General features: G+C 38.2%; 2 protein-coding genes across 2 annotated transcripts; both read right to left on the bottom strand.

Annotated features, from left to right (window-relative positions):
- Positions 1–4,626: 4,626 nt before the first annotated feature.
- Positions 4,627–29,025, bottom strand: LOC117424554 (pre-mRNA-splicing factor ATP-dependent RNA helicase PRP16-like). Its single transcript, XM_034040994.3, has 27 exons — positions 28,875–29,025; positions 27,580–28,231; positions 26,942–27,129; positions 26,286–26,420; positions 25,595–25,766; positions 25,109–25,227; positions 24,796–24,872; positions 22,363–22,518; positions 22,011–22,172; positions 21,590–21,697; positions 21,261–21,379; positions 20,610–20,747; positions 20,213–20,399; positions 17,497–17,682; positions 16,716–16,856; positions 16,366–16,476; positions 16,152–16,268; positions 15,714–15,821; positions 15,355–15,467; positions 13,829–14,037; positions 12,870–13,024; positions 12,343–12,498; positions 12,028–12,162; positions 11,434–11,559; positions 10,783–10,878; positions 10,150–10,271; positions 4,627–7,484 (listed from the first exon to the last, which is right to left on the bottom strand). The coding sequence occupies exons 2-27, from the start codon at positions 27,900–27,902 to the stop codon at positions 7,400–7,402; spliced, it is 3,744 nt and encodes a 1,247-aa protein (XP_033896885.2). The 5' UTR covers positions 27,903–28,231; positions 28,875–29,025; the 3' UTR covers positions 4,627–7,399.
- Positions 29,026–29,725: 700 nt separating this feature from the next.
- Positions 29,726–32,917, bottom strand: LOC117424376 (cytochrome b5-like). The gene is made up of 5 exons (XM_034040643.3): positions 32,608–32,917; positions 31,644–31,772; positions 31,429–31,455; positions 31,054–31,088; positions 29,726–30,918 (listed from the first exon to the last, which is right to left on the bottom strand). Exons 1-5 carry the CDS (start codon positions 32,755–32,757, stop codon positions 30,828–30,830), a joined length of 432 nt encoding a protein of 143 aa, XP_033896534.2. The 5' UTR covers positions 32,758–32,917; the 3' UTR covers positions 29,726–30,827.
- Between the last annotated feature and the right edge of the window lie 28,755 nt (positions 32,918–61,672).

The raw sequence follows: 61,672 nt of genomic DNA, 5'->3' as shown, positions 1-61,672 counted from the left end.
GATATGTGAAACACTTAAATCAATTGAATAGACAAATTGATCAGTATGTGATTGTACTTTGCAAGTCACAAATAAACCATTTAAACTCAATGTAATGCCCAATATGCCTTGGCATTCATTGATGCTCCACTTAAATCAAGAACACAATTGTTCTTTTCGTCAGAATATAAAGTCGTTTATTTAGTTTGAATGTCATTGAGGGGGCAATGTATGTGTAAACACAATAAGTAACAGATTATTATAAAGTACTCATCTCTCGTTACATTTAAATTAGTCTGAGAAACGATTATATAAATGTTATAAATACATGCATCTCAAGTATAAATATTTAATACAAGCATTATACTGTTAGTGAGATTATGATCCATACACTATTGTAGATCCCTTATTAAAAAAAAAAAAAAAGTCTTCCTAAACTAAAGTTTGGATACGTTTACCTGTGATAGTGCTTCTAACTGAAGCAAACAAGATCAACTATTTTAATTGGGTATCAAAAAAAACAAGCTGATCAAAAAGGCCATTCTTTTCTAGGACTATGATAAACATTATCATGCATCAGCAAGATGAGGAAGGTGATATTTGCATATCTGGTGCCATACATGATTGAAGAAAAGTTGCCGATGGCACACCTGCATTTCAAGCAGTCTACTACTCTGGCAAATCCAATGTAAACCCATCGCCAAGGTCACCTCAGCTCAGCAGACTCTTCGGGGTCAAATCATGTCTCTGGCTGCAAAGCATTTGAATCATTATGGGGATGGTTGGTCAAGACAGAAAAAGAATGGGGGCAGTTTCACTGAAATGAACAAGGAAATGGAAGACCACCTTAAAGTAAGGATGAATGCATCTTTAAACTTGTGTGGTTTCTTTTTTAAATGAAGATGATGCGTTCTATAACGTGTGTCTCTGTGTATGTAGCGGATAGACGTGCCATAGCAGGTAAGAATTCTGGAATGAATTCACATCTACTGTAAAACCTCTAATTAAGAGAGACATGTCGGTGTGCTCTATAAACCACACAAATATGAATTGTGATACAATGAAAATAAAAAGTCGAATCTAGGGTCCATCTCTAGAAATAAAACCAAAACAGCACTATTAAGGCCTAATTGAAGAAAATAATAACAAAAACAACAAAACGATAAGCTTTGCTTTAGAGTATATTTTCTATTTTAGTATGGTGGTGCCCACAGCTCCATACATCTAATTTAGGAATGAGACTTTTGTACAGAAAGAGCGACCCAGGTTTCAGTGACATCTATAGGCCATCCTCTCCAAACACCGTCCTCCCCATTTTAATGAAATTAAATTAAACCTGTTGAGACTGACACAGTTTTAAGACTTGGCAGCTTTTCAAACTAAATCAAAGCTGTGGAGAAAGCAATGAAATCCCTAAACCCCCACTTCCAAAAAAAAGATACTGAAACCCACACAAGTCGAGAGAGGAGAAAACAACATTAGGAATCGAGTTAAAGACAGCGTTTTGTTTAGCAACAGAGGATCATCTATCATAATTATAATTAGAAAGTGTCACTTAACCTTTCTGTCTGATCAGTGGCTGATTAAATATTCTCCAGCAGAGGCAAGTAATTGAATTGTGTGAGGAACACAGGGCCACTGTTTGAGGGGCATTCATTAGTCACAGGTCTCATCTGCTAATGAGTGAATCTGAGTAAGGATTTGCTTATTTTTGGTATTTAATTGTTTTTATTTTATTGAACTCTATTTTTGTCTTCAATATATTGACAGAGTGCAGATCCATAGAGATTAAACACATTGCACCATATTTATCAACCGCTTTTTGTAAGGAAAAGATTGAATTGAATATTAAAGCTCCAAAAATACCTATAACATACACAAAGCTCACTTAAAAGGATGTATTCCTAATACAAATTAAAAAAAAATATATATGATTACCTAATCTATTCTTCCTTGCATAAAACCCAACATAGTATTTTTAAACTTGCATGTAGTTTTATTTTTACTGTTTTCATAGCATACACGAGCGCTTACCACAGCGGTCTAAAACAATCTTGTTTTTTTGTTTCTAACATTCTCATGAAAGAGGTTAAAAAACAAAGGGCGGTCCCTACCGACTGCTGCACCCTGATACATGCTGGTAACCTTTCTGTGGAATCAACTGCTTTATTGATCAGGCACTAATTAGAAAACCACTTAAATAAAACACTAGTGAACGCTGTTGTAACATTATATAGATACAAAGCATTGGCTCATGCTGAAAAGAAGAGAATGCTTCCTCATTATTAAACAGTGATCATAAAAAATCTTGTCAAAACGTCCAGTACGTTTTGTGCAGAGCCATAAATGCAATGTCAGAGCAAGCAAGACTTCTGTTTCACATGCAACGTTTACATGCAGTCATATTAGATTATTTATTTATTTATTTTTACACTGGCTAGAAAAACTTTTCATTCAAAATTTACAGTATTGTCAAAACTTTATAAAAACGGCCTCCTAAATACAAAACACCATAGGAAGCATATGCGTTCTGTGTACTGTATCTGTGTCAAATTAATGTGTGAAACAGGTATATTTCAATTAATATGTTAGTTTGTGGAAGAAGGAAGCCAAGTGAGGAGGCGTTTGCTATTGTTTTGTAAAGATCACAATGGACAGAGCTTGCTCGTTTGCAACCATTTCCTGAGTGGTTCTTCATAATCTGTTTAGCTTTATGGGCTCTGATCAGTAACTGATCATCTGAGTTGTTATGGTTTTGTACCTGCCTTGAAAGATGTTCTGCGCTGTTACTGTCTGTCAGAGGGTTTGCAGGTAACATGGATATTGAGTGCAAGCATTGCTTCAGTACAGTTTGCCACTGTCACACTGAGGTCATGGTTTATGACTGTTTAATTTTTAGGGACTAATTATTGATAATCTATGCTCTGCTTGATACATTTATTAAAAGTAAAATAATTATTTTTCTTCCATTTTCATCATTCCAAATATGATCTCTATTTAATGTCTAACTTACTGAATTTCTTTCTATCTTAAGTTAATACACTTGGTTCAAGTTACTTTAGTGGTTTCTTTCTTACTAACAGTCAAAGTTACTTTTCTTACTAAATTCCTAACTCACTAATGTTGTTTCTACTTGTAATTGTTTTTTTGTAATGCATTCTTATGACTTGTATCTTCCACTGTATTCATTACCCACTTCTCTATAATGGTGTCGCTCACAGGCAGGGGCTCCCTTCTAAAAAACATTGCATTGGAAGGACACCTTTTTTTGGCAGGGAAAAAAATTATTGTCCAATAAAGATGCCCTTCCCACAAGACCCTGCCCAGCTCTGGTTGCCATGACACCAAAAGAAATGCCATGACACACAGAACAACACAAAGGCACAGCACTGGTGTTCTCTGCTTAAGAGATTAATAAAGAAAGACATTGATAAATAAACACCAGAGTTGTGGTTCAGGCCTTGTCTTGTGTGTTGAAAATATTATCCAGTCTCAATCTGCCCCTGCATATTGTACAATTAACTGTACTAGTTGGCATTTTACATGGATGTTAAGCAATTCTCTGGCTGGCTCAGTTGGTGGAGAATTGGACTCTGCTTTGCAGTAAAGTTGGTTTAAATCCCAAATGAGGCACAAGTATTAATCCCTCATTCTCCACAATATTGTTTAATTTAACTTATAGACCTATACGGTTTGGCTTTGAGTCCAGTTCAAGTCACAAATTAATCTAAGTGGAGAATCACAGCTTATCCCCAGGTCCACATCTCAAAATGTAATAATGTGTTTCCACAGATGGAAGAGGAAGAGAAGACCTGCCTGGAGATGGAGGTGGAGGTAGGAGAGGATAGAAAGGGGGGGGGGGGGCTGCCTGAGAGAAGAGGGGTGTGGTAAACTGTACTTCTCTCCACAACTTTTTTTTTTTTGTAGTGGGCATTCAATAATTATCCTCCACCAACACAACCAACACCATTACTTACCTCAGGAACTCACCTCCCAGAGCTGGTTTCAGACTGCTGTCTTCAGGGAGAGAAGGCCATGGGATTAGCCCCACCAGCTCCCACAGGAAATCTTTGTTTCACACGGGCTATATAAGGTAAATTAATCGATTATTTGAAAATAAAGAAAAGAATCAGTTGGATTTGAATCAGTTGGTATTGTGTGTGTGCATGTGTGTGTGTCTATGTCTATGTACTGTTAGTTAGTATTGGGTTTTAATCAGCCAGAAAACCAAAAAGTCAGATGACCAAAATATGGCAGCTATTGTAGGTCACAGGTCAAAGTGAAGGGTACATTTAGAATTGTCCAAAGGAGTTTCCATAACAGGTATGCAGTACATTACATAAAAGCACAGGTATACAGTATATTACATAAAAGCTCCACTCACAGGCTGCATAGTCACTGTTATAATGCAGTCTCTTTGAACTGGAACATCAGTTATTGGTTATAAATGTATTTTTTTATTTAAAAAAAATAAAAGATATACTCGAATTATGGAGTTCCTAATGTGACCTTAGGTAAAGTAACACAGCATTAGTGTTAATCAGGGTCAGTGAAAGCAGACAATAATGAAACTGGAAAATTTAACTGATTTGTAAGATGCAATGGTTACCACTACCTTGGCTCCAATAATAACAACCATAAACTTCCTTTATCAAAAGAAAATACATTTATTACTCTTAGGCTCTATGGGCCGGCACAAAATGGTGCAAATGCATCCAGCACTTACATTTCATACACTTACATCTTGTCTTTTACAGTAAAATTCAAACACATACAGTAGAAAGGTTTCCTATCAACAATTCCATGATATCAAATAATATATAATACTCTTCCACAAAGAGGGAGAGAGACTCAGAACAGGCATTAGCTGCAGCATACAACAGACGAAACAGGTGTAGGCATAGCATTGGAAGAGAAGCAGCCTGAGTGTCCATGCAAAGGGAAATCCATATAAACCCAAGACGCAATTCTTAGAGAGTTTAAAGTTAGACCGACAATATCCTCAATAATAACTTGATGCTTGTCTACATCTTTTTTGTGCTTAAAACATGTCTCAGCTAATTTTTTTAGTAGAACCTGGCATCAAATAGCTTAAGCCACATTGTAAGCACAATGCTACGGTAAAGAGCAGTGGAGACACGTCAGTTGGTTATTTTGATGCATCAATTGATGGAAAATGTTTTCCAGAACATGTCTTTGCACATGCCTTTTTAGTTCAAGGGAACCTCCAGAACTAAGTGCTTCTTAACTGCAGCGCCATGGGACCACCAACAGCCCAGGGTTCAGGTTCAACCAGGATCAAAAGATGTATTTACAGATGAACTGCTTGGTTTCCTGATATACTACTTATCAATGCATTATTCAGACAAAGAACCACATGTGTACTCCAACCATTGAGATGTTGATTTCTTTTCAAATGTCCCAAGTTCCATTACATGAATCATATGTGCCTTTCAGTAGGTGTGGTAAAGGCAGATATTTAACAGGTGGTGTATGGACAAATAGGATGTTTCTAAGAAACAAGATTCAGGACTTAAAGAATCTCTGCTAAAACTGAACATATATAAATTTCATCTCAACAACTTTCTCATGGGCAACGTGATAAAATATGGCAGAGGCCCCTGGTGCTTCTCTCTTCACTGTTCATTTGTAATTTCTATACTGTGATTCTTTAGTGCCACACACAACTCCTGAGCAAAGCAGTGAAAAGGGAAACATGGGCAAGCCTGTCATTTCTGTTTTTTTTTCCTTTAAACAGCTTTGAAAATTACAATTTAAATATAACTGTACCGATTTCCAGTGTATATTAAAACATCACTCACTGCCTTTGGCAATTACTGTTTATGCACCATCATACTGTATATATTTATTTAGTTATTCATTTATGTATGGTATTCACTTTTATGTGCCAGGTTGAAACTAAACAGTACTGAAAACAGACGATACTCGGTGCAGTGACACACTGAAGGTATCAGAAATAAGACGATTCATGTTGCAGAGGAAAATGCTTGAGGTATCAGAATAATATTTTAATGCTGGCATTACTGAAACAGCCTAAACAGTTAACTTTGATGCAAAGACATTTTATTCAGGTGTTCTTACCAGCCCTAGATACCCGTGCCGTGTTTCCACAAAGTGAATTTAACAAAGGTTGTTCATATACTTGTTCATAGGTTGTCATTGTCAGCAACACTGAGAAGGAGCTGTGGCAGTGGGCACGTCAATATTGATTCAGCTCAATATTTCTTTTTTTAAAGCAACACTATATAGCCCTGAAACTGACTGACAAAAGTGTTGTTTTAAAATATAAATGCCACTCAAGCAGTGTGCATTTCTAGTTACTGTTTTTTCTCTCATCGGAAACACCAGACATTTTCCCTGCAACGCTTACATGAGATAAGCATTACTAGAAAACAAATCATACTTTACCAGCACTGGAAAAGTTGAGTGCCGAGGTAAAACCAAGTCAACTAAAGACACGTTTTGGATAATGTCTTAATGAGTGTAAGGTTTAGATTCAGCTCAGCTGTTCAAACTAAATACAGAAATATTTCTCTCACAAAAAATATACAGACCTATCCCAAGGGTTATACACACCGCCTTCACGTTCCTATTAAAATTACCAAAAAAAAAACAACTACTGGTCAACTTTACTAGAGACAATACTAGTTCAATACATGGGCTTTAGCACATGGCAAGCTTTATATGGGCAAAACAGTGCTCTGACTGGCTGCTAATTTATATTACTTACTTTAATAGGAATAACATGGTCTTTAACACACCAAATCACAACAGATGCAGAGCTCCACATAATTCCCAATTGAAAGGATCGCAGTCTATATGGCGAGTTGGTCATTTAAACAAGCTAGTCTGCAGGATGGAGTTTAACGTACTTATTACGATACAGTAAGACATTTCTAAACAATCTCGGGCGCATACCACAGGTTAAAGCCACTGACCCAACTGATCCAGTTCTGCTGGACTGGGTCCCAAATGATCCACTCCACTAGAGAAACAAGGCAACAGACTGAACAGCACTGGTTTGTTTCAAAGCAGGGGCCAAGGAATAAAACTCTCTCTCACACACACGCAGTCTGGGTTGTATGTCTTTTATCTTGACAGGCTCTTCATCTTCATCTCTGATACAAGTACTCCCTCTGGTGGACTGTTCATGAAACTGCTTTTGGAAAATAAGTTGCTTAATGTGTCAAATCACTTTGTTTTTAAAAACAAAAACAATTTTTTTTTTCTTTTTTTTTCTAATAGTACTGGGAAATAACCCCCCACGTCTTCTTTACCAAGGTGAAGGTCTTGCAACTTATTTTTAATGTTTTTTTATTTATTTTTTTATTTTAATTGTAATGTTACATAAAATATTTTTTAATAGGTTCAGGAGTAAGGAAGATTTTCAAGTACAAATTTAAAGTCCAAATCTTGCCGGTGTTCGTCTTGGTGTCATGAGGGCATCTTGTTCTTTTCTCCCTGGTGTGCAGATCTTAACTGACCTGTAAAAATAAATATATACATAAACACAGGATGGAAATAATACACATTTGGATGGTGTTGCTGGACTGTAATACTGCCACTAAGGAAACACAAAATCACAAAGAATCCCTCCCTCCCTTCACTGTATTTGAAATCCTCTTCCTGCATAATAGAGGACATTGTAAATTAAAATAGCTGTTAATAGAATATATAGCATATAAAATTCAGATGGTTATTAAAATAAAATGAAAAGAAAAAAAATGGTATGATTTAACAAAACCTCTAGCTTTTGTCACCAGTATACAACCAATAACATTATAAAAAGCACCACACAATAAAAAGTAGAAAGCAAGCTGATGCAAGAGTAACAGGTAGGTTTTAAAAGAGAAATTAATAAATAAGGTTAAATCATTAAAACAAAGTACAATAAAAAGCATGAAGCCGAATTCCTAGCTGCATGTGGACTTGCATTAGGGCTGTGCTCCACAACAAACAATGGCGAAACCCTTAGCTTAAAAGCTAATTGACAATATATTTGTAGTTCTGCTTCACATAATTACCATCACTGCTTAACCTGGTTTAATTAGCCTTAACCCCACATGATAGCTTGCTCAAAACAAACAAATATATAAATAAATAGACATTAAAATGTAACCCCAGTTTCCCAAGCTCTGTTCTGTGAAATGCGGTGTAGAGAACAGTGCAGACAGCACAACCAATCATGTCTGATTATAGCTCCACGACACATCACACTTAGTACGGCTTGGCATCACGATGCAGTTCCACCAGGCAGCTAGGAATTAGGCTGCATGTTAATTTGCCTCGGTTTTTTTTATTATATATTTTGTATCAATGATTGAACCTTCTTTATGGGATTGCTGGTGTAGAATCAGCTACCCAAGGGTCTCGTTTTTGTGTAAGTTATTACACACAGTTGACTATACGGTTCCTTTTTTAAAGGATCTGTGCTATTAAGGACCTGATGTGCAAGCAAGAATAAAGGGATCATCATCATCCAAAGAAAGATATCCAACTACAAAAAGAGCCAAGTGCCTGACAAAAAAGCATTTAAAAAGATGAAACATAAAAAAGATAAATAGAAACACAATTTAAAACACCCCACCCCAGTTCAATATCTGTAAATAAATGCTGACATAACAGCTTTCAAAAAAGAGGGGGCAAAATAGCCCAAATTGTTTAACCAAGCAATTTCTACAATCAAAACACATCTATCACTCGGCAGCAATCATACCGAATCTAGATTAGTGTTTTATAATGAACACCTTGGATGGGCAAGATTATTCCATCATTCTCCTGATAGGAATAAGAGACAGGGTCAACTGCTGATATTAAATTATTAGAAAACCAATCATTCATTTAGGGTTAATTTAGACACCGCACTATTATTGCACAATAGGATGTTCTGGGTTCTCCGGGTTGATTTATCATCCAAACAAAAGTAAAAGAGCAAGCTGAAAACCCTAACCCTCCACTCTTAGCACCAGGATGCACTCAGATAAATGACAGTGTGTATTAGTTGCAGTATTTGAAACGCACCCTGAAGGTATTGGAGATAAAGGATTTCAGAAAGTAAAATGGGTTAAAGTGTAATGAAATGTTATGTTGTGCACTGCTAGTCAGCTACAAAGGGTTATCAAAATGTTACTGTTACTTAGTTTTACAATGAAAATATCAACAATCTGTATTTACTGTTAAGAAAAAAAGACCCACCACTTAGAAAAAAGTAATTCCCTTAAGCAATGAAGGAGCTGGACAAAGTAATGTATAACCTCCCATTGCTGCATGTAAGGGAAGCATGCTTTTTATTTATTTTTTTACAGCAGAAACTTGTCTATCAATTTAATGATAGACAGCAGAATGACACTAGTCCAATGAGTTATATTTTAGGGTAAACTCAGTTGTGACACAGCAGTGTTTTACAAATATGAATTTATTAAAAAAAAAAAAAAAAAAATCCTTGACATAGACTTAGTTTTGAAATACCAGACTTCATGATCCCATCTCCTGTGTGTGTATATAGCTCTTAAATGTCCTCAAAATGAGTTGCAATAAAGTGTTGAACAGCACTGACATCGACTCATTTACATGACAATAGGACATGCTATAGAGTACAGAGGGAACAGAACGTATTAATTCTCACATTTCAAAGTCGCAGAAATCAAAATCCTAATCCCCCTGCTTCAATGAGATTATTGTCGAGATGTCTGACACGCTGGCTGGCAGACAAAGGTTCTAATACAGATAAATTAGTTGATTAATTAATAATGAAAATATTTTTTCAAAACCTGTCTCGTCTTTGTGAAACTAGGAGCTGTGTGCTGAATTAATTTTTTAGTTTAATTTAAAAATTAAAGCACGCTTTTTTTCCGTTCTGAAATTTAAATTGCTACAGTAATAGGGGTCAGCCAGGGGTCAATATCATTTCTTTTGCTCTTGGCTCAGGGGAAGAGAGGGGAGGACAGCTTGTCTCATATGGCGGGGGGGAGGGGAGAGGGAGAGAGAAAGATAGTATATGGTCATGCGCTACCATCAAGAAATCAGTGTTTCTTGTCAAATGTCTGTGGTTCATTTCCCTTGCACAAAACAAGACATTTTCTGTAAAACCTTACTGGTAAAAGTAATGCTTTTTTTATTTAAGCAGAACAAAGGGCGATCCCTCCCTACCTCACGCTGCCCAGGTTGCTCTTCCTCTCCTGCTCCTCTCTCCTGGATCTCAGCTGCTGCTCAGCCAGGGACATTTCCTCCTCCATGGCCGATATCTCCTCCTTCGCTCGCCGGCGATTCTCCTGCAGGGCAGAGCAGGGCCAGAGGGACAAGAGTGAGAGAGAGTGTAGGAGAGAACACCATTTCAGTGACAGCAAATGACCTGTAGCTGAATCAAATGAGGAGTACAGGTTTAAATGCAACCACCTTAAAAACTGTTTATTAATGTGTGTGCATATCAAAAAAGAACTTCTTTCCAAGGATACTCCAAACCCAATCAAAGGCACCAGTATGGTTCTTAAAGCACTTAAAATCCTAGGGGAGAGTGCAATTAACAATTAGATTGCGCCCTACAAAATTAGATCCCTTTAGGATAGGCAAATGGTGTGCAATCATATTTTATTGAGGGAGTATCTGACAAAGAAAGTTCGAATCCAAGTCAAATTGAAAGGGTTTCAGATATAGACTTGAAACTAACTATATTCTTCTTTATAATCATCTTTTTTAATTTTTTTTTGTAAAAGTCTTAATTACCTCGCGTTCCCCATGTCATCTCCTTCCCTAGTGGGTGATGTTAGCAAATGAAATTGTTACCTGTCTGCTCTTGTTGGCTTGTTTGACGCTGTAGAACATGGGCCCCAGCTCTGCCAGCCACTCCCCGTCGACAGAGGAGACGCACTGCATGTACTCCTATGGATGGGAAAGACACACATCAGGGTCACACAGTAACAACAAAATACAGGAAGACAAACGGCAACAGCTAGCTGGATTTCACCAGGTAGGAATGGAAAGAGGTGGGGGGTATAGAGAAGACTGGAGACTCAAGCAACTCTTGCAAACTTTTCAACATTTCAAATCAGCCAATTAAGATTCTGTGTATTTTAGTCAAATCCACTTAGCTTTACAGTGTTGTATAATACTATTACATTTTATACAAACCATAATGATTAAAAAAAATATATTACACATACACAATAATTTTAGCAAAGTTAACTGTGGCTTTTCCTCTTGAAGCAAGTGAGCAACCAGTCAATATAGTGCAATGGTCCCTACTTAAAGCATTTTAATCCAGTGTGCAAATTATAGGAAAATGTTTTCTTTTTTTGTAACAATACTAATATGTTTTCATATACAATTGTGAAAATTGCACTGCGGAATGAAAGCAATATTTGGCTGCTTAAAGGAGTTCTGAAAATAGATGATATTTTAATGAGAAATGGGTTTGTGTCTGTGGTGTAACCCTACCTTTGTGGTCATGACAAGCTCATGGTAGACAATGTAATCCGGTGTGTACCCCATTCCGAAGAGAGAGCTGGTGGGGTGCAGGTGACAGGGCATCCCCGTCCGCACGTTCACATACTCCCCGATACCCTGCAGAGAACACACACAGGCACACATTATTAGATACGAATGGGAATAACAGTTTGCTCCGTTCCTGGTTTTACTACGAGTCAAATAAGACACATCTCAGCTTGTTACATACAGACGGTGGCTAATCAAGCTTGTATTAAAACCTGGAATGGGTGCAACTGACATGCAACAGAGGAGTGTTATTTCCATCAGTGTTAGAGATCACTGACCTGAAAACTTAGAAAAAACAAATCTAGCTGTGCAAGAATGAAATGAATGACTTCACTAAGTAATATTTTTCACAGGAAATATCTTCAAAAGAGGAGCTCATACATTGCATGCGTCTATATCCCCTAATCACCTCAATACTTTCATCCTTAATCCCTCTACAAATAGACCCTTCTGGAAAGACCTACATCTTTGTAACCTCCTACAGCCTATTCTATCATACCAGCACCCTGTGTTCTTCTCTGGGACTAGAGCCAGTACCTTGAGCTTGGCAGCCTGGTGGAAGTAGGCAGCACAGATGCACTTCCTAATGACGTCCCAGTCCGACCCACAGGACACCAGACTGAGCCTCTGCTGGACCATGATATCCTTGAGCTGGGCCCGAACCTCCCGAACCTGGGGAGGCAGAAACACAATGAGAACCAATAAACACACACACACCCTCCTCCTCTGGGATGAATGAAGTGCTCATTACACAAGACTGTGGAGTAGTTGCTGCCCTGCCCCCTACCCCCTACCCCCTACCCCCTACCCCCTACCCCCTACCCCCTACCCCCTACCCATACTCTCCCTCACCTTCCTCATGGCCTTGGCATGTATAAAATGCTCATTGCACCAGATAGTGGAGTAGTTGTTGTTCTTCCACTGCAGGTACACGTTCAGGTAGGTCAGGTGATCACTCTCTGGGACTGCAAACTTTTCACGCACCTGGTCACTCTCCTCCTCACGGCCCTGAAGACATTGATAAAAACTTGTCATTTAAACGCGTTACTAAGCACTGCTACAGATCTTAGCTAACATTACAGGAAAATGTTACCACCTGTTAATATGTTCATTTAAAAGAAATGTCAAAAAAAGAGTTCATTTATTTAGAACATGTCTAAAATATAATCCAGTCTTAGGTATGCACCTATATAGTTTTTGTAGGATATATTTCCATTTACAATGAAACTGGATAATTAGTTTTAGTTGGATTGTTGTTTTGCAAAGTAGTGCTAAAATGGTTGATGCTGGTTTCTGTAAGCTTGAATGGCAGCAAATATCTTTAATCTCAAGTACTACCAGGTAGCCGTTTAAAGAAATGAAACTTGTTTATGATGTACCTTTGGCCTGTAGAAGATGGCGGGTACAGACAGCATCGACACAATGATTAGGATGTCGGAGCTGCAGCCCATGTCACATGACACGATTAGCATCTTAGAAAGGGCGGGGTCCAGAGGGAACTCCACCATGAGACGACCGGTCGGGGTCAGACCCCCTAAAACAGAAGGTAAAGGACAGTCAAGAGATACACTGAGGACAGGCTGAGACACCGAGTTAAAACTCTAATGAAATGACAAGAACACAGACAAGATGGTGAACGTATACAGAGCAGTCTGTTATTTTGGTCAGGTAGAGTTCACAGAAGGCGAATTATGTCAGAATGTAGAAAACAAGACAAAATTAATTGAAGCCACCAGTGAGCATACTGGGCACGGGAATGTATCAGATACGGTGTCTCTCTAAACATCATTAACGTTTTGGACTATAAACAGAGCTTGCTGCCACATACATGAAAAAGGGTAAAAAAAACTTCATGTGGCCGAGGTAACAAGCTATACATTACAGTACACACCGCTTTTTCATCTTTTAATTTCTGCCACTTTACACTAGTTATACAGGCTGACCTGTTCAGATATAACCTTCTGAAAATATGAGTAGAGCGGCAAATTGCCCTCCTAATCATTAGTTCAACCCATCAGCCCTAGCATAAAATAAGTGTAACAAAGAAAGTGCAATTTGGTAATGTGTGACATACGACCTTAATTTCCCATAAAGCTTTTTTTTATTTTTGGTTTAATATGTTCTGGTGAATATCAGAGAAACAAGCCCAGAGCAGGTTCCCAGTTTCATTATGAAGATCTGACTTTTTGAACTGTACCAAGGTATTCCGATATTGGACGTGTCCGTATTCAGAGTGTGAGCAAACACTTGCATACTTAGAAGAATTGAACTGCTCAAGATGCTCTGCATTGATGTGTTAAAATGAACAGGATACAGCAGACAGACTACACTGCAGTACCAGTGTTGTCGAGCGAGCCCAGGATCCACAGCTGGTACATGGAGTTCAGCATGTTGTCCTCAGGCGGGGGGTCCATGAAGTGAAAGAGCAGCAGGTCCTGAACCCCCAGTGACTTCAGCAGCAGGACCACATTAGCCAGGTTGGTACGCTGGATCTCTGGGATCGTGGTGGTCAGCATCTCATTCTTGTAGGCACTCTGAGTGTACAGCCTAGGAAAAGAGAGATGTTAACGATAAGAGTGAATACCAGTAAATGACTTCCATTTAAAAAATCACCCCTGAAATTTTTAAAAACATTAAAAATGACAAATTTATAGAATGAAAAAATGTGTCAGCTTAAAAATCTTAAAATTGCTGTGTGGTATTGAAAAGTAATTTCCTGCTAAAAGGGGGACATACTGGAGATGTAGAACAAAGTAAAAGTAAAAGGGTTAATTATTATTATTATTTGTTTATTTAGCAGACACCTTTATCCAAGGCGAATTACAGAGACTAGGGTGTGTGAACTAGGCATCAGCTGCAGAGTCACTTACAATTACGTCTCACCCGAAAGACGGAGCACAAGGAGGTTAAGTGACTTGCTCAGGGTCACACAATGAGTCAGTGGCTGAGGTGGGATTTGAACCGGGGACCTCCTGGTTACAAGCCCTTTTCTTTAACCACTGGACCACACAGCCTCCTATTAATCCGACAAAGACTTTGTTTTTTTCTTTCTGTACAAAAAGTACACTTCTTTGAAGTTCTGTGAAGCCAAAATTGATTATCCACCAATCTGCAACAGTTGTGTCTCATATTAAAGAAAATGCTTTCTTTTCAAGTTCTCCGGACACATTTACATCAGGAAAATAACAATTATACATGCATCAGCGGTTCACTATGGAGAGAATAATGGGTTTGTTTAGGTTTTGGTCACCTTGGAAGTCTACAGCTCTGACCATCAGCACACAGCTCAGCAATGAAAGACACCCTGGAAAGATCTTATTTTTACCTTCATGGATTGAATTAAATTCCTTTAAATGCACCTTGGAATTTGATTACATTATATATCTTCCCTTGAAATGCCTCTCAGATTAAAACTCAAAGAAAGGAAATATCAAGGGATAAAATTTACCAAAACAAATTCCTCATTGCAGCAAGCAAGCTACCTTAAATAAAATATTTCTTTAAAAAAGGCAGTCCAGGCCTTCCAAATATAACAGAAAAGTTCATATAAAGAACATATAAAGAACAGTTCAGTTCCATCAATAAAGATTTGAACTTAAAAGGCAAGCTGATAAATGTCTCATCTAGTGTAATGGCACATTTCTTGTCTATATAAAAAAAATAAAAAAAACACAATCTTGTAAGATTTTCTACCCAATTTGAAATGGCCTATTCAAATGTTTCTCCTCCACTCTAGTGGACTTTTATTCTAAGTTTTGGAATATTTGAGCAGGTATTTGAAGTTATAGATGATAAAACCAAAAATCTCTAAAGTAAATAGTTCAATGCATAATAGATAAGGTTTGTCAATGTAGGTGTGGTTACCTGAAGCACTGTCCAGGCCCAGTTCTCCCGGCTCGACCCGATCTCTGGTTGGCATTGGCCTGGCTGATGGGGTACACCTGCAGGGCATCCATTCCGATCCGAGGGTTAAACACCTGGGGCCCAGAACACACAAGAAGGGGCTATCAGCATAAACTCACACTTTAAATCAATGGTTCTATTTTTTCTTTTTGAGAAAATACTCCTGTTATTATTATTCGTTTTAAATGTGTGTATTATATTACATGTTGGTCTATAAACAAGTCTTCTATTTCCACATAGAGCAGGAGCAGCTAATGCAATTTCATTAGGAGTGAAACAGAACACAGTGCTAGTCCTTTATAGAGAAGATACACCCCTACCTTTAGTTTGCAGTAGCCCGAGTCGATGACAAACATGATCCCGTCCACAGTCAGAGATGTCTCAGCGATGTTTGTGGCAACAATGCACTTCCGCACGCCATCCGGGGCCTGCAGACATGAACACAGTCTGTTAAGAAGGACCCACTGCACCAGACAGGACCTTTTTCCAAGTGGGAAACCTCTTTATGACCCCGAATTACAGATACAACATAATGTTCTAAAGAAAGAACTAATCAAGTTTCTTTACAATTAAATAAGCAATTCTCTTGATATATTTTAAATCTGAAGTGTGACATTATGCATACTGCCATCTCCACTATATCCCTGTTGCTGGGCATATAGTAAAAATAAATGCAAAAAAAGAGCTGTAAGTACATAGCAAGGGCACAAGACCACTGGAACCAGGCAGACAGAAAAGAGTGAGAGTGAGAGCTGTACCTTCTGGAAGATCTTGGCCTGCAGGTCTGAGGGCAGCTGGGAGTAGATGGGCAGCACTGCCAGCTGGGGAGCACTCTCCAGGTCCTCAAGTCTCTCCACAATCTGATCAGAAGTCACCTGGGGAACAATGGTGACATAGTACATTTTTTTGTGGTATTTTTGTTTTTATTATTTCTGAAAATGATCCCCAGGCAATAATCTGTTGCTCCAATACCTCAATGTCCTCTTGTCCTGGCATGAAGATGAGGATATCGCCAGGCATGCCGCTAAGGTGCACCTGCAGTGCCTGCTTCACTGATGCCTCCACATAGTCCTCCTGAGGTGTCTGAAATACAAAGTGCAACAACATACATGTTTTACCAAGGTTGTGGGTCAATATCAATTAAACATTTTATATTATGGCTACAGAGGCCACAAACATCAGTCAGACAGATGTTGCAATTCTTTTGCCCTTCGGTGGGTATGTATTTTGTTTAGTTTTTTTGCGTTACTCATTTAGTCACATATCCTCAATAGCATTTTAGGGCACTGAACAGTGCAATGTTTAGTCTAATGAAAGTGTACCTTGCTGAAGAGGATATCCACAGGGAACGTCCTTCCTGGGATGTGGAAAATTGGGACATTTCCGAAGAACGCAGCAAACTTATCTGAATCCATCGTCGCCGACGTCACTATTAGTTTCAGATCTGAGCGTCTAGCAACGACCTGTAGGAACAAAGGTAAAGGTGAAGACGAAGGAGGAATCTCTCTCCATTCATTACTTTTCATCCCTTGTTCCTACACCCTCACTGCCTCCCTCCACTTAGCAATCCAAACAGCATGCCAGTATTAGTAAGAGTAAAAACCAACAGAGGAGTCCGAGGTTTCTTTATAACAACTAGAAATCATATGTTTGGTCAAGTATCATAATGCTATGTTTCATATAATTAAGATTAAAAGATAAACATTTCAAGACTCTCTTTCTGAGCAATTCAAACTAGAGCTGTACAAACCGATTATTCGATTATGCTGTTCAAGCTCTCCACAGGTGAGGGTCACTGTTGTTGATTGGGCTAATTTACCATTCAAAGTGAAACAAGGGAAGAAACAGCTGCTTGGATTTGTGTGGATTGCTGTTCGCCGCAGAATCTAGGAAAAACAGCAATCATCATAAAACAAAAGCAGCGGTTTCTTCACTTGTTTCACTTTGAATAGTAAAATTAGCCCAATCAAGGCCCCTCACCTGATTGTCAGCACCTTATTTCTGTGGAGAGCTCAATCTGAATAATCGGTTCACGCAGCACCAACTCAAACTGAACTGTATTCTGCAATCTCTTGTGAAGGTCCATTTATCAAGTAAACACACCTCTCGGAGCAACCCAAACAGCACGTCTGTGTTAAGTGACCTCTCGTGAGCCTCGTCCATGATGATGGCGCTGTAGTGGTCCAAGTCAGACTCACGCAGGGACTCTCTCAGCAGGATTCCGTCGGTCATGTACTTGATGACCGTCTGCTCCGAGGTACAGTCCTCAAAACGGATAGCATAGCCCACCTGCCCAGGGGTAACACACACTGTAAAACACAGGCTCTCACAGCAGCAGCTGAAAACAGCACCTCTATGACAAAGTGTAGGACAAAGAAGTAAACAAAAACAACATGGGCACTGCAGTGAATTAAATGCCGACAAGCAACTGACTCTGCATCTGTATGCCATTGAATCAGTGTAAATGCTTTTTCGGTCCCGCTGAATGAGAATGTGTCTTTAAAGAAAAACTATTGATAATATATTTCAATTTAAAAATCCTTTTTAAACCAGACATTTAATGAGGGAGATATTCGGACCAGGAGAACTCTACAGAATGTTTATTGTCAGCCTGGATAAAGCAGACAACAATTCCAGTTCCTACTTCAAAGTTTCAAAGCTTCAAAAAGAAAGACACTTTTTAAAAGCCTTCAGGAGAGGAGACAATTCTAGCGTCACTAAACAAAGCTGTACGTTCCATTGATAAGCAGGAATACTTGATTCTCATCTTGTAACAGATGTCCGATGCCCTGCTGTGCACACCAGACACAGCAAATGTGCAATCAGTGTTTCAATTAGTGTCGCTTATCTCACTTCGGTAACACAACAAAGCAAACAGACTTCAAAGGGAAACCAAATCCCCCCCCCCCAAGCTGGTGAGGACAAAGAAAGTTCGCCACCTGGTGGACATGAACTTAAATGATGTGTTATAATTAGGGGTCTACCTAAATTGCGATTTCACGGAAATCGTGGGGTCACAGTGAAATTCACCTCTTTCAGGGGCCAATGCATATCGAACAAGTACGGAGAGGAAAAAAAGAAACCTTGTTTAAATGAACTACTGCACAACGCAAACTATGTATCTTCCTTCTGTAGATAGCTTTTTTTTTATTCCTTCACCATCCCGTGTGCATTGCACTTAAGCAAAAAACAAACAAAACAAAATGTCCACAAATAACAGTTACAAAAAAAATGCTCCAAAGCAGTTAACGTTCTTGTTTACTATTCAAATGACAACTAACTTTTAATCAGCCTATCAGTGTGTCTGTACTGCTTTTCTGTGACCTGTACTGTGCAGTAGGGGGTGGGACAAAATCAGTGCTGCATTGTTTTGATTTAGGTTGCTAAAATCTAGTTTTCAGCATTGGAGGCAAAATAGATGGATGACAAAACCAAAAAAGCAAAGTATATTTCGGTGATTGATTGTGTCAAGATATTTCCCAAAGAAACTGTACATGCAGATGGAGGTAATTGTTTTGTATATCTTATTGTGTCTGGAGAAAATACGATCGATCACTATTTAGCTTCAGAATCACACATTAAACAAAAGGCTACTACAGAGGCTGCTGAACAGAACGTGAAATAAACAGCTTTCAGAAACTGGAAAGTCAGCCCAGACAAAAAGTACTCCTGTCGGCAAGTTAAATTAGTACTATCTAGCACAGCAACCTCGCTTCAACCTGCTGCTTACTTTTTCGCAGTTGGAATTTTAGACCTGAATAGCCACGTCTTTGTTTTGACTCGGTATTAATACAATTAATTAATGGATGGGACAAATAACATGACAACGAACGTGCTGCATATATTGCCTTTATTAAAGTATGCCAGATGCCCTTGGGTAAATGAGTTTTGGGGCTGTTTCTAATCGATTTCCACATCTGTATAACTTGGCAAAGCTTTGCCTTAACTTCCAACCAATTCAGTGGATACAGAACGTGCAGGTCTCAATGTATGGGCAAGTCAACTGCTGGGGGATGCTGCATTCTTGCCTAGAACAAATGACAGCACTCTGTTTTAGTAAAGAAGCAAGTACTACTATTTTTAAACTTTATAGTGTTCTGAAATACTGTCTACTTAATTATTTAATGTTTAAACAGGTCCGCGAAATCCTAATTTTATTCCGCAACCTACCCGTGAAAAATACGTAAATTTACCGCGATTTAAGTAAACACCTAGTTATAATTAATTCAGGAAATTAAACTACAAAACGAAGACTGTCCTTATAACTTCAAATTAAAATAATTATAAAACACAAAATATGCAGTTTTACTGTCGTACTCTAACAAACGCAGAATCTCACTTTAAGCAAATTCACTAAGGCTGACAGAAATTATTTAAACTGCTAAAAAAAAAAAAAAAAAAAACACACACTTACATATTTAGTATAGAGAAAGGAAATTTCTTTGAGAGAAGGCAACAGAAATCAATAAACTAAAAAACACTTGAGTTTTATCCTTTAAAAAATGTGAACTCAGACTTAAACAAGCGCTTTGATACAGAGACAGGGCGGGGAAATGAACAATTAAAATACATAGCCAGCCCCATTTTTTGAACTACCCAATCATTAAAGCATGTAATTGGGGGAGGAACAAAGTGGTGGACCATTTTAACCCTAAACAAAAACATAATTAAGAAATATGCCTCACAGTGTAATCAATTTGTTAGTGCAAGGAGAGGCAACTATGTTCCTTCCAGTACAACCATACCTACTAGCCAAGTGTACTGGTTCTCAGGCATTTGAGGGTTTTAACATATACAGGAGTCTCTGTGTGTCTCTCACCTCCTCTCCGAGGTTGCCCCCAATCTCCTCGCTCACTCTTTTAGCCACACTCATGGCAGCCACTCTTCGCGGCTGCGTGCAGCCAACCATGCCATACTGCGTGTAGCCGTCCTCATGAAGATACTGCGTCAACTGAGTAGTCTTTCCACTGCCAGTCTCGCCCACCACAATCACGATACTGTTATCCCTGCAACACAACACAGTTACCAATGCAATTTCGACGTTTAGAAAAGCAGCAATTAAAAGTGACATGCTCACAGTAACTGAAATGCTAGGAGGCGGCTATGTGTGTTTACAGCTATTTAATATCACTATTTATCTTTAGGACAGGTTTGTTAAGGTAACCGACCTCCCGAGCTGCTTGCTGGTTTAGTTTTTTTTTCTCCTCCTCATTTACCTGATGATATTGAGCAGCTCCTGTCTCACTGCGAAGATAGGCAGGTACTGCCTTTGCTCCAGGAGGGTTTTCTTCTTGGCAAACTCGCTGCTTGCTTCGCTCTTCTCTTTCATGTGATCTGCAAACTTTTGCTCCGTCCTGTGGAGGGGGAAACGCCAGCATAATTCACCATCCAAATCCTACATTATTTAACTGTGGAAATCTCTGGTTTAGTTCTCTAGCTCATTGCCTTGGAATCAGATATGCATCTACAATGCAAGTTATACAAATTGGTTATTTAAATTCATGATTTATTCTATATATTTTCTAATAGAATTGTATTACTGTATTACTTATTGTATTACTTGTATTGTAACGCTTGAAATGTTTTTGCTTACGATTGTAAGTCGCCCTGGATAAGGGCGTCTGCTAAGAAATAAATAATAATAATAATAATAATAGAGCTGTACTTATATATACTATAAATCATTCAGATTATTTTATAATCTTTAAAACACACTGCTTGACATCTAATATTCTATATATCAAATATCCATTGTGCATAGTTAGAGATGAAATGCAGTTAGCAGACTGGGGGAAAAGGGAAGTTAAAATCTAATGAGATGGAAGCTAAACACTTAACACGTGCCCAGGCACTAAGGGCAGCTGTACCTGTAGTCCACAGTGCCGTCTTCACCTACAGGCTTGCCCGGAGTTTCCTCCTCCTTCTTCTCAATGCCCATGATGTCACCCAGCTTGGTGCCAGCCAACTCCCAGTGCTTGTGTTGAGCCTGCAAAGGGAGAGAGGGTACCAGAGGGGCACTAGTTAAACCACCGATAATGGCGGGCAGCGAAACGACTTTGCATTGTAGCAACCCCCTAATGCATAGGAATATCAATCCAATTGCATTTAAAAAGCAATCTGGAACAGTATGCAGTTCTCAGGAGGGACCAACAGTATATGTTAGCAGTAACAATGTTTTTGTCCAATAGAAAAGTACCTTCTTGCGCTCCTTCTGCTCGCGGTGCTTGCGGACGAGCTGGCTGCCCTTGCGTGAGATAATGGCCATGTCCGAGGTGCAGTCCTTCACTGGGATCACTGGCTCTGGCTGCAACACAGGCAGGAAAACAAAGCACTTATCATAGCGGAACAACAAGGGGAGAAAAGCATTGCTACCTGTATGTCCAGTATTGCTATTGGGTTCAACTTTAGTTCAGGTCAAGAATCTTGTTTGCCCGTTCCAGACTTAATGCATTCTTGTGGACCAATTTTCTCTGCCACTACCTACAGTTGTCAGTAACTTTACACAATTCTAAAATCTGTTTTTTTTTTTAGTAAAGTAGATTTTCTTCATTCTTTAATGCAGAAAGCAGAAACATTTGTCTACTGGTCCATTACTCTGACGTAGTACCGGTCAATACCTGTTTAGTGAATACGATCCTACCGTCCAGGAACGGTGGGACCAGGTTGTGCACCAGAAGGTGAACTTTGGCTGCGTTGTCCTCCTCAAAGTCTTCATCCACCTCCAGCCGTTGCACCACTCCACTGGTCAGCATGCGGTTGGTCTCCCAGCGCTCATTATCCTGCACGACACACACAGGGTCTGAACAGTTCATACTTTCAACATGCAATCGCAGTAAATTATATTAAATACTACAAAAGGTAATACAAAAAAAAAAATTGCAAATGGTTTTTAACATCACTAAAAGAAATAAATTACAGTCTACAACCACAGCTGTATACCACTGAATTAAGGCTGGCTGGTGGTTTTACCTCGTTGATCTGTCTTTTCTTTGCAGAGATGCGTTTCTGAGTCTGTTTCTGCAGGATCTGCTCCCTCTTCTTGACGTAGTCCTCAGAGCTTGAGGTCAAGGGGTTGTGGAACTCGTCAAAGCCCTCATCCATCATGTACCAGTCCCGGTCCGCTTGCTGCAAAACAACAGTGTCACATCCCATCCTGCTTGTTTTCACAATATGAGAGCAAAGGGATACCATCACTCAAACACCACATCACTGCAATCTGACACCACACACCCACTCACTGTACTAGTCTTAGTTTGCTTGCCAAAACAAAACAGCATGCAACATACATTTCCATCTCTAATGAGTTAAACATTACATGCAACCATGACCGACCGCCGTAGCATATAGAATAGCAATTTGTATTTTAGTCAAAAACAGACCACTGGTTGCTGGTACAAGTGGCAGTCAAGTGGCAAGCAGCAGTCATTACAGTAAAGAGGTCCAATGATCTGCATCACTATTTGATGAATAACTTCTTGTAACACATCCATGGGAAATTTCATCACATTTGGAAAAGAGGCTCTGCAGGTATTTTTGTATATTTAATGTAATTAGTTTTACCAGCAGGGTAAAGCTAATAGGCGAAGTAGGCCTAGGACGGCAAAATAAAAAAAAATCCAGTTTGAATTATACTGTGATGCCTGATAAATATATAAAAAGGTGTTACAATACTGTATGTTGTTTTTATTTTTTAACATCGTCAGCTTGTATGAGTGTAATGCCTTCTGTGTGCATCATTCTAAAAACAACCAATAGGTATTCAGATATGCTCTAGTTTTTTGGGGTTTTTTTTTTTTTTTTTTTTACACGAGGTCACAGGTTGTTCATTTCCTTCTCTAATGGAAGCTGTTTTTCTCTGAATGTACACTGCTAAATCCAAAAAATTGATGGCGGTCATCAGGGGCGGAATACCGCAAAAGAAAATAAAAAAAATAAATAAAAAAAAGGCTTTTGTAACGAGCCAAAATGGGTCTCTCTTTAAATGTATTAAATATGACTCGGAGCAGGCTGCATCAGAGTCAGTCAGTGCCCGTGGACAGCAGCAGTCTGCAGACAGAGGGTGACGTTAACCAGCATGGAAACGACGAGGCAATCAGCAGATACTTCATCTTCACCAGCTCAAATGGCATCAGGTATGGAAACGGAGAATCACCAGGATGTAGATATAGAAGATAATTTGCAAAGTAATGTGGATGAATGCACAGCAGAAAGTTACAGCTCAGATGCTGCTGTTTTAAAGGATCCTGCAAAATGGCCTAAAGTGGACTGTACATTTAGACAATTGTTAGTGCAACAATTGTTTCTCAGCTTCCAGGCACCGTTGGGATGTTCTTAAAGAACACACCTAAATCTTACAGTGAAACCACTCAGTGAAACGAGATGGGAAAGTCGAGTTGAAGCAGTGAAGGCAATCCAGTAGCAGCTTGGCGAAGTGTACGATGCCCTTCTCTCAATTGCAGAGGACAGTAAACTCACTGGAAGCAACAGTACTAAATCATGCGCAGAAGCAAAATCAATTGCAGGTAAAATGCTAAACTTCAAATTTGTGTGCAGCTTAGTGGTACGATATATTGTACAAAATGAATCTAAAAAGAAAAAGAAACAATCCCACTACGAGGCAGAAGACAAGCCTATCAATGACCCCTAACAGAAATTCAAGGTACATTTTTTTAATCAAGTATTGGACTCTGCTATTCAAATCAGTGGAAGAACATTTTTCACAGCTTCAGGAAAAATGATGTACAATATCCACAAAGTGTCTGAAATGGGAACAAACGACATACTGCACCAGTGCCACATTACTGAAAGGACTCTCACACACAGAGATTATAGTTTGCCTGGGGCGGCAGAATGTCTAAAGCCGACGCTGTTTTTTTTCTTTAATATAAATGTAGTCGTCGTCAATGGTTTTTACCCGGTTTTCTCCCCAAATTTGGAATGTCCAATTACTGTTTTTATCCCGGTTCACCGCTGCAGCCCCCCGGTAACTTGGGAAACTGAGGCTGAAACACGCTTCCTCCGAAACGTGCTCCTGCCAACCCGTCATTTTTCGCACTGCGGATCCACAGCGAAGCCACCAGACCTATAGTACCGGAGGACAACACAGATCTGAATGGCTCCACTGCACAACCACAGGCGCCCTACCAGCCACAGGGGTCGCTGGTGCGTGGTGAACCGTGGATTCCCCTGCCAATTGTGTGCCGCCCACTAAGAACTCACGGACATGGTTGGCAATTACATAGCCTGTATTCGAACCTGCGATCTCCAGGCTATAGGACGCATCCTGCACTCACGCATCCTGCATGTGGAGCTCCATTACTGGATGCACCATTCGGGAGCCCAAAAAGCCAGCGCTGTTTACCAGGGCATTGCTCACCCTGTCCCACCTCACACGACACTTACCTTCTGGTCTTCCTCCCACTGCTGTTTCTCTTCCTCATTATCGAAGGAGATGCCGTCTTCACCCTCCTCCTTCCTTCCTGAAAACACAAAACAGGCAATAGCTTATAGTACAGCATAGGTTCCATAGTGGTAGCAGAAACTGTTAAACGGCAAGAGGATCCTTCATTTGGAAAATGTTGGCAACCACTGAGGATCACCAGGTAAAACATTTTATTATTACTATAAAATAAAGCAATTTTCATTGTACTTTATTACTCTCTCAGTTAATCGTAAATGCATTTCTAAGAAACATAAAAGGTGCTGTGGGATTTACCTTTCCCGCGGGACAGCCGGGGGGTGGCGCCCAGGTGTCTTCTGTCATTGGCCCACTCGTTGTATTTGTAGGAGGGTGTTGGCAGGGGGGTATCATCTGGATATCTGCTCTTTACAGACCTGCAGACAGAGAAGCACATGCACAGCGAGACAGATAAAGTGTTACACATCATACTCCAAAGCCAGTTCTGGCAAACTGCTGAAGAAATTAGTCATTGTTGGCATTTAAAAGCATTTTTTACCAAACTGCTTTAAATCAGACCACATAGATTTTTAGATGAACTTTGCACATGACCAAAATTGCTTTAATATGTTGCCTTAATAAATTCAATAGCTGCTGTGGAATTCTGTAGTGAAAATTACAGCTGACACAAAATTTGAATTACTATTAATTGGTACCAATTATTTTCAAAATTAAGACTTTCTTGATCCATTTAAGTTTTTATATATATTATATATAGACACACACACACACACACACACACACCTGTCGCGATCCCGCCTCTCGCTCTCCCGGCCTGATGAGCGCTGGCTCCGCTCTGAACGCTCCGATTCCCGGTGGGAAGGGGCAGGGGAAGGGGATTCCCAATGGGAGCGCCGGGAGCTCGCATAGCCGCTGTCATCCTCGTCCCAGCTGGAGCGAGACGGTGTTGCGCCATCTGCAGAGGAGAGCAGAAAAAGAACTCAGGACACCATTTCAGAAAGGAAAAAAAACTTTCATTATGCAGCAAACCCTTGTTGAAAATAAACAACCTCACATGGCATGACAAATGTATCTGTCAACACCATTTCTCATAAGTATTCTGTAATATAAACTGACACTCATAAAGGAATGCTATTATGTGCATGTTTGGAGGTGCTGCTTTGTCAGTTAGTGATACTATTTCACAAGGAACAGTCTCAAAAGTGCTGACTGTTCTGGAGAAGAGACTTCTGCCTTCAAGTTCAGTGAAGGACTTAGCTGGGGTAATCAATGAAATAACGGCTGTGTATTCTTCCAAAACAATTTAATCACCTTGCAGATGAGTAAGTGCCCAAACCCAGAGATGGTCAAAGTGCAGCTCTTGGTTACAGCCCTGAACCAATTAACCTTGGAGTGAAATTACATTGAGCGCTATAACAATAATAAAGCTTATAAATGTCCAAAACCACAAGCTTATAAATCAATTGTTGCTGACCTTTGGGTCGGTGCCGGGGGCTTTCAGGCTCTTCTCTCCTGCCCCCCTCTCTCTGAGAGCGATCCCGCTCACTCCGATTTCCTCTCTCCGAGCGCTCCGACCGGCTGCTGCTGCGGTGACTGCGCTCCCGATCGTCTGGGCCCAGACAAGAAACACAACCGTGAGGAAACCAAAACAAACCAGCGAGCACGGCTCCTCAAACAACACAACTACACTGCAAAAGGTTGCTGCTGTGGTGAATCAGCCCATACAAAAATATCCATAAGAAAAAATTAATTCATGAAAAATTACTTTTTTGATTCAGTAACAAGTGATCGAAAAGCGACCGCAAAAAAATACTACACGTCCACGTTCTTATAAAGCTAGCCCCCCCCCCCCCCCCCCCCCCAAACATCAAATGTTTTACTGGCCCCAGGGAGTACATATTACTATACAGTTCATTTGCCACTTTACTAAAGTCACTTTTGTTGAAAGACAGTTCTGAACCGGACGCAACATCTTTGATTTTTTGGGTTGCTGAGTGAATCACTTGACTGCGATTGTCATGTGTTAGTAATTCAATTGTCTGTGTTCCTCCTAAAAAGACAGTGAGTGCATCAGACACCAATGCCCATCAGACTCCCTGGAACTTGTAAAGAAGATTTGTTACCCAATACCTCTCTGAGTCCGTCGGTCCCGGTCTCTATCTCGATCTCGGTCCCTCTCTCGTTTCTTGTCCTCCTTCGAAGAGGCGTACACTCCGTGCTCCCGACGGTCCCGCTCTCTCTGCTGGTGTTTCCGCCGGAACTCCTCGCTGACCCCTCCTGGGTTTGAGGGTGTCTCTGACCCTGTCACACGGTACTTCCTTGAACACACATGAAAAGGATTGCAAACCTCCCTTACATCTCTCAGAAGAGCGATCCACTGAGAAGGATCAACTGGCTAAAACAACAATCCTCCTAGAGTGGGTACTGTGCACAATTAACTCAACACTAAAGTAAGAAAACATGTTTTGTATTTGTTGAGTCGCCAACTGCATATTTATAGACATTAATATCATGAAAAAGTAGATCCCCTTGACCTACATCCACAAGATGCACAAACATGTACAGTACAGAACAACACATTTTCACGTCTCCATTTTCTAATACTCTCAATAAGTCATATAGCTCCCTTTAAATTTCAAAGAGCAACAACTGCTATTTAATAGATGTTTAACAAGCAAGTGTCAATACTGACAAGAAGCAGGTCTGTAATTCCCTATGTGGGGGTTTTAGTTAAAGATAATTGTATACCCAATGATGGTCTCACTTACCTCTCTTTCCTGCTGGCACCCCCCTCCTTCTCAGAGCTCTCCTCGTCTGAACCAGAGTCCTCGCGACCCTCCTCCCAGTCCTGGTAGGAGGACACCTTGGATTTCTTCTTCTCCTTCTCCTCGTCTTCTTGCTTCTCTCTGTCCTCGCGCTCCTTGCGTTTTTGTGCTGCCAGCAGGTCCAGACCCAGGAGGGAGGTGCGGGGCGTGGGGGCTCGGAACACATGCTGCTCCTTTGCTGCACTTTTCTTGCACAGAATCAGACCACCCACCTCCATGCTCGGGTCACTGCCCTCCAGCCGGTGCAGCGAAGCATCAGCGTCCATCTTCAAAACCGGCTCAGCCCTCGACACAGTCTAACGTAACAGCCCAGCCTTGACAGCACACAGACCTAAAGCTTTCTGATATTCGGACGGGTATACAGATAGCAATCTAGACCAAGTGCCAAAGCCAATATTAAACACAGCTTCAGACCCTGTAGCCCAGAATTCCTAAGATCTCCACATGTGGACAAGATTCCACTCCAGGATAAATACTTTGATATTCAGGTAAGGTCTTCACCCAGCATTATATATACTTTAATATCTTTTAGATCTTTTTCCAGCCCAGATCATATGCAGTATACCTTCAAACAATTCCAGTCTGGGGTGCAGGTCTATAAAACAAAAGGGGGAAATATATTATTTATTAATTTACTGCCATTAAAACTGTAGGTACACAAGGCTAAATAGACTTACTTAAATCATTACAGACAGTAAGAGATTATTGCATTGTCAAGCTATTTTTGCAAAGCTAGTAACATTTAATAGGAAACACCTATAGACTTTTTTTTCAACATAGTATAATAACATCATTTTAGCTATAGGCAATATGACATTTTAGCTGATGAACGACTCATGTCCGAAACGTCCTAAATACTTTTGTATTTATGTTGTACTTTGTGCAACTTTACTATTACTTTAACTATTTGGTTTATTTTTAATATTCTAGTGTGCATTGCATTTAAATATTGTAATTATAAACCTGCGACACAACAATTATGAGATCGATGTAAGACATTTACAGTAAAAAAAATAAGTTCTTATTACTACAGTGTATGACTAAGCCAACCCCGTTTATAATAAAAAGGCTGGTTGCTGAAACAAAATAAATATGCCCCAGTATTAACACTGTTAAGACAGGTGGCCTCGCTCTTTTCTGCCAAAACAATATCCCTATGCACGCCAACGAATGAACCCTGATCACTACTATGATGACTAACTGCACACATTTAATAAAAATAAAAAATAAAATCTTACTTTAGTACAGCGGAATAACGAGGGCAGTCAGCTTTGTAAAATTCTGAACTGTATCTCGCTCTCACATCCCTCGTTTATTTGTGTTTTAATGCACTGAAACCGACTTCAGTACGCAGCCATTTCTATCCCAGAATCCCCGCATTCAATAACCAACTTTATTAGTCTACCGAAAGCAAGACAAATAACATTTAAGGGGGGTGCGGGGGGGTAATTGTTTCCCATCACAATAATGGCTGCGACACTTGCTTTTTTGCTAAGCCTTTATAAAATAACTAAATGCAAAAAATACAAAAAACAAAAAACAAACATTTATTTGGGGGTAAGATGTAAAACAAACCAGTCAGAAAGCTTGTTCATTAAAATATGGTGCATATTGTTGAAGAGGGAATGGGTTTATATAGTTATACCAAGAGTTAGTGGACAGAATGGGAAATGTAAGGGTACTCCTGTGTCCAGACTTTTAAACAATTGTATAGCTCTGTACTAAGAGATTCCATTTGGAGTGATTATGATGGTCAATGTGAAATACTGAATCAAATCTCACAATTCTCCAAAATTATCTTTTATATTCTGTGGGAATATTTACTTTGTCATCAATATTTTGGGAGATGAAATCCACAGCATAGTTTTCTTTAATTTCAATACATTTTTTGATACAATGGTCTGTCCAATATATATATATATATATATATATATATATATAAATACTATCAATCTGAAAAGGCTCCAGCACCTACCTTCCCATCACATTTTGTACAGATTAATCATGTTTTACGTTTGTTACACAATTTCAACAGTAGAGGGTTAATGATACAGAGAGAAAAAAAAGAAATGACAGGACACACGTAAGGCTCAGCAGAGACTGAAATGGTTTAATTTTCAGTATAAAATTTAGCATAGTCACAGCATTTGAATATGTAATACAGTTTACACAACGTGGCCATTGATTTTCAAAGATGTACAATGTAACTGTGTACAACAAATGGACGCAAAACACAAGAATATAAAGACCATGCAAGTAGGGCAAACAACATGATGCAATTTCACTGTTTGCACCTATTTTGGGTTGTACCACTGCTGCATAGGGAGCCAGAAGTAAGTTTAGAGATCCCTTGACTTATTGAAAGTACTTTTTTTTCTTACTCTATTCAAAAAAGAAACACATATATATGTGCGTAACAGATGCATCTGAGTAATTGTTTTATTTTACCCATTTCTTTTCATTAATGACAAATTATTAATGATTTGCCTATAAAAATATAAGCAAATCAACACATGAATAAGAGAAAAAAAACTCCAGGAGGTATGATAATGTTTATATAATTTAAAATTAGACTCCAGTTTCTTTTAGAAAAATTCTATTTTTACAGGTATGGCCTTCATTGCATGATCAGTTTTGTTGTGCTTTGGTTTTAAAATGAAAACTGCATTTAGTAAGTATGTACAGGTCACAGATCTACATATACCAACAACAACAAAAAACAGCCCTGATATAATATTTCCATCCTATGCAATTGCATGTTACAACAGTGTACACTGATGAAACAGAGCACAAAATAAAGATGTGGCTAAAAACAAAAATACCAAATTGTTAGTACATCTATGGAAATGACCTGTATATAAAAATACCATTGTTTACAAATACCATATTTCTAAAGAGTGCTTGCACATTGTAAGTACTGTAATGGGGGAGGAGAATACACTGATAGACAGCTCCCCTACAATCCCAAAATCGCTGCTCCAGGTAGGATGTGGTGAGCAGAAGACTATGCCAGTGAGGAATGTTTCAATGGAGTTGTCCTGGGAGTAAACTTGCAAATGACTATAGTGTGAAATATAGGTGGGAGCCCCCATCCCACATATATTCCCTGCTGTGAGTGATATGAAGGGTCTTCTGTCCAAGATGTCAAGGCCTCTAGATAGGCAGAGTTGGATGAGAAGACATGAGGGAGCTCAAGAGGACTTTCTGTCCAAGGTGTAATAATGGTACATCAGGCCCATAACAACAGCAGCAAGAGCTGGGATGAGCCAGTTTGTCCACATACTGAAGGAAAGAAGAAAACAATGCATTTAAAATCTGTGTGAATGATAATTGCCTTTGAGTATAAAAATATGCATTATTATATAGGCTTATCCACCACAGAACCCTTCTTAAATCAAATGCAAATGTTGTGGTTACCTGGACTGGCTTGAGGATGTTGTGATTAAGACACCCTACGAAGAGAAGAAAGGGGGGTTAAATGAGACACAGACAAAACGTGCACTTTAAACATTAGAGCACAATGCAAAAGAAAATTGAACGGTTTCATCAGGGTCAAAAAGTAGGACTTTGCAGATTAATCAGATCCGACTTTTGCTTCTTGATGAAAGGGAAATAGATCTGCAAATATAATACTGTGTATTGTCACTGAGTGTCTCCACATGCAGGCCAAGAACCCATATGAAATGTACTTTTATCAGTTCATTTTTTATTCAAAAGACCACTATAGCCTCTTCTGGCTCACTGTGCAGATACATAAATAAATAAAATATAATTAAACAAGATGGGTCTTACCTTTGAGCTATCCTTCTTCCGATCATCCTACAAGAAATAAATAAATTGTCATACTTTTTATCTTATTTAATACAACTGTAAATACATATGTGACCATTTTAATGTTATCAATAAAAAAAAAATGTGCACCAAGTACGATGTAGAAGATTGCACTTCTTGTCTAACACTGTCAGGGTACACACATGAAACAAAAATATGTAGACTCAAGACTGTACCGGATGTAATTCTCCAATGAAATATTGTTTCAGCATCTCTCTGGCGTCGGTGGAGTGGCCAACATCTTCAAAGTTTTCCGTTGCATCGGCCGCAGCCTGTTCCATCAATACCTCCTCCCCTCCCGGGTGCTGCAGTGGCACAGACAGGCAGACCAAATTACTCGAGGAAATAGGGTTTAAATCGTTTTACTAACACTTTGTTATGCCTGCCTGACGCAACTCAAATATATAATCATATAATTGATACTAACCCATGAATTAATGTATCAGACAATCCTAGGTGTTATAAAACGTGTTACGCTGACTGATGTTACGCAACAGTTGCCTCCTCCAACTTCCTTGGCTTTGCACGCTATGCTACGACCTTTCACAGACTGCACGTTGACACGCCAAACTCTTGACTCCAGGCTTACTACAGGCAGTTTAGTCATGAATGCTGATGTGTTCACTTTTTTGCATGGCATGCCACCATGATTACGTGCACTCGCATACTTTCATCGGCTATAGTATAAATGAATGGTTTGCAATAGCTGTTTTCTTCTGCCATACATAAGGTTACCTGGGCAACAGGGTTGTCTGGTATCGGGCAGCGGTGTGCGGTTAATCTTGTTTTAACCAGGCAATAACACGGTTCTTCAATAAATAGCCCCCTTCATTATTCAAATAGTTTTCAATATAATGTTACGGTCTTGTCTATACCTACATGCTGCAGGCACTGAGATCGAGAGTCTATCTTTAAAATCAACTACTACATAACACCAATCAAAACATGAACCTCGAAAAAAAAACCTTGATCAGAGTGCAGTAATGAATCAGTGCTGTACCCAGTCTTCCTTTTTTATTCAACCAGCTGCCCTAGCAACATAGCCGACTAAAGCCCCGTCATTTTAGGACCAGCAAATAAATTATTCCAGGCTTCTTTCCTAAACCCCGAGCTAAGAAACAAGGTCTAAATCGGGTTTACCTCCTCCAGAAACTTGGTGATATCGTATACTTTTTCGTGGATTATGAGCCAGACATCTTTGCTCGAACTGTGTTGTTTTATTTCCTCTAGTGTGTAATATTTAACCGCAGACTCCGAGTTTATCATCTCAGTATTGTTTTCTTCTCCCATTGTTTTTTCAATGAGAAGTTATATGTACAGATAATAAAATATTCTATTTTCTAAAACAGCTGTTTAACTCCACACACCAGCTTTCCGTTTCTATAAAGCAAGCACGTTTCTTTGATTTCGCCACCCGTCCTTCTTATCATTCTATCATCTGACTTATCGTCCAATAAACTTCCTGGATTGTAGCCAATCACAATACAGTTGGTGTGGATGCCAGCCAATAGAAACCTTAATGTTCCAGTAACAATGAACGCCTTACGCAGACAGGCAACATTATTGACCAATTAAAACAGTGTACACGACAGCAACCTACATTCAGTGTCGAATATAGGTGGTTTGTGCTCGAGGGAGAAATCATAGTAACTTTAGCATTTGAAATATTGAATTACCGTGCATAGTATATGGATGACATACTAATTATAAAAACAGTCCCATATGGCATTACTGGTGGAAACACAACAAAAAAAGCACAAATACACCCGTAGCATTCCTAGCCCCAGACCCAATACTACGCCTTGCTGAATAGGAGAAAGCAATATTGTTAAATTGTAGCATTTACCTTGTTTATATGCTATTTTATTTAGGTTTTATTTATTTATTTATTTTACTGTGCTGTGCATGCCTCTGATATGTTTTACTGTAGTAAACTTTCGTAAGGGATCACCTGAATTAAAGCGCTTGCAGATTGAGAAGCGGAAAAGCATTCAAACAGCAGCATTCTCATGGGGTACGATTTTCAGAACAGGATGAAAAGTAGCTAAAGCTAAGTATATGTGATGATTTTGCAAAGACATTTTTGTACCAAATATCTGTCATTAGAATTGTGCAGTTTCCTGTGATTGTCATATTGTGTTGTACCCAGCAGGTGGCAATAGGCGACAAACCTGAATTGCAGATATTTAAATGTAGTTGTTGTGTTTACGCATTTTAGTTTCCTCGTATAAACAACATTGTATCTTCAATGCTAACTCTTGTGATTGCAGCAGACGTCCACCAGAGTGCACACTTGTACAACATGTATTATCGCTGTTATGTTGAAATATACTGACACTATTCGTGTTTACTGTTTTGCACAATGAATTGCCTTTCAGGTTAAGCAGTTTGTTTCTGCCACACAGCTGTAAATTCACTTCCCGTGTTACACTTATTAGGGTCCCACCTGAGCCATACACACTGTCCGTAGGAAACTTTGTGAATCCTTGATGGTTTAGAGACCACTGAGATAAAAGCTGGTGATTACATAACTGCCCAACCACAATATGCAACAGTTATGACCTATTGTTGTATTCAGTCTTGAAGCACCTTAAGCTTGTTCCGATATTAATAAACTATAGTGTTTTCCATGTTTTAATGTATTCGTATACAATTCATTAAGTCGTATTGAAAGTGGATCGAGCGTTTCTTCACAAGCCGCTTTTGCTTCGATTATTTAGATACATCAGCATATGTTTTTAAACATCGCATTTATACATCTTTCCTGTGCTGAGCGAAGAATTCAATTAGGACGAGCTTTCTGTGACGCACTGACAGGGTTGTAATCTGCTCTAGTCTTCACTATGCATGGCGACCCCATGTCAGAATTAGATAAAGTTACTTTTGTGTGTGCGTGCGTGTGTGTGTGTCCTGGGCACATACATCGAATTAGCAAGGTACCGGTAATTGTTCTTTTGCCTCTCTGGCAGCAAATCATTTAATGCTCTCTTAAAGATTAACATAAATTAAGGGCAATATAACCACATAAATGCCAACAGTCCCTATGTCTGTCGGGACAGTCCCGATTTCCTAGCAAATGTCCCGCGTCCCGATGCATAGGAAGACAGTCCCCAGGAGATGTTATATTTCAGTAGAGGCTTTGTTGTCACACAGTGTAACTTAATTCTCAATGAACTGTGGCATATATTTGGCTTCAGTCACAAGTTAAATTAATTTGGGGTCTCAACTTAGTCCTTAGTCAATGGCTTGTCAATATCATAAAACCAAACTTTTAGTACATAGATTGTTGATTATTAATTTGATTGTACCTCAATAAAACCACCCCACAATTCAGCATGGTTTTCCACAATTGAAACGTTACTGAAGATTACTTCTCTGAATACCTTTGTTTTTTCCAATTGCTTTGTGTCTGTGTGTGTTTGTGCACCTGATTCAATGCCCTGTTCACAGTAGGATATTATGTAAATTGGACCCTTCAGGCATTGGCTGCTGAGGGAGTGATATTCACAAAAAATTGAAAATTGAAAAGAGCAGGAATATTGCATTCTGTTTCCTCTGGCTGAGCTCACACACTCAAGTTTAAATATAATGTGGCTGCATACTACACCAGATTTAAAGTTAACAATAATGTTCATTAATACCTCCAAAATCTATAGCTGTATTCCTCCCAAAATGCTGACAACATGCGGCACCCTAACCCTAACCCTAACCCCGACTTTCATAATTCATACTCCCCCAAGTGTGCCAGAGCATCAGCCACTTTATCCAGCCTATAAATCTGAATTATTTCTGACCTGTAAGACTGCAGACTTGGTGATTCCAGTCAAGATCCAGTTACTTTTGTTATAAGAAAGTATGACATTTGAAATGTAATCAGCAATCCCAACAACAACGAAAATTCAGTATTTGCTGTTTTATATAAAATATGTTTATTATTCCATGTATTATCTTTTTAACCCTTTCTCCCACATGAATAATTTGACTAAGAAACTACTTGATATCACCAGCGATGGATCTGTCGCTTTGTCAGTGGTTGTACCCTGATAACCCATCCGGGGAGTAATAATCTTCATTTCAAACAGTGGAGCCCTATTGCTGTAAAATGAGGCTTTCCTTAGTCTAACTGCTAGCTCTCAATCCCAGTGGCCCTCCCCAGTCATTGCACTATTCATGAACTGCCCTGCCTAACACTAATGACTCTGATGGACAAGATTCCTACCCAATCAATACCCGCATTGCCCACACTTACCCCACATGCTCAGCCTAGTGACAGTAGATCAACCCAGTAACAGGGGACACATTTAGCAAGGGAACCCTGAAAAATGTGACAGTGTGTTCCCAGGCTGGTCCCTCGGTAAAAAGCCACGCTGCCCATAAGCTGACTGTAGATACTATATGCACAGTACACCCTGACACATTAAGAATTCTACACAGCCAGATTTGGGTTTTGCCTTTATAACCATACAGCCATAGTAGAAGAATCTGAGGCAAACCCATTATGTTTTCTGTTTATCCTATTAAACAGAAATAAAAATTAAAAAAATTAAAACAGAGCTCTATATTTTCTGATTTTATTTTATTGAAATGGATTTTATACGGTTTAGTTTCTATACATGAAATATATATGCAACATGCTGATTTGTTTTTTAAACATAAATCCCAGCAAAAATATTATATTTAAAATTTAATCCGAAGTTCAGCGTAAGATTCCCTGTTGTAAAAGTCACTCTGATATTCTTTTAAATAGTCAGTTTCAATACACAGTACCTGTGGGTCTGATTTGTCTGTGTGCCTAAGCACAAGGGAGATGGATATTGAAAGAATTGAATGTTAAGAGAGAATCTCATTAGATTGAGGCGATGAAATAACATTGGCCATGCTAATCATTTCACATCCAGAATGTTTCAAAGGTTGTTTTCCTAGAAATAAAGATGTGAGGGGCATAATTACAGCCTTTCTTCTACAAAGCAGCTACTGATTAAAACCAAGCCAGAGCTCTGGGGGCTTATCTAAATGAAATAACAAGCAGAAACACAGTTACGTGGCTGCTGTTGATTTGGAACTGAAAACTGTTCCCAACACTTTGAGAATAATCAACTTATTCCACATTTTCATCTGGCAGATAAAACCAGCCTGTAAAACTCAAACTGATCTAATTCCAATATGAAACTGGGGCCACAGTCTGCAATCTATAATGCAATCTTTAACCTGACATTATACAAAGTCAATGATCGCATGTATTTATCACGCTTTCGTATAATTGCTATTTATAAAATAATTTGCAAACCTCCAATATTTCCCCGACAGTATAAAATATTCACAGCCTTCCTGTTCAGCCTAATCATTTTCTGCAGTCAGGGATTTGCACGTCCTTCGCAGTGTATGCTCATATCAGCACGAGAGGTAAATATCCAGTTCTTCCAGCCTGCAATCCTAACTAGGGCCGACAGGGTACCAATTGAAATCAATGAAATGGAAACGATCTAGTCTGAATTCACATCACTTTCAAGTGAATCCCAGTTGCAGCTGGAAACTTTCTATGCACATAGCAGGTTGGGTGCCACTTTGGGCTGAAAGTGTACAAATATATTACATCAGGTTTTTATTAACCTTACAGAAAACAATATATTGGAATATATTGAAAGTTGTATGACAAGTGGAACATAGCTGCCCTTTACTTTCATTAGGACACGTCACAAAGTCTCCCATTCGCAGCACAACCTGCCATTGAATGAGAGGAAGCAGCACAGCCGTATAAAAACCTCAAAAGAAAAGTCATGGAATTTCAAAAAGATCTGAAGCAGCTAAAACCAGCTCTAGGCATATTTGGGTTGAATACGCCCCCCCCCCCCCCCCCCCACATAAAGGTAATATAAAGATAATATAAAGGGCAGCAGTGTGGAGTAGTGGTTAGGGCTCTGGACTCCAGACCGGAGGGTCATGGGTTCAATCCCCAGTGGGGGACACTACTGTTGTACCCTTGAGCAAGGTACTTTACCTAAAATTGCTCCAGTAAAAACCCAACTGTATAAATGGGTAATTGTATGTAAAAAATAATGTGTAAAAAAATAATGTGATATCTTGTAACAATTGTAAGTCGCCCTGGATAAGGGCGTCTGCTAAGAAATAAATAATAATAATAAATAATAATAAAAGTTAACATTGCCAAGTCTTTATGAGTAGCACAGCAGTTGTATAACAGTAGTAACCTGCAGGTACCTTCCTTTTTAGGAAGAGCTTGCAGTTCCACCAATGTGTTTGTCATCAGAGCCAGCAGGGCTAGAAAGGAAATGATCCTCCTGAGCCGTGATATTTTGTTAGTTCTATTTCCAGTCCCAGCCAACCTTTTCCTCAGCCTCCGCAGTTAAATTATGTAACTGTACTAAGCCAACATTATTATGCTCTTGAGCTGCCCAATTTCATAGTTAAATGGACACTTCAGGCAAGCCTATCCCCAACATGGAAGAGTGTGTTACTATTTCCTTAGCACCAATCTGTATCACTCCTGCTGAAATGAAAAGCCCTCTCTCACGTACATTTTATTAACCATTTTAAAAATACAATACATACAATCATCTATCTATCTATCTATCTATCTATCTATCTATCTATCTATCTATCTATCTATCTATCTACCTATCTACCATTACCACACCGTCAATGTCAATAAAATGGTTCTACACTATTGGGGCAGTTCTAGGACAGCTGGAATGATATGATCATTTCAATGGTAGCATGTTTCCACAGTGGTAACATGTTCATATCTGAACAATACTATAATCCTTTACAGCTTCATGGTGCTTCTGAATAAGGACCATACTTTATAAAGATCATCTATGTTGCCGTTGCCATTGCTGGCAATGCTGTGGTCTGCAGTGGTTCTGGTGTTTCTACTTCCTACTATAAGAAACAAGTTTCGGTTAATGCCCATCGGGGTAGAGTGAGACACTTCATATTATAAAGTCATACAAGGCCAGGAATATGGTATATAATATAATATAATATAATATAATATAATCATAGCCTTGTATGACTTTATACTGTATATTTTGTTTATTTAGTTTTACTCATTGTATATTTGAATGGTGCCTTTGTTATATAAAATTACAGATGATTTTATCAGTGTTCAAAATATACATATATATATATATATATATATATATATATATATATATATATATATATATATATATATATATATATATATATATATACTGTATATGGATGCGGTGTGTTTTCTAAATTGTGGTGCCAGATGGTATCTGAACTTACATGTGTTTTAGCTATAATAACTTATTTTATTTTATTAGGTTCACTTCTTACTTGTGTCTTTATGTTACCTTTCAGATTTTTTTTGTTGTTGCTGTTGTTGTTGTGTAATACGTGACTAGGCCGAAACGAGGGTGACAAAAACTGTAAAAACTCACTTACAACGTTCAATAAACCTGGGTGTTTGAGGGTATAAACCACAAGAGAAGGCTGAAGTCAAGCATCAATTTAACTCCAACCAGCTTGGTTCAGCTGCTGCCTGATGTAGTGGGAGCTCTGAGTGATGAAAGGGTTCTCACACATCACAGCCAGGAACTCAAATCCTGTGATAAAGTGATGAAAAGGCTGGTCACCGCCATGGCCACTGAGAGACTGAATTCAACAGCAGTGAAACAAACCCTTCTCTTTAATTCGATGAAATGCCATCTGAGTTGCTTTACCACTTCTACCTGCGGGCTGAAAGAACATTTACACTCATGAATAATGGTGCTTTCAGCACTAAAGACTGACTGGCAAAGAGGTTGATCATCAAAAGAATTTCAAGAATCATTCTCTTCAAACTCTGACAATATTGTTTTTTCCCGAAACATTTTTATAGAGTAAAATATATACATTTCCACCCCCTAATCTCTTTCCTCTCTCCAGGTTCAGTCACACAGCACAGTACTAGATCTAGAAGTTCAAAAGCAACTGATAATTTGTGCAATAATCATTTTAAACCACTAGATGTAGCCAGAACTTTCTTTCTGGATAATAAAAAGTGAACCTAATTGGTCCAGGTTTCCTGACCCCCTTTACACCCACTATATACAGCTTTTTAATTAAAAGAACCATCCTTCGGTATAATTTGTAGATAACTTGTCTGGATAATGACTCCAACCGAACACAATTTGTATCTCTAATTGCCAAAACAGAGCAGCCTCAATAGGAAACAATGCTTCTTCCTCCTTGGTAAATGTTTATTGATTCAATCTGGAAGCAGTTTAATAATATACAATACATTTTTAATGGTGCAAAACCAGTCTTCTATTAAATGCATGCCAGGAATTAAAAACTTCCAACTGCTTGTACCTGTATATTCTAGTCTCTGCAACTGTACAAACAAATCCTTATAACCCAGGTTAAACCTTCAAATGAAGTCGTGTTTTTAATTATTTATTTCTTAGCAGACGCCCTTATCCAGGGTGACTTACAAGATATCACATTATTTTTTACATAGAATTACCCATTTATACAGTTGGGTTTTTACTGGAGCAATCTAGGTAAAGTACCTTGCTCAAGGGTACAGCAGCAGTGTCCCCCACTAGGGATTGAACCCACAACCCTCCGGTCAAGAGTCTAGAGCCCTAACCACTACTCCACACTGCTGCCCCAAACTTCTATAGAGTTCAAACTGCATTCCCTAGTTCACCTCAATCCCTACAAGTGTGATATAAATGAGTTGCATGAGGATCTGTATTCGCTAATGTATGTTTTGCTTCTTCAGCACGGAGAGCAGGTAACACATTAACACAAAGAACAAGAGTATTTTGTTTTTGAGTACAGAAACATACAGCAGTAGAATAGCATTCAAACAATTTGGATATTTGTGGCGATACGCTAGTTTTCCCATTAGGTTCTGTACATATATTGAGAGTAACTATAGATGTTCAATGCTTTTTAAGGTATAAACAGTGGTATGTAGGGTTACGTGAGTTCCTATAACAGTGTTATAGTGCTGTGGTATCAACAAAGGCATTTACCGCAGTATGTGAACCTCTAACACATTGGCAGAAGCTGTACATTTAAAAGTTATTTAGTGATTATATTTATATTCTTCTGTTTCATAGACCATTTATAAAACACAAAGCAGATGACTTCAGAAGCTTCCATATGCTCTGAAACATTGGTGTGAATATATGTTTCTCATCCTAGCATCCCTTCATTCACACCTTTATCTGCAGTGATCTGGCTGATTAGTACACTACCACAAATATCAAATGTCACTTCTAACTATCCTCAGACTATTTCAAGTGTCACATCTATTCCATCTAGCCCCAAACAAATGATTAACCTTTTGACTTTGTTCAGCATAAAGGTGTGTGACTCTGCTTACTGCTAATGTGAGGAAGATTTACACAGACATGTGCGAAAGACTCCCAGAGCTAAAACAAGCAGGTCAGTAACATACACACCCTGCCACGGCTGTTAATTCAAAGCCCAGAGCTAGGTTCAGGAGATGCTCGGGTCAGAATGAAGAGGTAGCTCCCTGTAAATATCTCTAAGCACATCTCCTCTGAAAGCCTATTCATCCCCCAGGGGCAGCTAAATTGATATGTAGACAGCAAGAGCTACCATTCATTACCCTCAACGGTGAGGTGTTTTAGTTTAATTACATTACCATTTTTTAATGAAATAATTGTTCAATTCCATTGCTCAGAACTTTTAAATAGCTCTTTGTTTTGCAAACTCTGAAAAAGCTCTTAAGAATATCTGGAAAATACCATCCAGATACTATTATAATAACAGTGTATTGCCCTGAAGGAACCTCGTGGAACCATTAGCAGCAAAAGCAACACAGCATCAGTAAAGTTTAATCTGTGTTTCTTTTTCTAAACCTATAGCTATGACTTAAATGTAAATCAGTTGATTTAATAGTTTGCCTCTAATAATCTCTCCCTGCAGCTGGTGCTGTTTTTCATTCCAGTCAATTTTCTGTATGGATGTCAAAGTAATGAAGGTTATCCTGACGAACGACAAGTCCGGTCTCTAACGAGGTTCGATGGCTGCATTGCTTTCTGAGTTCCACCAGGGATGTCCTGAGGGCCTGTTTAATTGGCGACAGAGATCTTCTCCCTCTCCCAGTCAGCGCCTGCTTGTGTGGAACGGAACACCACTTTTCTGGCACAGACAGACTGGGGGAACGTCACTCCTTGGAAGGCCAAGTAACAGTAGATGTGTCAGCTTGGGGAATAATCAGCTGCACTCTGTGCATGGTGCTGAAGTGACAGCCAAGGAGACAATGTAATGTTTCAACAATGGTAGCACCAGGGCTACTACAGTGTGATTTTGATATTTTGACATACCAATGTTATCCAATGGTATGAAGCAATCCATCACACTGGTAAGCCAGTGCAATACCATGGTGCCATGGTGAGCTAGCATATTAGGTCCATGGTACAATATTATCATTGTGTTGCCTTTGCTGGTAATGCTGTGGTGTGGTCTTGGAAGTCTCCATTATAACTGAATTCAATGGTATTTTCCATCAGGGTGATTGTCACTTTGCTACACTACATGTGCCCTGGTGAAATATTTCAGTTAATTTTTTTTTATACAGTACAGGATGTTTTTAAAGTATCTTGCCCGATATAAAAAAAAAAAAAACTTTAAAAATGACATAATGCAATTTATGTAAATTACAGTTCCCCTCCTCAAAATGTTAATGCTTCTGGACAGAATAGCAATTTAAAGTAAAGCAAAATGCATTTGTGAATACTGTAAATATCATGGCAGCATCAGAAAATATATCATTCTGACTGACACTGTGGAAGTCTTCTGTTTCAGCATACAGTCCTCTATATATACATCTCATTTTACAATAAACTGATTTGTTTTCTTTATCTGGTCTTTATTTAATAGTCATATATCTGCAGATCTCCCACCAAACAAAACATTTGTATTTCATACAGGAGGGGAAATAACATTTTTATAATTCTCGTAATTAGATTTTATACAATTTATACTTTGCAGAAAGTATAAATTGCCAAAAGCAATTTGCATCAAAAACGGCATACAAGTTTTCCAGAAATAATGAAATGAGGTTATGTACAATATCAGTTCAAGGTTCTGCCAATGACAAGGGTGAGCAGGTATTCAGTTTCTATGGGTTACTTTAACTAAAGACAAACCTGCTGAATAATGTTACGTTAACATATTGAATTACATACCACTTTGTAGTTTTCCATATACTTAAAAAAAAACTGACAAAAATGGAAAAATGTGACATTTTGAAATCTAACATGAAATACTGTACTATTATTATAGCTTCCAGTAGACTTTTCCAATATTATTTTGATTACATGATGTTAAATACAAGATATAAATTCTGTTTGTATGGCTTTTTTTAGTCCTAAAATTCTAGGTGTTGCAAAACTTTTGGCCACATCTGTAGATTAGCACAGCAGAGGCAAATAACATTATGCTCTGATAAATCAGGTCTTACAGGTTTTATTCAGTAGTCTGTGGTGTCTATTTTCTCCAGGCAGAAAATGTTTTTTCTTTTCATAAATAAAAAACCCCAGATAAAAACTAGCACTTCGTGAACAAGCATCAGGATTTCATTGTGGTTTCTCCTGACTGAGATCAGGGAGTGAATGAGTGAATGTAATTTTTAAGTTGCCAAGCAACATCAGACTTTCTCAGGGTCCGCTGGAGGTATGGCAGCCTGCTAACAGCTCCTAGCAGTAAACACTATCTCACTGCATAAGGAGATGGGTTTTTGTGAAAGAAACCAATTGGGGCACATTTTTAAAATTACATATTTATTCATTTACATGATTTTTAGCAGATTAAGTTAATGCCATGTTGTTATTCAACTGCAATTACTAAAAATCCTTCATTTCACATTGAAAGAGCTTGTTCTAACATGGACAAGGATATACGAATATGGAAAGTAATTACCTATTAAATAAAAACACAGCTTATTTAGACTAAGGAAACCACATTCTTGGCTAAAGAAAGCCAAATTGAACATGTATTTTTGTTGTAAATATCAGTATTCATGAGAAATAATTAGTGGCATTTGTCTCATTAAAAACTGAGATTTGGGTGTATTTGCATGTGTCTTTTTAATGAAGGAAGACAGTAGGGGAATTTTCATTATAGAAAGTCAGGTTTAGGCACGAGAACAGAGAGACAGGCAATTACATTTATAATATTCAAATCCCTGAGGGAACTTGGGGCCAGGAATAGAACAGAATTATATTTATTTCTTCTCTGAAAATAAGCTTACACTCTAGACTTTTGCATAGCTGAGATTCACAAGGTGCTTTTGCATTCTATTAGCTAATAAATGTTAACTGCATTGTCTTCTGCATTGCCAGTACTATAAATTCAGTAATAGAGGTTGTTAAAGTGATGGCAATTGTCAGCACTATCTTCAAATGCAAACATGGAAACACCCATTCAAACTGTTATTGTTTGTACCACATATATTGACGGTGCAGTTTAAGCAGAAGATCAGATTAAAATAATGTTTTTGCTTGACAGTTTAAAGAACAGCTGCTGGGAACAAGGTCAGCCTCTTTCCTAAGGAACAAGTATTCTCATCTGGCTCCAATAACATCTATTCTTTAAACTCATTGGGCAGGAAGTACCTTTATAGAAAGATAATAGATCCAGTGTATCGCAGTCTGCTGTTCTCTTTCTTAGACTTTTTTGAAAGAGCTGTCACATTACACCCTTTCTCGTGAGGCCAGAGCAGTGAAAGAACTTCCCCACGGTCAAGTGTTACAGAACTCGGCTTCTATCTATGAAGCTTCCAAGAGGCAGCTGTTGGCTACTTTCTGACCCTCCAGAGGAATGCAAAATGAATCCACACTCTAAAGCAATAGAAAGCATGTGAGCAACACACATCCCCTTGCCATGAACGTAAATTAGCACTATCAGTACAATAAAAAGTTGCTGTGGAACAGTATGTACAGCATAGTAAAAAAAAAAAAAAGGTAATGAAATATATCACAATTTCATAAGCAGCTCTCCAGATATTTGCTAAGTATGACATACAGGCTGACGGATGTGCAGGCAGACAATGTTAATACCAATTGGAAAAGCTTTTTTTTTTCAGGATATATGGAAAAAGTGTTGTGTCCGAACATAGGTATGACTGCCTCCACTATATCCCGCTTAACAGGGATTATATCTTTATAATAAGTCTGCATACCAGGGCTTCAGTGGCTTTACATTCCCAGCCTGCAACAGCCAAATAAGGAAACCTAGATGAAAAAAAAAAATCATTTCAACACACCACCATTTACAATGAAGGCGTAAAGCTTTATTGTCTTAACAATACAACTTTTTTTGCAAATACAAAACAAAAATAAGCACTTTCGTAAATCACACTTAATTTTACAATCAATGTGTCCATTTTGTTTTCATTTATTTTTTAAGTAAAACAAAACATTTAACATAATATGGTATGCTACACAATAAATATCTTTATTAATCTGTTTTTAATAAATTAAGTCAATACTTATTCATGCAATAGACAGACATGTTCTTAATTGTACTGTTAATTACACCCATAACACTGTGATACTAGACTAATTATTTAATATTTTATGCTTTCATGGTAAAAATGTTTGACACACAATTCTCCTTTTCTACAATAAATGTCATTCGCCTCTGCCATACCGACAGACTGCGGCTGCAGTTTAGTAGAAAAACGTTAAATATTTAAAATGATATACATTCAGTATTATCTACACTTATGGAACATTCAGTAAACTTTGTTTGGGAAGATGAATTCCACATACCCTTGTGCAGATTTCAGCACCCCAAGGTAAGAAAAGCATCATTAACAGGGTACTTAACCCATTACAGAACATGGAGTATTTGTTGTTAATTACATATATATTAATTCGCATTTACAAAATGAACAATTAAAATGCACATATTTTGTTTAAAACAGCTACTATACTGCAATTATAGATGATAAATGAAATAAGGAGTATAGTAGATGACATTTCAAGGTTAAGCTTATCTTTCAGATTTCTGAGTACTGGGCCTGATAATGCTGTGGACAAGTAAACCGACCTAAGTGAAAAATATGGCTTGTAGCTGCCATTTAAAGTGCCTGGGATCTCCTACATATGCTGTAAATGGATCTTGAATTCCTGGTAGGAAGGCAGTTTTTTTTTTAAATCTATCTATCTATCTATCTATCTATCTATCTATCTACGCACACACACACAAGTTCATTTGTCTGTTTGTTATGGGTTTTTTGACTTGGCTTCTCTCCAGTTCTAGTTGCCTGGCACTGACAAGTGAAACGTAGGCAAGGTATATATAAGGTAGTAAGCCCCACCACCATTTATTGCACAGCTGTCTATTGCCTGCAATACACAAGAAAAATGAGCCATTTACTAGATTTCTATAAAGACATCCGGACTGATCCTTGTTAAGTCTGTGACAGGCAACAAGAATTGAAGACCATGTTAAAAAAAAGGTTTTGCTTTCTGAGCAACAGCAGAGCTAGGATGACATTGAAACTGAACTCAGCTGAAAGCACTAACCCAAATAAACACTTGCGATCAAAAAGTGGGGCTGTATTAAGAAAATACAATTTGAAGCTACTTACTCTTCAAATATTCTCTATTAAATAGTCCCAAAAGGAGATGTTTGCAAACTTGAACAAAGTGCAGCGATATAACAAAAAACATTACAACTACATTAAAACTATTTAATGAAAAGAAAACTTGCTGTGATACTGAAGTGAGAACTTAACCAGTGCAAAACAAAATGTTCATATTAAAGTAACATAGTTTGTTTATGACTTCTGTCAACACAGAAATTAATGTGAATGAGTAACAAACAGAAAATATTAAATTGACAAATAGCTTATGCAGTTTATAATGCAAGTACAGAATAGCATGTTGCATCTTTAAGCATAGCTTCCTGTACAGTATTACCACGTAGGAGGCTACATTGCACTCAATGATATGCTGCACATCCATATATTAACAGCAATTTAGACATTTAGTTTGAAAATAGACTCCATTGCCCATGAAACTAGAAACAAATGGAAAATGGAATAAAGAAATGCATGCAAACTGCATAGATGAAATTGAGTTTCTGGTAAGTCCACTTAAATGCAAACCCCAAAGAACTAGGCAGCTTTTGACTTTAACAGACAATCACATTACAAAAAAAAAAAAAAGTAGGGCAGACTGGGCAGGATTCTAAATGTATGCTTCAGAATCATGCCCAACGATATGCCCCCTTATTCCAGTGCCAGCTGACATGTCACGTAACTCTTAAAAGTTTAAATGATCTGCTTTCCACAAATGTAAAAATATTCTCATCTGAGTAGTGAATTAGGAATATTTATACCACTCCTACTCCATATTTGGGGCTAGTATAAGAGGGTAAAAAAACCCTGCAACATAGGGTTGAGAGAGATTATTATTATTATTATTATTATTATTATTTATTTCTTAGCAGACGCCCTTATCCAGGGCGTCTTACAATCGCAAGCAAATACAAATACATTCAAGTGTTACAATATAAGTCATACAATAAGAACAAGAAATACAATAATTCTCAAGTGTGACAAACCACAATTCAATAATACAGCAGATAATAGTGAAAGTTACATCAGGATATGATTAAATAGTGATAGTTACATCAGGATATGGTTAAGTACAAAATACCACAGATTAAACACTTGGCAGATTACAATATTCTGAGGTACAGGATTAAATGCTGTAAAATAGGGGTCAGATAAGAGCAAAATAAAGCATATTTAAATGAAGGGTGATAGTGTCCCAGGATACAACAGAGGAGTTCTACAGGTGCTGTTTGAAGAGGTGAGTCTTAAGGAGGCGCCGGAATGTGGTCAGGGACTGGGCAGTCCTGACATCTGTAGATTAAATATGTTTCTCAAAGTTCATGTTTTATGTAATGACGGCAGACTTAACAGCCTATTGAAATAAACTTTTATTACAAAATTCTCTTTTTATGAGTGTAGATATTTAGAATTATAACCTTCTCTACAAAAGGGCACGGCCTACAGGATTTTCTGTAAATCCTTTTCACAATCTGGTCAATTGCAAGACCACTTTTAGGTTGATATCAGCTTTATGACCTGTGGTTATTATTATTTATTTCTTAGCAGATAGCCTTATCCAGGGCGACTTACAATTGTTACAATATATCACAATATTTTTACATACAATTACATTATTTTTTACACATTATTTTTTTTACATACAATTACCCATTTATACAGTTGGGTTTTTACTGGCGCAATCTAGGTAAAGTACCTTGCTCAAGGGTACAGCAGCAGTGTCCCCACCTGGGATTGAACCCACGACCCTCTGGTCAAGAGTCCAGAGCCCTAACCACTACTCCACACTTGATTTTATATAAGGAAGAGCAGTGTCATGTGACCTGCTTTAAATGTCTGGGAGAATTTCTTCACTGGAAACATTGGCAGTCCGACTATATCACCTATGGAGTTGAGATTCAGTTCCAGTGTCGGTCTATTTACAACAACCAGTGCTCATTTCTTTATTTGATCCTTGGTAACTCAGGAGAGGAACAAACAACACAGAAAGCAACAATTTGGGTAGCATTGACCATTTTTCATACAGCTGCCGTTCATTATTAATCTGTGAAAAATGAGTCCATGTTTTTCAGTTCCAGCTCTGAAATCCTGTTCATCTGCGTTGCGGGATAGGCATTAATCAAACACAGATATCACAGTGTGTGCACAGTGTGCTTCACCATTACCTTAAGTGTCTTGCAATTGCTTTCCCTGCTGCGAGGCATCTGATTAAAATACTGTACTTCAATTGCTGCTGTGAAAATGGGTTCACAATTTGGCTTCACACAAAGCCTGTCAGTTTTGATATAGATGGTTGAAATGTCCACAGGACCAAAGCTACTTTACAGTTTATTAACGTCTTTCCTAACTGCAGGTCGAACCAAAGTTACACTCGAGTGATGTTGCTGTTATATTATTATTATTATTATTATTATTATTATTATTATTATGCATCCCTTTTAAGGGTGCTTGTATGTCTGTAGCTCTGTTCTAGTTATTATATTACCTTAACATTGACCTCTTACCTAAAATGGCTGCCATATTGATTATTCATATTAATATTGTTGTTGTGTTGTTGGTGTTCTTGATAATAAGAAATATAAGAGCGTGATATACAGTGAGTGGTTTCAGCAGACATCATAAAAAAGAAATTGACCTGAATGTATTGCATTATTCCACTGTACGTTATTGATTGAAAAATTAGGACTAGACCATAGAGAATGACACTAAAGAGCAAGCAGATTCATCAACAACACTAACCCAGAAAAGAGCATTTACTGCAGTTGAAACATCAGTAGAATACAATACAATTTACAGGATGTTGCACTATAAAGAATTCACAGCTCACCCCATTATTCATTGCAGCTATTGTTGGGTCTGTCTGTGGCACGATTCCAGAATGCCAAACATAACTTCTCTTCAGATAAACCAATTTAACCAGGATGCTACTCTCATTGACTGAAATCTATACGTCTGCTTTCATAAAATGCAGGAAATCAAGTATGAGATTTGTAGACTAAGTTCTAAATGCCCATGTCACAACAATTTTGGAGGCTGATTTAACCGGTACACCAACCATTTGTTTTTGTTTTTTTGTCGAATTTTGGAGCACTGTGTAATCCCCCTGGATTGCATTATCAATCTGTGTTATATCTCAGGATTAGCCCTAATACTAAGTGGTTGATGCAATCCATGTGAATTCTTTGGAATAGTTATATGTTGAACTGCACATCACTGCAAACCCATTTCTCATCAGAGAGCTATTTACAAAGTTGTAATTCAGTATATTCATATATTAATACAGTTGCTCAATACTGGTAATTTGTGCTTGACATTAGACTGAAAAAGGCGAATTTGCTTATTTTTATAACCGTTAAGATTTTTCTTTAAATGTGTGAGGAAAAACTGAGCCTTGGCTTACCTCTGTCGTCCTACAGTGCTTTGGGACACCCATTAATCTTGGTGGCTTTCCTGCCCTCCTCTTTCTGCTAATGCTGTCAAGATACACAAATTACCAGGAGATTAGTTGCTTCTCCTCTCACACTGCAAGCTCTACAAAAGCAGACAAAATGTTAGCAAACAGACCCTCTGTGCCACTGCCATCATCACACTGCTCGAGCTATTTATAACAGCGACCTTCTCTTTCTATAGAAAAAGGCTTAAGTCCTGATTGCTACGATTCTGTACTGCATTTACTATTTAATAACTGTAATTTGAAAACTTCTATTTCATTTAATGATCTCTTTTTTTTCAATTTAGAGTAAAATACTGAAGCTTTAATTCCCAGCTATAATCTTTTTTTTGTGTGTGTGTGTGTAATTCAGGTAACAACGGCACAATTGTGGAAAATTTGTAAGCCAGGCAGGAGGCAGCAGTCATCTTCATACTGGACCTCGGCCATTATAGAAATGTCAACGTTACTATCTACTGTGAGTATATCTGGTAACACTTTGACAGTCAAGGATATTGCAGTGTGAGGATTCCATCATCATTCTAAGTTATATGTGTGTGAATTGTGTTGGTGGGAGGTTGACAGTGATTTATGTGCACATAAATAACTTTATTTCACTGAAAAAATAAATGGTTTCATGAGTGGACACTTGCCAGATGTTGAGCGATAGAAAACTGACTAATAGAAATGTGTGTTTATTCGTTTCACAAGCTGTGCTCTGTATTTAAACTGCCTGGCACTTCACCTGATAACAAGGATCTGTCAGACTGGACAAAGCCCAACTGACAGGTGCTCTTGACATGGAGATGCAGTGTCCCTTAATTCGTGTTCAAATCAACTGAAATCTATATTGTTTTTCTGGGATGAGAACTACTGGCAGGCAGCAACAAACAATCACATTGTTGCAAGTTAAAAAAAGAATGGTTAATATTACAATATAATTATAAGACATAAAATAACATCAATAAAAAATGAGTTTTACTTGATATGGTCCTTTTGTTTGGTCCATGTAGTCAACTGCAAAATTCTCAAGCAAGCTGGCAATTTGATTGAAGAATGTGGGATTTGAAAAACAAACGCTGTCCCCAGGTTAGGGACCCTAATCCTGCTTTCTTCAACGTGAGATTGTGGATAGAACTAGGATGTTTTCCAAAGAACTAAACAAAACATACACCACACAATTAGAATCAACTGCCATAACACTGTCAAAAGTGTCACCATGTGCAGCCAGGACCGCAAGGTGTTTAAAATGTTTTGGCAGAGATAAAAGATCATTCCTCAATACAATCATTTCCACCTCATTTCAAGGAAGTTTAAGTTTTGACTGAAGAAAAGTGAGATAGCATAAATACAAGGACACCATTTGCATAACTAATCTGTGAAATCTGACAGATTGCAAAACTAACAACTTTCATAAATATATACAACAGTTTTTGGTTTTTTTACTGTACAGGGCAAGGTAATTATACATGCTATTTGCAAATTATCTTAACAAAAAAAAAGATTCAAGGACAATGTATGTTTTGAATTATACAATCTTTTTGTGCAGTGTATGTGGACTATATGTAACACATAATGTTAAGCACTGTGAAATGTGCTTTCTAATGCAAATGAGCTTGTTAAAACACATTTTGAAATAGAATGTGATATTGTGCACAAAGGAGCAGATAATATGCATTCACTGATAAAAACAAGAGGTGCTTGTAGCAAGTGCTCAGCACAAGAACAAATTAGTTCACAACATATTGTTTTTAAATGTGACGTATGTAACAAGTGGAGAGATGTGTATAGAAAGCACTTTGGAACGCAGCTGTGAAGAGTTTGATATTGGCACCAAAAGTGTTAATTCAGAACCCCAAAATAAGTTTAAAAAAGAAGAAAGGAGTATCAATTGAGATCTTTAAGTGTATTCATGTTAAGAGGATCCAATGGCATTCAGAGGAAGTTTTTAAATGAGAGCCTTCCATTTTTATCTGCATAAGTACATTTACACAGCGACTACCTTGATAGAACGAGGTCATCTTTTGACAACAAGGAAAACATGTGCAGCCAAACATGAGCACATATGTTTTTTTTTTATTAGGATTTCAAAAGCAGGATGTTCATTTTCCTATAGTACATGTGTCGTGGTTAGTTCTTGACACATGTGACATAAACTGTTTGATTTTCACTTCACAAAAAACAGTGCACAATTAGCATGGTGGTGAAAGCAATGCTGTGACAGAAAATCTAACTGCATTAGATTTAAACAGTTCCCAAATAAGGGTAGAATCCTCTTTATTTGTTCTTATGGGCTAAAACGTTATATAGAAATAAACATGCATGCATAAAAAATATCACTAAATCATTGTTTTTAAGAATTCATTTTTGCTGCAAATGCAATCTAATCTCATATATTCCCACAGCAAGTTGCTTGACAAGAGTAAAATATCTTAATTTTGGTAGACAGCATTCATTCAGGAAAGTAAAGCCTACTGTGCAAACCAGTAATTTAAGAGATTGTTTGCACTGAAAATGCACACTGCTAATAAGAGGGTGCTGATTAAGTAAACCGCTGCAAGCCATTTGTATATGGAAATGAGTTTAATTGGTATGGAACAGGATCTATTCTAATATACTGTGTAAATATTGCACATATCGTTTTTATGTGAGTGTGTGAAGGCTTTTGCTGTGGCAATAATAGTCTTGTTTTATATCCATGAAATCTGAAAATATCCCAGGTAGATATATAGGGTTCCCAATTTTTATCTGTATCCAAGGTCCAACCATAATGCCTCCCCAGGCCCTAATACTGCTACCACCAAAACGATCTACTGTGCTACAATGCTCCATATGCTTTCCACACAAAGTTTTTAACAGATTCATTCAATGCGGAGGAAATAGACCGATTCCAAGTGGTGAAGTGTCTTTTTCATCTTGTTGTTTTCCTGTCTTCTCTTAAAGGAAAGTTCTGAAGTGAATCCTCATGGGGGAGCTGAAAGAAGACGAGACGGTCCTCTGCTAAAGAAGCCTAGCTTCTGTCCAGTCTGGAGCACCCAGCCATCGTTCACTTCTACTGCAGCTTTGTGGAGCTTGATTCTTTCTGTATCGCCACGGAGTACTACGAGGTACCCACCCAACACTGCATTCCTCTCTCGGTCATGTACTAAAGATTATAGAAGTAAAACAAAATCATGTAAACAGCTAATGTCTTCATTAGGGTGGTGATTGTTTAAAATCTTCTATTTGATTGAGCACACACACTCTGTTTAAAATCCTCTATTTCATTGACTCTCCAAAGGTCCAAAACCCACAGTGTGTCACTTACACACACACACACACACACACACAAACTTGTGCACCTATCAAAGTATGAGCTTCACACATATTTGACAGCTTTCACTAGCAATATGTGTTTACCAGCATATAAAATATTTTTATACTGTCCTGACAGACACATATCCTAATTGCAGTGATCTTGCCCAGTGACTGAGTTTGCTAATTAAACCATGAGGAGATACAGTATATCCAGAATGTTCTGAATAACAAGCTTGTCATAACAAGTGCAGCAGTGTGGAGTAGTGGTTAGGGTTCTGGACTCTTGACCGGAGAGTTGTGGGTTCAATCCCCAGTGGAGGACACTGCTGTTGTACCCTTGAGCAAGGTACTTTACCTAGATTGCTCCAGTAAAAACCCAACTGTATAAATGTGTAATTGTATGTAAAATAATGTGATATCTGTATAATGTGAAATAATCTAATATCTTGTAACAATTGTAAGTCGCCCTGGATAAGGGCGTCTGCTAAGAAATAAATAATAATAATAACATTAACACATTTGTTGAAAGGAAATAAATGGTCAGTCGTTAGACTAGCACATATAGAATGAAAATCCATTTCTGTCTTTTTGAAATAATATTGAAAAAGCAGACATTTCCTTTTTGAATCGGAGACTGGCGTTGCTTTGTCACTTGAACTTTCCATGCGGTCTCTGATGGGCATACTTAATCCATTCCGATGTCTGTAATTATAAAATAATTTTATTCTGGTGGCACAACATTAAGCACTCTGGGCTCATTGCAGTTCAGATGAATAAGGAATTGAAATGTAATTTTAATAGATTTTTGTTTAATCTCTCCATTTTCTTTTTTTTCTTTTTTCTTTTTTTTTTTTTAAAGATGTTTGCAATGATTTTGAGTGGTTCTGGATTCTGACGCTCCAGGATTTTTTTTTTCTGTGTTTGTTTTGAGCTTGCTGCAGAGCCAGGTCAAGACTGATATGGAGAAAATCATCATAAATGAAGTTCATAACTAAAGTTCGGGAGGAGGGTCAGACACCAATCTCCACGTCACCAAATTGAATCATTCAATTTACACATTAGCTAATTAAGATTGTTAGCACTATAAATACCACTTTTCACTTTCTTCTCAGTTGTGTTTCGATTTCATCGTGCATCATGAACAACATTCTGGATTATTCTGTTTCGTCGGCTGATGATCTGTTTGCCGTTTCACCAGCAGTGCTCCAACCGTAACCTTTTAGGTTACCCCCCCCCCCCCCCCCTCACTGCAGGCATCCAGCAGGCCCCCATACTGATTACCTCTCTGTCTAATATTCTTTCTACCTTTTCAGCTACAAGCTTTCAACAGGGCAACACAGCCCCCCTTCTATTCCTTACATCAAATGGCTGCCCAGCAGTGCCCTGCTTTTCTGTCCACTCTTCCTTCCTTCCCAGCAGCACAGCAGGCTCCTGCTTTCTTTTTCTTAAGCTCTCAGCAAGCACCTGCATTCCTTATTTCTACGTTGGGTTCCCGGCAAGCCCCATTAGCAGGTTCAGTGTTCCCACCTCAGCCGGGCCTAGCTCTCTTTTTCTCATCTCTCCCCATTTTACATGTATCAGAAAACGATTCGGTGCCATCAGCCAATTAGCTTTTAGCTCTAACGGAAATATGAAATACTATCTGAAGTACCTGGCGTTGCCCGGGGAAATTCAATATTTCAATATTTCATGCATGACAAATTGTGGAACGGTAGCCTTATGGTTTCCTATAAGTTATCGATCTTGGGTGTCACACAATGCGCTTGGACCCCTTTCCCTTTTTTGAACTTTGTTTTTTTTTGGTTTTTGCTATTTTTTAATTTTTTTAAATTTTTGTTCTTTTTATTTTATTTTTTGGTTTTCTTTAATTTGAGATACATGGCTACTGTAGTGATCCAGCAATGGGGTTGCTAAATAAAAGTACCCCCGGGGTCAAAATTTTGGATCCAAACATAGCCCTCGACCTTCTCTTTCCAAAGAGGAGGCCATGCAAAGTTTGGTTGCACTGGCTCCTGCGGGGTCCAAATGCATTTTTCTGATTCTCAGTCAACTAAAAACAACATTGTAAGGAAGCTGCACTCTATTAAGGATATTATCAAAGCATTTACCACTTTGCACAATATTGATACTGTATGTATTATGTTGATTGGTATGTGCTATCTTTTATAAGGGTATTGCATATTTTCAAGTTCAGACTATATAGTAGCTGAAATGTTTAGAACAAACACTTTAAAAGATGTTGTTTAATCTCTTCTAGGAAGAGCTGTCTAATGGGGTTTAACTTCCCTGCTGTTCCTGTTTATGTATGGCAATGAAAACACTGCATGAATGTTGCATGAGTCCCTGCTGGCTTGGTGTCTTGTTGCACGTTTGTTCTCTGAAGCCTTGCTGATCCCATAGTATCAGTGTTTTTTAATATATACATTGCCTCTAGGACACCAGCATGAATATTTGATCACTGTTGATTATAAAAATGGTGCATCCGCCCATGTTCTCCAGAGAGAAACACTTTCCTATTTTTTCAATTTCAGAAGATACTAATGGAATTCAAGTGGGTTTGTTTCTTTTAAAGCTGTGAGGGAGGGAAAAAAGTGTTATATTGTAAAATTTTTCAAGAGGGCTCTTAGAGCAAGCTTAACCTTTTGGAAATGCACATTCCACATTGTCTCTGCTGAGCTAGGAGCTCAAGCTGAAAACTGATAACAGCAGAAAACATATCAGAAAATGCATCTCTCCTGTGGAGCTGCCACCCGCTCAGGTAGTGGATTAAGCTTCGCACCCTCAGAGCCCGACTGACACTTCACACAAAATGGTCAATTTGGAGATCTGGTCCCAGGAGAGTTCAATGAATTGTTTATTCACCGAATAATTGACAAAAAGGGAAATGCAAGCAACAATTACCCAGATTTCATCTATCATAACAAAGTATAAATTACATGATTTTGGAAAATGAGATCAGTACAGTACATTTACTAAAATTATTAGTTGGCCTCTTTCAAACTGCATGCATCAGTTACTGTACACCAGATAGTTTAAAAACAAACACATACACACAAAACACACACTCACACCTGTGCTTATTCTTAACTTCTTGTCATCTAAAGAACATTTGTCTGAAGGACAGTGTCACCTGGCGGCAAAATGTTTGCTACAATAACAGGATTTCATTCGCACCCATTGTTGTCACATTCTGTGGATCTTCTCTTTTAACTGTCAAGGATTGACTGGCTGTTCTCTGCTTCAGGGTGTGGACCTAGACAATAGAATCAGGGACAGCTGGGGTACTGGCAGACTGTTTTCAGAGAGACAGGTGCTGGAATGGATGATGCAGATTCTACTGGGAGTGCAGACTGCCTTTAGAGGTGCAATATTTAGAAACTCTTCTTATATTCAGTGTTTCAACTAGCTTTGCAGAACACTTCCATTTTTACTTCAGAGTGAAGTTTAAAGATTTTAGCCACTTTTATTTAATCCAGTGGTACATCCAATTGTAGTCTCTTAGTGGAGCCAATACATTTCCACTGAGGAAATGCACCTGTATTCATATCTTAGATAATAAGGGTGGCATAAAAAGAAATATATAAGATATTATTATTATTATTATTATTTATTTCTTAGCAGACGCCCTTATCCAGGGCGACTTACAATTGTTACAACATATCACATTATACATTATTTCACATTATACAGATATCACATTATTTTTACATACAATTACCCATTTATACAGTTGGGTTTTTACTGGAGCAATCTAGGTAAAGTACCTTGCTCAAGGGTACAACAGCAGTGTCCCCCACTGGGGATTGAACCCACAACCCTCCGGTCAAGAGTCCAGAGCCCTAACCACTACTCCACACTGCTGCCCATGATAATAATGAATTATGTCTAAACCTGCCAACATAAGACACATGCTTACAACCTTACCATAATACTAACATGTCATAAAAGGTTTCTAGTTATTCTGGACTAGCTCATCACATAAATTGACAAGGTGAGGCACTTGTGCTCTATAGAATAGCATGCATTGTGCCCTGTTAAACACATTGTGATCCCGATGTTCCGCAGATTGCAGCGCAGTGAAAGCAGGACAGTTGCTTATCTGGAACAACCTTGCTGTTCCAAGTGATGACAACATTTCCAGCTGCTCCGGCTTATTTTGGTAAAGCACTGCTTGTGCAATTCCTGTAAGGGGCAGTTTGTCTGCAATTAAATAAGCAATTTGAGATGCACGGGCAATTGCTTATCAAGGAGATAAGATGTCTGTCATCTAATTGCTGATATGTCATCAAATCTGAATATGAGCATCATTATTCAAATTGTTCAGTTCACATGAAATGTCCTTAGGATTTAAAAAAAAAAAACCTATGTTAATTTGTCAGTATGTGAATAGAGTTACACGTCCCTAGGTGTTGCTACAACTGTTTAAATAACATACCTGTCATTGTTCTTTTCATTGTTAACATCCTGACAACTTTTTAGACTTATAACTTTAAAGTCTGTTTCAAAGCTCTTTTCAAAATGTCCACTACAGTTGTAGCAACACATGGGGACGTGTAACGCTATATTTTTCCCGTTTGGTTTTAAATATATTAGATGCCAACTAGCTGCATTTTTTGTTTTTGTGTTGTTTTCTTGCTCTTAATAATTTGGAGGTGAAATGTCAAGGTATTGGTGCACAGTGATAATCTGTGTAATAATAATGCTGGTTACCTCTCCTTCACTGTCTGTGTCTTTCTGTTCTAATTAGCTAGTTTCCCAACATTTTTAGATGTGTCCTGTAACATACCTTTTCTCATCAGCCCTCGTTGTCATTGCTGCCAGTGAAACAGTGTGGCACTGAGGGAATTCATTGGAAGAAAAAAGTGTACCATTGATAGATGCCATGCTAACATCAGTAAATAAAGAAATATAAATAACTGTGCCTCAGAACAGTGGCAGGGATTCAAAGAAGTACAGGAGAAAAACAGATGCCAGAGCCAGAATGCTGTGTCTGGCATAAAATTACATTTTTCAGCCAGTAATACTGAAAATGCTCTTATTTCAGCTGTCCTCTGTTAAACACACACACACACACAGAGGATGTGCTCCTTGTATTATTAATGGATTGATTCATCACAATCAGAATAAAGCAAGTTGTTAAAGCAAAGTGGACCAGGTGGTAATTAAACATTTCATTAGAAAGCATGGAAAATGTAATTTAGTTCATCATATTGCCTACATCATAAAGACCCATATACTACATGTTTTACTTATTCAACAAGGAGAACAAGAAGAAGAAAAGAGCAATGCATTTTCTGTTACACTTTTTGACTGCTTAATCCCTTTTCTCTATCATCAGGTAGCAAGGTTTAGTGTTGAATAGAGTGTTGGAGTGTCTACATCTGTTTTGAAATAGCAACTGATGACCTAGTTTTCACATAATGGCTGATTCTGTATAGAGAGTCGTGGTAATTATTACATTTGTTCTAACTTGGCAGCAGTAACTATCATGACTTTCAATTCTGCACAGCACGCATGGATGCCTTGCCTTTTTTAATGGGCCCAATGAAAGTGGTGCATTGCTATTTTGGATTTCTCCTTCTGTCTGAACTCCAAACAAGAACACGGGGAAGATTAAAAGCAGACAAGCCTTTTATTCGTGAGCATTCTCCCAAGGTGGGCTGTCTCTGCAAATAATGAGATATTACCAACTGGTTCTGCTTATGGTTCATCGGGAAGATAAATATTTTACATGAATTTCACACGAATCAAGTAGTGAAATGTTTTAGCTAATATATTAATTTATGTTATGTTACTAACTTCATTTAATTACAGTATGTTATGAAGGCATTAGCATTTGTTTGCTTGAGTTTTAAAATGTGGTGTTCTGCTGTAATTGTGTTCAACAATGTTTAAACATAACAATTTAGAAAGTGAGTTAGTTACATTTGCCAGTGCTGCGGGTTGAGGCAGTTGTTGTTCTTTAAATCCATTCTGCTCTAAGCTTATGCTGAGATTGGGGGAAGGATCATTGGAGATTGCTTCTACTATTGATCCGTCCTCTCTAACTTTCAAAAAAGAATGCCTATGCAATTCCAGTTGCAACTTCATCCCCCCCCCCCTCCCCCTCCCCCTACATTTTATATGCAGGCAGTCCTCTTCATCAGATGAAGTGTGTCTTCAAAAAAGTCTTTTTTTTTTTTTTTTTTTTAAGGGGGTGGGTTTTTTTTTAAGGGGGTGGGTTCCTTCCCTTGAGATGCGGGACCAGCAGCTAAATCTAAAAGCCTTATCTTACCAGCAAGAGAAAAATAATTTACAGCACCCTTTAAAAAAAAAGTTGTTCAGGTTATTTGGATTGGGCTAAAAAGTCTTACTACTGAAATTAAAATGAAAGACTATTGTCAGAAAATATAGGATTGGATTCCCCCTTAGTTGCAATGGTATGGGCATTCTTATATGCAAGTTCTGTATAGGGTGTGTTTATGAATTGTTTATCGTCAGAACAAACTCAATTTGATGAAATGTTTCATGGACATATGGTACAAGAATGTATTAAGCCTACTGTGAATGTGGAACACGATTGACATCATTTTTATGTACTGACACCCCATTGGATGAACAGTAAAAGGCTACATCTCAGGAACCGTGTGTTTGATTTTGATGGAACTATGCCAGGAAATTGGCTATGAGATAGTTGCATGTTGTGATGATGGTCCTGGTGATCTAGTTAATCAGAGTACTGACACCTGTATTTTGTTGCAGGGTTTAGACTTTAGATACAAGTGCTCCCACCTCATTACAAAGCCGCCTCCAGTCTTTTTCCCTGTATTCGCCTATAAAGTGCAATTTTCAAAGCAGTTCCTGTACAAGCTTTTTGACAGAATTCATGAATACCTTCATGCACTCTGATTTAGTCACTGAGGATTAAAAACTTCAAGAGCATGGATGTAATGTGAACTGAATTAAACAGATTCATGCATACAGATACACATCCACCTTCATCCACATACACAGTATATATAGCTTTATATATGATCTTATTTCACTTCAATAACTTTGTAGACGGGCATTAATTAGTTGATTCATTCATTATTGAACACCATGGCTTTTATTTAACATTTTGCATATTTGTGCATTCCTTGTTCATTATTACATCAAGAAAGTAATGTAATGTTTGTTCACACATCACCATTGTTACAATTCCACAGACGCCCACACAGCTTTGGTACAGCTGCTCCCATTATGCATAATGTGATTCCCAGTGTTCAAGCACCTTTTCTGTTTGCCTTTTGTGGAGCTTTTTTTAAATCATTTATACTGTTTAAATATTTAAAACAAATACTGGAATTGCACTGATAAACATTTCCAGAGTTCTACTGAGAGCTTGAAGTTTCATAATGACAGAAATACCTAAACATTGTGTAGCAAGCTCTCAGTTAGATAGGGGCTCGAGTGAGAGGTTGTGTGTTATTACACAGACAATGATAATGAGATTGCTGTCCTCTGTTTGTGTTTATTCACACTGCAGAGCTGTTTGTAGGGAGAGTAGCTATTGAAATGGAGAGAGATTTTCAAGTGGGTGCTCATGGTCTCTTTCCTACTAGTCTTTGGTATATTTGGTAAGTGACTTTATTTCCATGCAAATTTGGAACACAAGTAATTATCCCATCACAAAAGTTTCTTCAATTTTATGTGATCGCCGCGTTCCTGAATTGGGTAATATCTCATTGAGTTTTAGATGCACCAGATGACAGGGCAGCAGTGTGGAGTAGTGATTAGGTCTCTGGGCTCTTGACCGGTCGTGGGTTCAATCCCAGGTGGTGGACACTGCTGCTGTACCCTTGAAAAAGGTACTTTACCTAGATTGCTCCAGTAAAAACCCAACTGTATAAATGGGTAATTGTATGTAAAAATAATGTGATATCTTGTAACAATTGTAAGTTTCTCTGGATAAGGGCGTCTGCGAAGAAATAAATCATAATAATGGGCTGAAATGACTCCATTAATGAATTTGAAAATGATTTAATAATAGAGGATTTTATAAAGGTTGCACAAAAAATATAGACACCTGTCATCATAGTGTCATTTAATAGGGTGTAGGGCAGGATGGCACGGATTCAGCATGACAAGTCTGCAAGGTGTTCTGACCTGGTAATTGATCATTCCTTAATGAAAACCAAACCCACTTACTTTTACTTCAAGTTGTGGGTGTGTTTGTTCTCCAGCATGGCTCATAGAGTTATTGCTTTTTAAAACATTTGTAGTTTGTGTGGTTTGGAATACAGAAGCACCTTTAAATATACAGCTGTGCTTGAAACAGATTGCATATTGCTTGTGTTTGAATTCATTATCTATTCAGGGATATCATAATAAGTATGCAAGAGGTCTGAGTGTAGTAACAAGTCCCCCATGAAATCAGCATTATTAAACTGTCCTGATAATTGTTGGTGGTTAGTGTATTTGATAGTAGAATTGTAATTTCACTTAAAAATATATATTATTGCTGTCTTGATAAGTAAATAAATCTTGTTTTAATTTAAGACATATTTCTAAAGGAAGGGAGAAAATCTCACCAGGATAAATCATTTTACCTCATTAGCAGATAACATTTTTTTACATAAAAGGTACAGCAAGCAATTTTAGATTCAGATCAAACAGCATTATGTGCCAATGGGTAAAGGCAATTATCTATGGATTATCATATTTTTTGTAGTGCTGACTTTTATTCATCTGAAGCTTTTCAAGCTGAAACACTTAGATCCAAAGCAGAATGTTGATTGACAGACTTGTATTCAATATAATATGCCTGCTTATAATAAGAACATAAGAACATAAGAAAGGTTACAAACGAGAAGAGGCCATTCGGCCCATCTTGCTCGTTTGGTTGTTAGTACCTTATTGAT

Source organism: Acipenser ruthenus, chromosome 19 (genome assembly GCF_902713425.1).
Source record: "Acipenser ruthenus chromosome 19, fAciRut3.2 maternal haplotype, whole genome shotgun sequence".
In the NCBI taxonomy this organism is placed as follows: domain Eukaryota; kingdom Metazoa; phylum Chordata; class Actinopteri; order Acipenseriformes; family Acipenseridae; genus Acipenser; species Acipenser ruthenus.
This window is presented reverse-complemented; position numbering and strand designations above follow the sequence as displayed.

Bases quoted from the DNA above. Each gene is read 5' to 3' on its own strand.
- LOC117424554 (XM_034040994.3), bottom strand. From the start codon at position 27,902: ATGGACGCTGATGCTTCGCTGCACCGGCTGGAGGGCAGTGACCCGAGC. The intron at 16,477-16,715 runs GTACACTTTCAT...TTTGTATTTCAG, and splicing joins TGGATATCCTCTTCAGCAAG to ACACCTCAGGAGGACTATGT. The intron at 13,025-13,828 runs GTACTGCAGTGT...CTTCTGTTTTAG, and splicing joins GGGCTCGCTCGACAACACTG to GGGGTCTGACCCCGACCGGT.
- LOC117424376 (XM_034040643.3), bottom strand. From the start codon at position 32,757: ATGGGAGAAGAAAACAATACTGAGATGATAAACTCGGAGTCTGCGGTT. The intron at 31,773-32,607 runs GTAAACCCGATT...GTGCCACTGCAG, and splicing joins TCACCAAGTTTCTGGAGGAG to CACCCGGGAGGGGAGGAGGT. The intron at 31,456-31,643 runs GTACAGTCTTGA...TATTTCTTGTAG, and splicing joins TCATTGGAGAATTACATCCG to GATGATCGGAAGAAGGATAG.